At 36.5% G+C, this 72,089-nt stretch overlaps 4 protein-coding genes across 7 annotated transcripts in view; 2 read left to right on the top strand and 2 right to left on the bottom strand.

Moving 5' to 3' along the window:
* LOC139981349 (fibrinogen-like protein A) overlaps positions 1-1,534 on the bottom strand; it is a 1,587-nt gene extending 53 nt beyond the window's left edge. Inside the window, exons 1-3 of the mRNA XM_071993688.1 lie at positions 1,451-1,534; positions 978-1,239; positions 1-201 (exon numbers count right to left, since the gene is read on the bottom strand). The exon at positions 1-201 is cut by the window's left edge and continues 53 nt beyond it. Of these exons, the coding sequence (XP_071849789.1) occupies positions 1-201; positions 978-1,239; positions 1,451-1,474 (487 nt within the window). The 5' untranslated portion in view covers positions 1,475-1,534. The remainder of the gene's footprint in view (positions 202-977; positions 1,240-1,450) is intronic.
* A 16,700-nt stretch (positions 1,535-18,234) lies between these two features.
* On the top strand, positions 18,235-47,988 carry LOC139981299 (uncharacterized). Of its 2 annotated transcripts, XM_071993563.1 has the most exons (3): positions 18,235-18,366; positions 32,320-32,504; positions 40,814-47,988. In XM_071993563.1, exons 2-3 carry the CDS (start codon positions 32,420-32,422, stop codon positions 44,866-44,868), a joined length of 4,140 nt encoding a protein of 1,379 aa, XP_071849664.1. In that variant the 5' UTR covers positions 18,235-18,366; positions 32,320-32,419; the 3' UTR covers positions 44,869-47,988. The 2 variants fall into 2 exon arrangements, with proteins under 2 accessions (XP_071849664.1, XP_071849663.1); XM_071993562.1 differs by lacking the exon at positions 18,235-18,366 and having other exon boundaries at positions 31,929-32,504.
* LOC139981309 (uncharacterized) lies at positions 33,320-39,481 on the top strand. Of its 3 annotated transcripts, none has more exons than XM_071993632.1 (4): positions 33,320-33,549; positions 35,898-36,075; positions 36,994-37,079; positions 38,469-39,481. In XM_071993632.1, exons 2-4 carry the CDS (start codon positions 35,958-35,960, stop codon positions 38,577-38,579), a joined length of 315 nt encoding a protein of 104 aa, XP_071849733.1. In that variant the 5' UTR covers positions 33,320-33,549; positions 35,898-35,957; the 3' UTR covers positions 38,580-39,481. The 3 variants fall into 3 exon arrangements, with proteins under 3 accessions (XP_071849733.1, XP_071849735.1, XP_071849734.1); XM_071993634.1 differs by having other exon boundaries at positions 33,329-33,549; positions 35,898-36,066; XM_071993633.1 differs by lacking the exon at positions 33,320-33,549 and adding an exon at positions 34,383-34,956.
* Positions 47,989-60,646: 12,658 nt separating the features above from the next.
* Positions 60,647-66,690, bottom strand: LOC139981303 (fibrinogen-like protein A). The gene is made up of 8 exons (XM_071993573.1): positions 66,558-66,690; positions 66,040-66,145; positions 65,236-65,280; positions 64,592-64,663; positions 63,819-64,027; positions 62,933-63,235; positions 62,466-62,727; positions 60,647-61,634 (listed from the first exon to the last, which is right to left on the bottom strand). The coding sequence occupies exons 2-8, from the start codon at positions 66,110-66,112 to the stop codon at positions 61,372-61,374; spliced, it is 1,227 nt and encodes a 408-aa protein (XP_071849674.1). The 5' UTR covers positions 66,113-66,145; positions 66,558-66,690; the 3' UTR covers positions 60,647-61,371.
* Between the last annotated feature and the right edge of the window lie 5,399 nt (positions 66,691-72,089).

Below are 72,089 nucleotides of genomic sequence, written 5' to 3'. Positions count from 1 at the left end.
AAAACTTCTTGTCAGTCCCATAGGGGCTGTTAAGAGAAGGGAAATCGCCATCTTGCCATCTCATGTACCACCATCCACCTTGAACTTGAACACCTAAGTCGAAGAAAAGGGAAGAGTAGTCGAAAGAAGAGTAGTCGATACCATCGTTAACATTGTCTCTTGTAGTGAAAGGGAAGTTATTTTGGTAGGATAACTCGTCATCTGTTTGCATGTAAGAAAAAAGAAAATACAGACGACTAGAATGAAATATATGATTACATGTACCACCGTTATAAGTTGTGGTGTGATTAAAACAGTCTCACAGTTGAATTGGAACAATTTAAAAATAGATTAAAGCCAAAATGATATGAAAGAGAAACGAGAATTAAATCGTGGAGAATGAATCAGTCAAGCCAGTAAAGTGATAATTGTGTGAAAGACAATCACAAAACCTTGGTACTATTTATACTGAAATGTTGATTACGCAAGCAATAACAATTCCGTCTTATTTTGTGTTAATATAATCATTGTTCAGTTTATTTTGTAGACAATTTTGAAAAGAATACGGTATGATTAGAGGCGGATGGAGAGTTCTATTTTACTTTTATTGAAAGATGGCGGGAAGTTGTGGCTTACATCAGAAGAAACCTTCAGTCGGTGTTCTTTATGGTAATTTATAGTTTAAAGTGAAGCACGTTATGAAATAAGAAAAAATGCACATACGCCATTTATATCTATTAAACTGCACTAGTTTTGATCATAAGAAAACTATTCTAAGGAAATGCGACAAATAAATGCAACAATAGTAAGCCAAACATACAGGGATTATGTACTTACACTTTCTGCTCAATACGCTTAATAAGCTCCTCAAGTTATATCAAGCAAATAAATTACCCTCCCAGTTTTTTTTTCAGAGACAAATAGTTAGCTCCAAACCGTTAAGCTCAATTCCATAATTTTATAAGGCATTTTTTCTAATGGGGACGTTTGACACATACCTGCATCCCCAACGTATTTCCCAAGCCGTAGAGTATATTCTTGTGATTCGTCGGTAATGTTAAAGGAATCATATACGACGTACAATGGAACACTGTTAACATTAATCATGTCGATTCGCAGCTCATATCGTCTTTGCTTTGTCAAGCTGTAGATCTTCTCGTTTCCAAGCCAGAAGTTCTCACTTAGATTACCAAAGCCTGCTTTGTAGTCACTCCAATACAGATCAAAATCTTGAGCGCCATTCATTTGTCTCTGGAATACCTAGAAATGTGTAAATGATATAAACAAAAGATCCAAACGTATTTAAGAGCAGACTATAATGTAAGAATAAAACACTTGATTTAATAATCACATTACAAATATTCTTAACTCTCCTTTTCCTCTTAAAAGTATGACTTTTTTAAACTTGGTTTACTTGGAACAGTCAGTTTAATGTAAATGTCACATTCTAAAATTGCTGTGACCGACTTACCGTCCAGCCTCCTCCATTGGTCATATCGCAGTAAACCTCAAACGGAAGACCAGTCCAATTGGTAGGTTTTATTTCATACACAAGGCTAACAAGCTTTCACTTAATGTCAAAAAGACCTGTCCTGTGATGTTTTCAATTCGCAAAAGGTCCATCCTATCTAGTTGCAAGGGACTTAATACCCATGCTCCACAATTATATCAAGTTTTCTCATGTTGCTAACTTCTTGGATATTTCATTGATAATATTTTAGATTGGAAGCATCACATTGATTATGTTAGCAGTTAAAGATCTATAGGAGTCTCTATTCTTAACCGACTGAGATTTCACCTGAGATTTAATCTGTAATTCTGTCTCAGCCAATAACTATTCTTCGTTACTGCAGAAACACATAATATTATAATGATAGAACTTGGGAATACGTATATACATGGTACCAGATTCGTATTGAGTCCGTCCATTCACTCGTATCGTATCATAGCTATTGGTATTCGCATACCCTCAACCAACCATTATGGACTAAGGTATTCGAAGTAAACTGGGCATCAACCACACAATCTGCCTTCGTACCATCGAAAAGAGAAGAAAGATGCAAAAAGCGTCTGTTAATACAACTCATATGTGTAGAGACGAACGCCGAGACCTGTTTTATTCCTAAAATTGTTTACTTCTATTCCGCTTTTGTTTTTCTTTTTGGGGATTTTATCGATCCTTCAGAATAAAGTTTCCTCATGAACGCTGCTGAGTAGTATTGGACAAAGGAAGTTAGAAGAAAGGGTTTCTTCCACAATTGTCTTCGTATATTTTCCAAAATTAATATAATCATAATGCCGTTATGACAGTAACTTGCAAAAACATGTATATGAAAGTATGACATGCCTTTAAAGTTCGTTGTATTATTGATTTTTGTTTTTTAATCATTATTTCTTCACTATATGGGTCTACTTTCTGCAAGTATAATGAAATGTAATAGTAAGTTCCGTGGCGTATGGCATAATACATTACATTATTGTAAAAAACCCGGACTCTGTTTCTTATTTTCATCTTCCGTTATGAAGTATTTTACTTCATTCGTCAAGTGTGCAGAACGAATGATGTGAGATAACCCACACTTGTTCAAGTTTGCGTGGATATGTTAAAGCCTTTGTGATGGTAGCATACATTAAAACATTAACATATGGACTACGTTATCGCATAATGCCATCAAATCGACACGCCTATCAGTAATTATTAAATTGATAGAACATAAAATATGTTTAAGTCAATTACGAAATACCTGGCTTAATTGTTGAATTAGATTATTTACAAACGTGCAGTTTATGAGTGCGATCAGATTCAGGGAATAATGTTTTCAAGTGTTGTTTTGTACCACAACACGGCAGGTGTCTACGGATTTTCTGTCTGATTTTTAGTTGGGCATGGGCTGGCTTGATTGAAGTGGTCATCCAGAATAGATATGCATTAATAACAACATGGTAATCAATAACTTAGTTAAAGGAAGATATCTCGTATAACAACATTTCCTTAACGTTGAAGCATTCAATGAACATACATCAGTTATATTGGATAGCGTACATACATAGTTCAGTTCAACAACAAAAAAGGCCTTGGCCGGCCAGTCAGTGTGCACACATGTTTTCCAAAGTGGATGGGTTACAATGATGAATTGTAAGAACTTAGCCAGCAATTATAAATTTGTTGTCGTTCATGCCTATGAGAGTAAATGTGTAATACATTGCAACCTTCATGATCGTTGTTGGGATGTTGACGTTTCCATAGACATGTTTGACAAAGCAATGTTAATTTCAACTATATATAGTGGTGTTTACAATGGAATTAAAGACTACAGTTAACAGTCAGTTATTACATTAAAATTTAATATGATACCATTTTTTTCTTTTGGCATGATTATTAAGTTCATTGAAAGGACATTGTTCATTGGAAGGACATGCTGCATACACCTACATTCAAAGACTAACACAGAAGAAAATTATCTTATTCTGTTAAGTGAGGGGTTTCCTCTTCAAAAATGCACATCCACTAGGATATAACCTACAGTATATGTGATATTAGTTCCATTAATTCAGCGGCCACTGCTGCTCCCGCTGTAACAAAACAGTAGCTACGAACCCATATTGAATTGTGGATCAAATTTTAATGGGAAAGTGAATTTCTTACTGGAGACAACATAACACCTACTATAATACAGAGAAAATATTCCTCTCTAGTAGTGGATTAGCTTTAATTGTGATACAGTTTAGATGCTTGCCTGTAATTTGAAATTCCATCAACACATAAATGTTTGGTAGTAAATGATTAATTATCTGTATGGATAATGATAACAATATAATAAAGTAGAACAAGCTCATTTATCATCAGTTTGTCATCCACTCTTCTGTTACCAAATTAAAATATCAGACAATTGGAGATAATTAAAAACTTATATTCCTTGAATTCGATATTACAGATTTTAAATTGGTGACTTTGCGATTCAGTACTTCTTAAAATTGTATTATAGGTACACTATTGCAACAAAACCGTGAGGAATTTATAGAACACATCAACTTTCGTTGTAAAGAGACCATGTTGGAGACACGAGTTCACTTAGTTCGTTTTTGTTCTTGCATGAACATGATATGCTACTCTGTAATGATTTTCTAACCACCAGTCCTCGTTAATGATTATGATGATTAGTACTATCGTGCTTATAAGTGTTATTATATTGTTAAATGGTCACTTGGCTCAAGATTAATCTATTAAATTTGTAACATACTGACGTACTACAGCTTTCACGTGCTTTATTAATTAACCTCACGTTAAATCATCTCTGTTGATCCCTTATTTACTATAGAAAAAATAACAATTTAAAAGTACAAAAAATGTCCGTAAAACACTTGAAACAGTTTATGATTCACTGCTTGGTGATCTAAAAGGAGACACAATAAAGGTTGTCCAATAAGAACAACAAAGAACAAATTATTAATTATAATATTCCTGACATGCACCAATATCGCGGTATTGGTATTTTACCTGTGAAAAATTGCACCAGGTACAGTAGGCGCCATGTAGTATCCATAACATTCTTGATAACAAAGTTTCACAATGTTCAAAATTATCCGGAAAAGGTAAAATCGAAAGACTCCAAGGCACTTTTCTTCTGTAACCCCTTACAATGCTTTGCCCTGATCCCATCAGGGATATTAAACGGGACCCCGTGTCGTATGATTTAATGTTGCATGTGCGTCAGCAACGTCGGCTTCGTGCAACATATATAATTGTGAGAGCTAGTATGTTGCCCCCAATCCCCCCCCCCCCAATCTTAGTATTTTACCTCCAAGTAAGTTTGTCCCCCACCCACCCACAACAGTATTTCTTAGACAGCCTCATATATGTCTACACTAAATGTTACTATATCATATGTTTGTTTCCTATCTTGCTTTTAGTTGCAACTTATGATTGTTCTACTTTTCACTTGCACAACGTCTTTGAGAGGCTTTTGCATAAATGTGTTGTGTATAAAGCGTTATATCACATGATTATCATTGAACACACATATTTTCCCATATGTTAAGGATCTACAGTCGTTGGTGAAGTTAACTTGAAATAATTATTGGTATCATATTCATGTTGAGGAGGATGCCTTGAAGTTAACACGAGGATTAAGTCAAGTCCTCGGTTTGTTCCAAGAAATTTTGAACTATTGCTGGCTATCTTTCCTGAAAGCCACAGTTTCAGTAAGAAAAAAGACAGACATTTACCTGTCTGTATTCTGTGCGGGTTTTTGTTTCTCTGTTACTCTACCTTGTCATTTAGCCTCTGAAGAAGATCCTGCTAGGATCGAAACGTCAGGACAACTTACTTTTACATAGTTTTAGAAAGATTCAGTAACTGTTTTCATGTTCAATGAATCTACAAATAAGTTGTGAGAAGTATGTCTGGCAGAAAAACGTACAATTCAATGGATACAACACTTTTGATTCATATATTTTGTCATTTATTTAAATATTGGTAGCTTTATCTTGATTGTTCCAAATAATATATAATATATTGTATTAAGTTGATTACAATGTAAAGCCAAGTTTAGCAGCGTTTTACTTCCTACCTCGTTTTTCTTACGCGTTTGCATGGTTATTCTACCGTAGAAAAGTATACAAAAGCAGTGCTCTGATGGCCCAAGCCATCAGCTATCATATGGTGGGTAGGACATGTCAGTTGAAAACTTCTATATATTCGTTCCATTGACTTGAACACTAAATTCGTCACTTTCAAGGCCCGCTAAAGCATAGATAAAAATTTCCACTGGTATATCCTACCCACCATTTATTCTTCTTTACATATACGCAGAGAAAGCAGTGCCAGTAACTGATGATATGTCAATGAAATGTGTTTGCTAGGTATTTGGATGTTTAAGAAAGGGTAAAAAATCAGCAGAAATCAATATTTCGAAAGTTTCGGTTAAGTAATCTACATTTCTCAGAAAATTTTAGAAATAATCACATGAGACTGACATCATGTGTGCGTATGGAAAGCCTTGTCACGGTATTTCTTTAAAGTAAGGCATATATTTCAAAGTATGACCATTATTAATTAAACACGTTTCAAGACGCGGAAGACTATACTTTACATACAGATATTGCCTAACAGACTATGCTCTCATGACCAAACCACCCATTACCGATTCTTCTTATCATCTTTATAATTTTATTATAAAATTATTTTGTTGAGAATAGCTCGCTATTTCAGGCCTTAATATTCCCGCTTGTGGAATTGCAATAAAAGAATCGTTTAACGGGTCAAGGTCCATATCTAAGAAAAGTTATAGAAAATAAAGATAGTGGCAAGAAACAAACATTAACACTTTTTTATTCACAACCAATCAACGATAATCAAATAGTAAATATTCTTTAATATCTTAACAGTAAATATAACAACTTACTTATAGAGAACTTACATAGAAGGTATTAAAAGCTGAAATCAGAATAAAGTGGAGAGAAAAGTTTGTAAAAGCCAGAAACATTTGATTTCAAGCAAATTTTTAATCGCACCCAATTAGCAATAAAACTGCAGTTATAGTACTTGTGTTTTTTATCGTTTCAATTAGAGCTTTGTCGTCATAATTCAATAATTTGCGTTAATACTCTGAATAAAAGAAATACAAGGTTAAGAAAGCACACGCCGTGAAAAACAGCAATAACAGCGAGGTCAACGAATTTTACTTATCCAAGTGTGCTCTCAACTGCAAAGGAAAGCACGTATATTACCATAATTGTTTAAAAGATCACTTTTTTTTCTGTAAGGAAACATCCAATTACCGCAGATGAAATATGATTTAAGAAGGTCACAAATAACAACGCCTACAGTTTCATTTAATACATGTAAAAAAAACAGGTGATGTACTTATGCAATTAATGATCTTTTGTTTTCCGATTAATTAAACGATTGCCCGGATTTTCATGTCTGAATAATAGATTACTGTTTGGGGTTCTGGACTACTCAACCAAAACTTGCTGTCAGTCCCATATGGGCTGTTAAGAGAAGAGAAAGCTTCACCTGTCAAACTCATGTACCACCATCCACCTTGAAGTTTAGCAGGTAAATTGTTGGAGTACGAGCTCGAGTAATCGTGGCCCAAATTATCGTTATCATTGTCTCTTGTGCTGAAAGGGGAGTTATTATGGTAGGATAACGCGTCACCTGTTAACGTGTGAGAAAAAGGAAAATACAAGGCGGCTTGAATGAAATGTATGATTACATGTACTAATGTTGCCAGTTGTGCTGTGATACAAACATTCTCACTTTTCAGTGTGTTACAGTATAAATTTGAAACAATTTTAAAAAAAAGATTGGCAAAAGCCAAAATGGTATTAACGAGAATCGAAATTTAAACGATCAAGAGAATTGAATTGTGGAGAATAAATCAGTCAAGCCAGAAAAGTGATATTTGTGTGAAAGGCAATCACAAAACTATGGTTCTATTCATACTGATATGTTGATTACGCAAACAATAACAGTTCCGTCTTTGTTTTGTGTTAATACAATCATCATTATTCAGTATATTTTCAAGACAATTTGTGATGACAAGATAACGGCATGATAAGAGGTGGAGGGAGAGTACTAATTTACTTCTATGGAAGGATGGCGGGAGGTTGTGGATAACATGAGAAGAAACCCTTGGTCGGTGTTCTTCGTGGTAATTTATAGTTTAAAATGAAGCACGTTATGAAAGTAAGAAAAAATGTTCATCAGTCATTTATATAAATATGAAACTGCACTTACTATGAAAACTATTCTAAGAAAAGGTGAAAAATTAAAAGGACAATAGTCAGGCAAATATGCAGGCATTATGTAGCTACACTGTCCGCCCAAAACGCCAAATAAGTTCCACAATTCATATCAATTAAGACATTTATTACCCTTGCAGTGTGTTTTTGTTTAGAAACAAAGAAAAAGGCGGTCAAGCTACTTCCAAGTTAGCTCAATTATAAATCTTTCATAGAGCAATTTATCTATTGGGGAACATTGACACATACCTGCATCCCCAACGTAGTTCCCAAGCCGTAGAGTATATTCTTGTGATTCGTCGGTAATGTTAAAGGAATCGTATACGGCGTACAATGGAACACCGTCAAAGTTTGTCAAGTCGATTCGAAGCTCATATCGTCTTTGATTTGTCAAGCTGTAGATCTTCTCGTTTCCAAGCCAAAGTTCTTACTTGGATTACCGAAGCCTGCTTTGTAGTCACTCCAAAGCAGATCAAAATCTTGAGCGTCATTCATTTGTCTTTGGAATACCTGGAATTGTAAAAATCATTAAAATAAAGATCCAAGAGGTTTAGGGGCACACTACTGTAAGAATAGAACACTTTATTTAATCAACGACATTACATAAATATCATTTGCTCTCCTTTTCCACTTAAAAGGTATAAGATTATTAAAAAGCCTTACCTGGACCAGACAGTTTAATTTTGTCATATTCTATAATTTCTGTGTCCGACTTACCGTCCAGCCTCCTCCATTAGTCATATCGCAGTACACCTCAAACGGAGGACCAGTCCAATTGGTAGGTTTTATTTCATACACACCGCTGACTTCTTCACCGTCATTAAACAATTGCGTACAATCAGAATAGTAGCATTTCAGACCATCACCGAGGTATCCCTGACGACAATAACACTGCAGTATGTCGTTCCTATATTCGCAATCTGCGTTAAGATCACAACCTTCGGTGACGTTACATATGAGGCAATCATTTTCGCAAACACATGTCTTATCACAGCTTGGAGAGGTGTAAGTTTCTCCTTCCTGAAGGGAACAAAAACATGTTGTGAAACATGCGCTCAATGTCTCACAATCGTCCAATTAGGGTGACAGATCATGACAGTGGAGAGTAATAACGGTCTTGAGTCACATTTCTATTATTGATATTATTTCATTGTATCACTGTATCAATCTAACAGTTTTATCACTGTATCAATCAAACAGTGTATGCTGGATAGATTTATCCAGCATCCTGAAAATAGGAAACGTTCAAAAATAAGTATACATGCCTTTAAAGTCACGTCATCACAAGAATCAACTGACAATGTGTTGAAATTTCCTTTTGAGGGTGTCTATGATTATAATTCTTTACGATAGTGACATATATTGTGAACAAAGAGTGCCCCAGGTCAGTTGAATAAATAGTGACTCTATATGTATTAAATTTGCCATACTTTCCTCTGAAGATAAAGAATAATTACTTACCATCTTGGCACTAATAGCTGATAATCATTCAAATCCACATGTTAATGTACTTTCAAATTGTCGAAACATTGTTTTATACAAACCTTTGAGTTAGCAAAATTATTCTTCGTATCATTTTCGAGATGTATCAGGAAATTTGGCGTGCTTTGTCTTATTGGATTGTATGGTCATTTATGCAAATGTTTAGGTCAAAACGAAGCATTGTCATATATGATACACGATGTCAAAGAGATAAAATATAATTAAATTCCTTACCGGTATTACCGTTTCGCTCCCTGTTGGTTCATGCCTCATGTAACATCCGCACTCTTGTAGTGGGACGCAATCATCATTCTGCATCAAATAACCAGTAGGACACACACATGTTGTAATATCAGTACATGTCCAACTGCAAGACGGATTGGCACAAGAACCCTCACATTTACAGGCACTTAGTACTTCATTAGGTGGACATGGATCGATGTCTGAAGAAAAAACACAAGCAGCCATAAATAAACGAAGAAATTTTTTAAAGGTTAATATTAGCAGATGTGAAGGAAATCTTGCTTATGGTCTAATAGAATATACAAGTATGTGAGCGAATAAACTTGTCACGCAATTAATATTCATCGAATAGAGGCGGTATGTTATAATTTACTCTGATCGAGGAACTTAGTGTAAGAACAGAAGAAATAAGTTGTTTAAGCTGACACAAGGATCACCACCGTTTCATCATGCTGAAAGCTGAACTATTCATATACAAGTAATGTTGTTGGATAAAGGATCTGAAAAAGAGGCTTCGAAATACTAACTTACAAAACGAAACCAAATTTAGTATCTGAGAAAAAGGGTTGGCTTGCCAATATCAAAAAGGCTGCGTAATTACTTTAGTGGTACATTTTTTTGTCTATGAAATGATTTTGTTGCACAAAGGATAAACAACATTCTTTGTATATCAGCAAGAAATAGACGACCTACCAACAAGTATTCATATAATTGATCATTAATGTGTTTTTGTACCAGTGAAAGAAATATACGTATCCACGTGATATGAGCTAAATATAAATAGACCAATGTTAATCATTAAGTAATGCCCGATGTAGTGATAAGTGCAAGAGTCGTCTCGCTTTTCCAAGTAGATGATGTCGCCACATCTCTCCTCACATCTGAAAAGACATTACAATCATGGATCTCAAAGACTTTTAACTATCTATGTTGTTAATACCATAATATGTAAACTGCTTCTAATTGGCAGGTTATTAGCAATTTTATTTCAATAGAACTGCAATTTATTCCAATGAAGAATTGCAAAATATGTGCGATTAGTTCATTTTGAATGTTTAAAACTAAATTATGCTTGTTGATATTATGGAGTAAGCGTTTAATAACAGATTGTAGTTTGATGGGTCTTTGTATCTCATAACCGTCAAAATGATAACACAATGCAGGTTTCACATATGTTTTGTGTGAATTGGAAAACTCAAAATAGTGAGGTAAACATGAATAAACTTACTCTGTGAGTAACAATTACTATGATTGATCGTGAAATATTCTAAATTTCGTTGCATTTATCGGTGTCCACGACACGAATAAATACTGATCAAGATTGTGGCAAATGCATCAATTTGGTTAAAGTCTATTATTCTATCTGCGTTTGAGTGAGCGGTATCAGTAATGAGAGAAATATATAGATTATACACTACAGGGATGTAATTTACCTTCTCTTTGCGAAGTTCGAAATTGACCTTCACACAAATCTGAAAATAGAAATGAAAATCCCTTTATTATTGCGTTGTAAAACCATCTCTTGTTGTACATGTACCTTCCCTCGATAATGTTTGGTACAAGCAGTGTTGAAAATACCTTAGCGACTTTCTTCCATCATCTCACATTCTGACATACAGGGTTTGCACATAAAATATGTCTACTTAAGTACCAAACAAAAATACTTTTTACGAACACATGGAGTTACGAATACGGCTTCTTTCGAATAACTGGTGCAGCTAGTGGTAATAAAAGTAAAACTAAAAAATGTGACTTTCAAATATTACTATAAAATGACTTACTACCCGCTGATGAAATTTCGACTGAAAAACTCAACACGAGGATTAAATTCACAAGCAGTTGTCCTGGATCCATACTGGATAATCTTTCAGCACACGCAGCAAAGAGCTGAATGTAAGAAATGGCAAGAAACAATAATGATAGATATATTTATAGATGTGAAACTAAAGCAGTTTCCAAGCCAACGAGTAAACTGTACACACTGAATCATTTCCAATTACGACGCATTCACCCGGCATTGACAATATCTCTCCAAGTATCGTGGAAAATGTCAGCATTGATATTGCAAAGCCACTCAGTTATTGTTTTTACCCTGCATGAAGCAATTTATATACGATTCCAAGACTAGAATTGTAAGGGGACTGCCTGTGTCAAAAAAGGCGATGATCGTCATATTATTTCTAACTTCAGACGAAAAAGCATTTATCCTTTTTTATAAATCCTATATTTCAAATCCTTTCTTCTTCTTTTTCAATTTCTTTACTGAGCAAATCTCATTATTCAATGGCCATTTCGGTATTCTTACAGGGAAATATACTTCTAAAGCCCTCCTATTTTACACCAGAACTCTTTCGTCCGCTTTCGAAAAGGTCACTACGACAATGACATTTTCCATTAGCTCCCGAAAGCTTTTGACACCCTGGATCATGGTTTTCTACTCTCTAAGCTCGATAGATAGCTGATAGAGGGCTAATTTGCAATGGTTTATAAACTCCCTTTGAAAATGTAACCATGCATCAAACCTAAATAATGTTGTCTGTGGCGGGCCGCGGGAGTCAGTTCATGGTCCTCTCCTTTTATCATTGACGAAAACGACCTGCATCGTTCAAAGGATCTGATCTCAGTGATTCTTTATTCTGACAACGCTAACCTGTTTTGTTCTGTGCCTGACCCATTGTCTATTACTGCTACTCTTAAAAAAGACTAACAAGCTTTCACTTTATGTCAAAAAGACCTGTTCTGTGATATTTTCTATTCGCAATAAGTCCACCCTATCTAGTTGCAAGGGACTTAATATCCATGCTCCACAAACATATCAAGTTTTCTCATGTTGCTAACTATTTGGATGTTACATTGTTAACATTTTAGATCGGAAGCATCACATGGATTTTGTGAGCAGCAAAGGATCTATAGGAGTCTGTATTCTTAACCGACTGAGACTTCACCTGAGTTATATTTCTGTAATTCTGTCTCAGCCAACAACTATCCTTCGCTACTGCAGAAACAGATAATATTACATAAAGTGGCTATTCTTATGATTAGTCTTAAGAATAATTTATAAATACGCATGCGCAGTTGCTTTAACGTGGCTATTTTTACGACTAGGAGTACTATTTTTACGACTAGGAGTAACAATAATTTCCGGTTAGGGTTAAGGTTAGGGTCAGGCAGGGGCGTCAATCCGATTTGAAACGTGGGGGAGGGGGCGTAATCGATTCGAATATTCCGGCCGTAAGCGGAGCGCCACCATCGGATGGCGCGCAGCGTACCAAAACAATTTCAGATTTCAATACCTGCCAGATCGCTGGAGATGGCACTTGCCAGGCTGGATAGCAGCCATCTAGTTGCGTGATTTCGGGTGAAAATTACAAATTCGTCACTCAGGAAACCTGCAATAAAGTTTATGCGACCTTCATTTTTGGTGGATTATTTCTTTTATTAGTGATTCCAATTGACATGAACATTAGAAGTTGACAAATGATGCGGCGATCTGGAATCCCAGTTACATTTTGCCATATGTTTCAGGATAGAATACCACTCAATTGTTCGAACCCATGACAACTAACAATCTGTGAATTAATTTTCTTCGAAATGGGCACATTATATTGCACCAAGTCGGTCAAGGAATGACCCCAGAAACCTCAGATATAGGCCTGTAGCAGGGGTGGGCTACCTTTTTGAATGAATGAGCCAGATTTTAGAAGCGAAAGATTGACAGGGCCGCACCCAACCAACGACCTGCTGTTGATTTCAAACCTGTGCTTCCGAGGACGTTCAAGAAATAGGTGTGTGTACTAATCTGTATTCACAAAAACATAATGTCAATACAGTCCAATTGATAATTAATGGTGATAATAGACCTACCTGACAGTATCATAAGTGCAGATAAATTCTAGGCAGCTAGTTCGTTTATTGTGATGATATAAAAAATGACTGGCGGGCCAATGTGGCCCGCGGGCCGTAGTTGCCCACCCCTGGCCTGTAGGAACGATGTCCCAAAATGTCCCGGACATAAAGGCGAAGGAAGCTATCCGCCGCGACTGCATGTGAGTATCTCGACTTGCCGTCCTGGGAGCCGTACCACAAAATTGGTGCATTTCTCATACTCTATTATTAATAATTTAAATAACTGACTAATTAGGCACAGCCCAGATCCGAGTTCGTATAGTGAGCTTAGCGCAAATTTGGCCAAAAGTCAACATACGCCAGCATGTTAAACCACCAATGACTTTTAATACCACCCGTGACACACTTCCAACAGGACTGTGTCAGTTTAAATGTTTTGCTAGGTCTACGAGAATACATTTCTATGAAATTTGAAACAAGGATGGCAAGACAAACCACTTTAATTATGTTTTTAGGACCTGACACATGCACATGTATCGTCAGACTAAGAATAGGTCCAATATGAGTGGTGGCTATAGTGATGAAGGCATCCAAATAAATCAGTGGTTGTTCGTTGGAGTACTCACGCAAGTTACCTCGGTTGCTAGGTGGATCTGCATCTGGTGTTCGGGTGAATTCTGGTCGGAGCGTACTATGTAAACACCGTGTACCCAGGAACGCAGCTAAGGCCTCATGATTGAGAGGGGGAAGGGGAGCGTGTAGTGGCTGGAAATCCAACTGGATGGGTTTGAAGCCAGAAAATTCCGACTGCTGCTTTGTACCCCCCACTCTCCCACTCTCCCACCCTCGCGCTACTCGTCTACGATACGGTCAGTGTCAGACACCCAATCTTTCGCGACTGCACTTTTGTTCCGAACTTTTTTTCGATACATTTGTACCCACTGGCACTTTCACAAATTTATTAGCCCCCCCCCCACCCCAACCAAATATTTTTGTGAAATTTCGGGCAAAATGCTGATAATTTTTCAGGCACCTACTGAAAGAAAGATAATTTGCAATGTGTTTTTCAGTAGTTAAACTTATATTATTATTACCATTAAAATTGCCACGACTTCCAAATAACACTAACCAATATGGAAGGGTAATAAGACGGAAATGATTGTATGTTATTAGCATGCGATTTAAAAATCGATGCATGTCTATATGATATGCACTTTAACATGTGGAACGCGCGCACGCGTAGCGCGCGAAAAATTGTGGTTATATTTTTCGGGCAAGTCATTACAGCCCCCCCCCCCCCCAAAAAAATCAAATTGGGCTCCTACGCCTTTGACGGTAGTTCTATTAGGCATTTTTTGATTGGAGTATTCAAAATCATACGAAGTTTTGTAAGGTAGAGTATAACAATCGCGAGATACAATTTCTCAAAGTGGCAAGGAAAACGTGGTAAATATGACAGATTCAAGGTAAATTTTGACCGAAATTTTTCAATTTTTAGGTCATGCACAATCACAGGAATAAATGAATAGGCCTAAATGAACTAGAATGCGACAGTCGGAAATTCCGACTCTCGCACTCCAATTTTCCAACTATCGTCAGTTTTACTAAGTTTGGGGTGAGGCACCCCCACAACCCCCCCCCCCTCTAGCGACGTCCCTGCGTGTACCCTCACTGTGGAGTAAACTCCGGTATCACTCAACAACAAGGTAACATGGCATGCGCTGCCACGGAATATGCTCCCTATTTCATTTCCCCAAAAATAGGGAACGGGCACCGTTTTTGGAACACCATCTTCAACTAAACAACAACTATATACAAGCTTTGGCTCTAACTATGAAGTGCTGTCTCTTATGATAATGACGGAGCGCACTATTTTTCTACTGGAATCGCCCGAAGATGCGGCGTCTGTAATCCGAGGAACCAAAGAACTTCTCTGCTAACTCCTCAGGCTTCAACTGGGCTAGACGTTCGCGGTGAATATGGCACACCATCACATGGTTCAGCCTATGTTGAGTCAAGGTGCTCCGTAGCCATGTTTTCAAACGCCTCAAAGCACTAAATTATCTCTCGGCTCCCGTCGAACTGGCGGAGGAGACGAGGAGGACCACATGAGAGCTTCGACTTCACCAAACATAGCCCGTACCGCTAGATTCATCAACTTTGTCTATACCCTTCAACCGACGACGACTGGAACTGGCCTCGAAAGAAAGGCAGACTAAGCTTAAGATTGTCGGAGAGCTCAGGGTATCAACTCAAGAGATCTGGGTGGAATTCTCCATTCAGCAACATTGAGTGATATTCGATGATATGAATCCTGAGATGTGTATGTCCTAACCAAATAGAGCCACATCATTACTCTTTTTCCAAATGTGTGTGGGTGGGGGGGGGGGGACATTTGATATTGTTTCCACCACCCATCGAAATGTGGGGGGACGTGACCCCCCGTCCCCCCCCCCCGGATTGACGCCCATGGGTAAGCCCAAGGCGTACTGTACAGCATGTACATTGCAGCAACATAAAATGAACATGCTGTATGCCCACATGCACAGTATAACCATGCATACACGTTGTACTCCAGCTAGCTTATCATACGTGCGTGCGGCCGTAAAAGTAGAAAGCAAGCGTGATCGTGGCCGCCAGGGTCTGTAGTGTACAACATAGTATACTATACTTTACGTAGCCATTAGTGCATATGAACAATATCCACATTCTGTCTTAGTTTACTAGTAACGAAATATGCATTTCTGCAAGTTAGCGATGCGAGGTGGACATACAGCTAAAGTGTAGGATATTCCCCTCACTACAGAACGAATCAAAATGTGATTTATTTATTAGTCGTTGTTTCTAATATCAACGGGAGGGGTGGGGGGGGGGGGGGGGTAGCGATACCAACAAGATACAACATTATCTTATGCTAGGTTTTGATTTAAAGAATAGGGATATTCCGAATTTTGTTCGAAGTGTTGAACACTTAATTACGGACAGTGGCGGACTGGCCGCTCGGGCATTTGGGCAATGCCCGGTGGGCCGGTGGCCCGATAGGCCGGTGGGCTGGGGAGCCTGGTAAAATTTACAACCCATTTTCACGGTAGTTAATAAAATTTAGACGGGCTGTGTAGAAATTTATATTTTAACTCTGGGAATCAGTCATGTAAAGACTGTCTTCGATCTCTGCTGCTAAGGTGTTCCTCAAGTTGAACCTTTTCACCGATGCTTACAAGAGCATTGAGCTTGCTTACAAGCTGCTGGTAACGCTATCTGTGTCACAAGTAGCATGTAAACGTTCTTTCTCTGCCTTGAAGAGACTCAAAATCCATTTGAAGAGGTACAATGACACAAGAACAACTTGAGGCGCTCATATTGATGTCTGTGGAAGAAAGGATCTTGGCCAAACTTGACACTAAAAATATCATTGATGGTGTGGCTGTCAGAAGCAGCGAACAAGTTGAACCTTTTCACCGATGCTTACAAGAGCATTGAGCTTGTTTACAAGCTGCTGGTAACGCTACCTGTGTGACAAGTGACATGTGAACGTTCTCTCTCTGCCTTGAAGAGACTCAAAATCCGTTTGAAGAGGTACAATGACACAAGAACATCTTGAGGCGTTCAGGAAAAAAGGATCTTGGCCAAACTTAACACTTAAAATATCATTGATGGTGTGGCTGCCAGAATCAGCTAACTGCGTAGGCTTCTACTCTCGTAGACATGACATGTGCTCCTGTTATTGAACATATATATTTTAGTGGATTTTATTTAGCTTTTTTTCAAAGAAATTTCAAGCATATTGTCACAAAATGCTTAAAAACTAATTAAAATCCAGTCTAAACATATAATTTGCCTATTTTTGTTTACGTTTTTAACTTTCCTCAGTTTAATAAAGCGTTGCTTCTGGAAATAATTGTGGGTCTTTTAAAAGTATTATTGTAACCTACAAAATTGAGAAATATTGCACCATTTTGCATCTAGGCATTCCTTAACTTCAAAAAAATCTCAATGGGGAGGGGGACACCCCCTCCCCTAAGACCCCTCCCCCAGGACGGCGATCACTAGTAAGTAACATATCAATGAATAATGGGCCGGTCTAGGTGAAAATGCCCAGGCCGGTTTTAAGACCCAGTCTTCCCCTGCTTTCGGCAAATGCTAGTCGTCTGTCGGACAACATAAGCAGTGTTTTAGATTGTCCGACGTGAGTTTTGTTCGTCAAAGACCACTCGGAAAGGTAATATAAAAAATTAAACAAAACATGATGTTATCCAATATGCCGAGAATGATCACATGATCTTAACCAAGTCAACACTGTACAGTATCCGGAGCCTTTAAAAAAAAACTATCGTAACAATGTCGGCTTGATCACATAATTATGAGTTGTGTCACAACAGGGCAGATCCATCCCTGTATACGGGGGTTATCGCTACTACTTCAAATTTCCAATCAACTTTCGATATTCCTGAAATGGTGCGAAGTCATAAACGCTATGCATCTCACATAAACTCAGATAATAAGAAACAGCTTTATGAAATATTGTACTATCTAAAGTGAAGATAAAGATGTCATGGTAGAAATAGTAAAATTTCGTTAATAATATTTAACCTGGGGGTACAATATGTGGAAAAGGGTCAGCTATAAAAGTTATTGACGGTCTAACGAGTAAAATCTTATTTCTCCGATTTAGTCTGACCGTAGGTATCATTTTTCCAGTTGTACACCTCCTCTCCTGAAAACCTTATTTAAGAGGAAGAGGGGGAGGGGGGTTGCCATTCGTCCATGTAAATTCTTGTCCAAGAATTCTGCTTTTAACTCAACTGGATGTCAAATGTACTCATATTTTCCGTATGTGCCTATTGGGCTAATGGAAGAGTCCAATGTTGTTATTTGGCTCTTGTGATACTTGTGCACGCAGCTGCACCGTGATATCCATTGTATGCAAATCAGCGAATGTTTTATAACTAAGTACAGTTTCAGGTTTCATACTTTTGATTCGTTGCAATTGTTTCAACCCCAAAAGCAAACATTCTTACAACTGCTTAATTAGAAGAAGATTTCCTCCGAAAAATCTACAGCAAAACTGTAAGTATTATCTCATGGAATTGCTTTTGGGTGTTTCTTCGATACATTTTTCACTACTACCATGTTGCGTCAAATAAGGGTCACGTTTAATGAAGTCAGCGTGTATTCTTGCAGACAAACTCACACATATAGGAGCCATTCTGTTTTCTCATTGTGGTTTATACACGAGTAACCATTCCCGTTTTCATCCTGGTTAATATATAGTAGCTACTAGTATGTATCCATCTGCAACATTAGATGTAATTATGATGCAAAGATTGCGGTAGGCGGTGCAAAGTTACTGTATGTGAGTGAACCATTCGCCATTTGCCAATGGGCTTACTGAGACCCTATACACACAGAACGCAATATGTAAAATAATGTTATGTAAATCACGGGTTGTAAAAAATACATGGCATTTTGTAAATATTACACAACATTCGGTAAAAGTATACGTATGCATACGATAGAAAATTGCCGAAAACTATAGTAAAGGTCCACTTAGTCATTTTACATGATTAAAGGGAACTTTGCCAAAGCGTTAATCAACGGATGCAGAGTTAGATAATGCAATCTAACTTGTACCAGTTTATCAAGTAAAGTCATTTATCGTTACTAAATATACTAGTAATCCACCGTCATACACGCGCAGGCCACATTCACTTCGCGACCATTAGAGCTACAATGACATGGAAAATCACGTTAAAAGGACGGCCGTTAAAATGACTGGGGCCTGGAAGAGTTGATTGACAAATTCGAAGGTAAGTTTAGTTATTTTGTAAGTAAACGTGACAATACTGAGAAATGCTTCTAGACTCACGACAAAATTAAATAGAAGACTGCTTTTGATTCGCTTGCGTTACGTAGACCTAACTTTAAATGTATACATTAAGTTAGAATAGCTGCTGTTTGTCATTGTCAACTCCTACTTGTCAGAGAATCACGGACGAACGGCTGATTTATACTGTTACTTGGTGTTTTCTATTCGTAAGTTCAGTTACGCCTAATCCTATAACTTAGTGTATACTTCTAGTCCTTTTTACATAGTAGGGCTTATACTTAGGCTATACTAGGCAGTATATATTAAAACGGCCTTACGCATTGGCCTATCGTAACGCTGATACATTTTTTTTATAGAGTAAACGTATTCATGTGATGCAATTTATAATTACTGGTTTGCCAATTTAGCAGGTAGCAAGTAGGCCAAGGCTGATGTGGATTGGTGATACTAATAGACCTAACTAAGACTATAATATGGAAGTGATCTAGCCCTTATGATAGCAGTGTATGCAATTGCAGACACTCGGAGTGAGCAAAATAACATAAAACAAGATGACAACTTAATTCCTTGACTTTTAGTTAATTGCCAATAGACAGGAGAGATGCCATTTTGGGACCTAATTTGCATATTGTCATACAGCATGAGCTCAAATTGAATAAAAGTCATGTGACATGAAATCCTCAACTTCTCACCTGTTCATTGATATATAGTTTCCTGTACAAAATATTCTAAATTATTCGAATATTCTAGATTACTTTAAAAGAGATCCCCCCCCCCCCCCCGAGACTGCATTATTATCTCATGAGTTTACAAGGAGTTAAAAAATCTGAAAGTTTACCACTTTGAAAATCGAAGCACGCCAGATATATGTAAATGTGAGTGCCACCATGCCTACCTGTACTTTAGGGCTAACTTTAACTTAAGCTGTGGCTGTATGCAGTTGGTACACTAGATGTCTCGTTTTTCTTTGATAGCTTAAATAATTCGTTTAGTTGGTATAACACTACTCTCTGTGAATATCAAGGAAACTTATGTACATATAATATATTCAACAATAACCATGGTGTAAAAACAGGGTGATGCTTATTTTAAACTTGATTTTTCAGATGGGAAAACAATGTTGCAATCCATTTGTTACCACATTTGTTTCCTGAGATACGCATAGGAGCAAACTATCTGTAAAGGAATCACGTGCAGCTTTCGTAGACTTCCATTGTGTAAGTTTGCATGTCCTTGTGCTCACCAAATTTGTAATTATGTCAGTTTGTGTTTGGAATACAATGCACAAATTTGATGCAGATATTTTATCTTAATGAATGAAGAATATTTATCAACTACTCAATTCCTGGTAGAGAGTAAATTTCTCAGAGGTACTGATTTTTAGGATGAATGTTTTTAATCGTCAGGAGAAATTATATGGTTCAAGAACATGGTTTTCAATCCCTCCAACACTTGGGCTTTCTTTGTTTTGTTTTTGCCAAAAGACAATCTATGCAATGGTGATGTCCTGTGTGTGAGATGTCTGCTTGTATACATGATATCTCAAGAATCCTAGACTAATTTGAGTTGATACATGGCAGAATGGTGTTCCCTGTTGTTTTCAGTGAAGATATCTTGTATAGGAATGAGAGGGGGCAGGGGTGGGGGGGGCTGAAAAACTTTAGAAGGCAATTTCTAAGTAGCTATACATGACATTTACTTAATATTTGGTGTGGCGCGTTGATCCATCATCACTATGTTTTCACTGCCATTTTGGGCTTGCTAATTAAATATTGATGATTGGCTGGCAGTATTGAGTATGAGTATTTTTCCGAAATTTGCATGAAAACACAAAATCTATTAATTTTTGAGTTGATAGAAGGCATAATTATAACCATTAAGACCAAAGGATGGTCCCTGTTGTTTTTGGTGCAGATATCATGCATAGTAATCAGTGGACAGGGCTTAATGTACCACAGGTCTTTTTTAATATTATGACAGACACTACAAATAGAACATCTTGAGAGTATATCTGTTGAAGGTCCTTGCTTGATAATTAATTTTTTTACCACTTGAATCACTAAACGATTATTATTTTCGGATGCAGATGTCACGTTTTTGTGAGTGATACATGCCAATAAATGCCTAGGAACTATTTAGGTTTTTACACAGCCTTATTATGATGGGAATGTATTTATCGTTTTTTTTTTTGGTGTTTTTTTTTTTGTTACTAAGGAAAGCACCAACTTGCAGTTGTATTTGCAAAATATTTCAGAAAGCCTCAGCATATGTGTTTTTTCTTGGAGAAAGCAAAATAAACCCTCAGCAGTTATTTGTGATCATCGAGAGACATGCCCTCAGAGAACATTTATGTAGGTCATTGATGTGTGCTTCAAATCATTATATATGTTTAATCTGGAATACCAAAAGGCATGTCTTGATGACTGGGAATTTTCCATAAAGTTGTTTTTGAGTTGCATGAACTGGTAGTGGGGAGTGCAACCAGATTCGAGATTTTCGTGCATACCGTGCCAACAACAAAGACAAGGTAACTGCAGTATAGCAGTAGTCATAGTCAGCATTACACATGTTTTCACATCTCAAAGTTCACTTTGATGTGTATCGTCCAGTTTCTGTTAAACAGATTATATCCTTCCTTTCACCACTACTTGTTTTGATTGGTTTACATGCTAATTCAAATTAAACTAGTAATGAACAAATCACTGTATCTAAAGTTGTTGCTAGTTTTAAATTGACATCAGGAAGAGTTGTTTCTTTGTCATTACATTTTCAGACCCGTCACATCGGGTGACTTGAGGGATTGTTGTTATTGTAAAAGTGTTTAGATTCGTTGTGCTTAATACTCAGCAGTACAATCATAGATCCAATCAACGTGATGTTTGTGTGTTTAACATTCTGAATGTAGAATTTATTACACAAACAGTAACATGAAACTGATATAGTGTCATAGCATTCAGTGTCCCAAGAATGATAATGGTCAGTTTATTGCAAATATGTTTCATGTCACAAAGTTCACTATTGTTCCATTTTCTTTCAAGAAGATTTCATCGGTTCACATCATTCTTCATTCTTTATTTGATACTGGTTGATTGTTGACTCTTAATTGAAATTAAACTATTATCTGCAGCAGATTATGAAAATACTGCTTATGTATGGGTGACTAGAGGGAAAGTTTTATCTTTGTCATAGTCTTCATGGCCGACAGTTGATTATGATTTAATTTTAGCTTTAAAATAATATTTTACTATAAACGTTGAAGAGGTGGGGTATTGATTTGAAAAGTGAAGGCAAAATAATTTCAGAGTTAACTGGCTACCACCAAATATTCAAGATCCTTCCTCTTACTTGAGGATGTATAAGTATTGATCCATTGTGCTTAATAGTATTACAACATAATCCTGTGAAAGAGCTGATAGTAAGTTTAACTTGTTGGAACAGTACTACAGTGCTCAATTATATACCAGCATGTTTAAGTTGCAAAGCTCACATGACAAAGGAGATTATGTTTTCTTAGAATGTCCATAGGTTGATGTTTTGTAATTGAACCTAAAGTAACTATGAACAGATCATTTTACGTATCTATGGAAGAAATTTTAGCTAATGCTGCAGGTAGAGTTGTATCTTTGTCAAATTTTACAATCAGACAGTTGATTATGTTAATTTTGGTGAGCTTTCAAATATCTACCTACATGTCGAGGGAGTTGGTTGAAAATTCCTAAGTCGATCAAATGCTTTTTCTGCATGCATCTCAGAAACTAAAAATAAATCCTTTAAATTTTCGTAAACATGCACCTTTAGGAGATAGTACCTCTTGTTCAAGTTTTTGTTATTACCTTTTGTTTATGTCTATGTTTATGTTTTTGTTTTTGTTATTTTTTTATTATTGGTAAAAGTGGGATTTACATTGCTGAAAGATTTCAACCGTTTGAAAGTTTGCTATCAATGTCGTTACGACCGCCTTATGTATCTGATGCCAACTGTCATCCATAACTGGACACAAAAGTTAAAATATCATGGCCATGATTCACTTTTCATGCATCATTGTAGATGTACGGGATACCCTCTTAAGTGTTGAAATAAAAGGTTGAATTCATCAAATGTTCTGAATTATTTGTGTTGTCCTTCCTTTTGTGTCTCTGAAATGTGCCTTTCTGTTGTGATCGACTTAATAAAAAAAGGTGCATTAATCTACTTTTAATTATAAACCTAAAACATGTGTAAAACGCTTACTGAACGGGTGCTATAGAAATCGCTGACAAATTTTACATAATAATTTTGTAGTTGCGTTACATGCTGATCATGTAAAACTTTACAAACCAGCAGTTAAGTAAATACTTAAATGTTTTAGTGTTCTTATTTGACATGAAAATCAAGTAAAATTTTACTTAACCTGTGTAAACAATTTTCTGAGTGTACTGTCTCCTTTCAGAAGAGACTATAGCGCTACCATCTCGCTCTCTCCTTTAGAGGCTTCTCGGTATATGTCCTTCGACTTACATTTATCCACTGCACGGAAGAGTGGAAAGTTAATCCACATTGACGACTTACAAAACAAAAGCTGCATATTACCGTTTTGGCACGATAATCTTGTTAGAAACCTAAAAACAAATAATAATTAAAATGTGACACGCTTTATCTGTCAATGAATCTAGGCTAGAATTAGTGGTACAGAATGTATAAAATGTATGAAAGGATTGTCTGGTAGCCCTAAGAAGTTACCTTAAAAAAAGATCATTTTCCAAACATGTTGTCAAAGTATGAGAACGCTAATGTTGCGTTTGACAGAGAAACGATTTTTTAATCGTTAAGGATTCACATTTCAAATATGATTTGAACAGTAACGAACGTGACGTCATCTTTGCAAATGCAGATTGCGACATAGCCCATGCACGCTCCGTACAGTACCTACAGTAATCACAACAAAAACCGCGTTTGTATACAGATTAATTTCTTCCTTAATTTTCGGTGACATTACTTATAAATTAGAAATGTTTTTAGAAATGTCTTAAACCGCCATATCTGTAGTAGATCGGTGGTTTCGTGGTCTTTGTGTAACACAAGATAAGTTTGAACAGCAGACTCTTCGTTTTTAACATTGCGATGTTCAGCTCCATTGCGAGAAATGTTCGCATGTAGGTTACTCTAACGTTTACAATCGGACAGTTCTGAAACGCCTAAGCTTCTCGGTACTACATTCTGCTCTGACATCGATTCCGCCAATTTTCATCTTTCGGTGTTCCAAATACTTACAAGTTTCCATTTTCTGTAAAGTTGATCCGTATTTTTTTATTTCAGCGACTTCGAAGAACGGTTTATGAACTGTAGTTTGAGTGTGAGACTGTATGATGTGCAACGTATACCAACTGGGCATGGTAGGCTGTATACGTTCGCGATATGTACGTAATATATAATAGGCAATCACCTGTGCGTGTACACACGGGGGTGTATTTGCTGCGTAAATAGGATTGCTAACTTCAAGTCGCTCGTTTTGCCTATTTGCCCGCACTACGCCAATCACCAAATTGATGCGTTCGAATAAACGGTGCTTTTCGTGAGAAACTGGTGAATATAAAAACCAGATTTCTACTAGAAAACATCGTCGAATGGGGACAATTTTTACATGGTTAGAAAGAGAAATATAAGAACTACACCGACAACTTATCAAAATCTTCCACCAGACAATTCCTTTAACTCAGTCTACCTCCAATGAAGCAAAGAAAGATATCTCAAAAAAAAAAGGCGTTGCTAGAGTTCAACACCGTAGCCGCGGAGGTTGGTTGATTCGGTCAAAGGCTGACCGCAAGTTATATGAAAGATGCAGAAGTGTTTTTAGCAGCACAACTTACTACCATACAGTCAGTACCCAGCGGTGCGAAAAGTGCTTTCTTTTCTTGTAGAATAAGCATGACGTTACATTAACCAATTTATATGTCTGGTAACTGGTGAATTTGATGAAGGAAAGGCGTTTATTCCAATCGTTATTTACAACAGACACATGAAAGGGGTGGAAAGGGAATTTCGGCCTTTTTTTCCGAACGTAACTTAACAACTTTCGAACTGTTTGAATTTTTTTAAGTTCAAGTGGCATGTATATGTATAATCGCTGAAAAACCCCTTTACCACAAATCGTTATCCATTTCGCTTCAAATCATCATATAACGAAGTCAAGTGCACGGCAAATGTATTCTCACATGAATTCAGGTTACGAATACAGGGTACTAGTAAAGTGGTGACTGTCCCGTTCCACGTTGGTACGTATTGCGCGAAATACTATAACTATGCGTGATAAAATTAATGGAATTGAATTGCTTGCATCGAATGATTAGTGGAACTATTCATGGCAGGGAAATGATTTTTCTGTGTGGGTTGGGGCATAAGGACGCATACGGATGAAAATACTCACTACCAATACATCGATTTGGTACATCCACACATAAGCAATGCCATATCGTAACAATCGCTACTTCTAGTATAACTCGCTGAAATCAGACACTCAACACTGGTTTGCATTTAACCTGAAAGAATAAATTGTGTTGTCACATCAAGATGTCATGGCCACAGAGATCCACCACTCCCATTCATCCTCCATACCAATTCAATATGAGTACCACATGAGCCCGTACATATATATAGGTATATAAATATGGGTCATGAAGTAAACCTCCTATAAGTTCATGATCCATGTGTGAGTCATGTATAAACAGTGACAAGCTACTGCCGGTGGGCAGAGTTACATTGAAATCAAGAGTACATGGTCATGGGGAAATTATGCATTGCAGGTCATTGTACGTACCAAATGGCAGGACAATCAGTTGTAGTATGCAGGCACAGCGAGCATCCGCGGGATTTTCTTTACATCGGTGGGGGTGCAATGGTTGAAAGCTGACCTTAGCTGGTCAGCATCACATATAAGGCAATTAAATATAAAACCTGAGAGGGCATTTTGGCATAAAAATACCCAGACAAAGCTCTAGTTTGCCCACTGAAAAGACAGTGGTTGCCACTTTGACGCCTCGATGAGGTTAGCTTTGAGGGAGTTTTGGTCAGAGAACTTTCTTTTCTTAAGAATGACAACACATTTGTTATGGTCTTTATTTATTTCTTGTTCTTAACACATAAAACTTTCAGAAGTAAAACTGTCAGAAAATAGTAACAAGACAACAAAACAATTGCAAGTGATGGCACAATCACATAATAAACAAGCTTTGAAACGCTATGGAAAAAAAAACTTGAGGTAGAGTAGCAGGACGGAATGTTTATATGAAAGGCAAGTCCAGGAATGGGCAGAAAGTTTGGTCGAACAGGTTAAAAATACTTGAATACAATAAAATATCACCCTATATAAGATATAAGAGGAATATATATATTGCTCCCAGCAAAACATTGTACCTAAATCAGGGGCGTGTCCAGGATTTTCAAGAAAATTTCTCGTTTGATACCCCCCAGATCACCGGAAATGGCACTTCTCGGGCTTAAAACTGACCAACCAGATGTACACTTTTGCCTAAGAACCAAGTATTTCCAAATAGTTTTGTTTTCATATATAACCTTTTTGAAGATTGTCACCAGTCACACATCATGTTCGACCTCATCACATCTCCCCTGGATCATTGCTTTTGTAGGTGATTCTACGTCGCGGCCTACAATACCCGTCAGCCCCACTTTTCAAGGTTTTAAGCCCATTATTTGTTAAGAATTTGAAAATTAACATTTCTCGTGAATAAATTCACTACAAAACATACCCATAATGTTGCACAAAATTTCATCTACCGACAACCAATATAGAAAAACCTCCTTCAACCCCTAACAGACCGGTCAAAACTGCATGAGTAGAGGGAAGTATAATTAAGAATGTTGGTCAGGGAATTTTCGAAAATTCGGACACAGTTAATTTATTGGTGTACACATATTAAAACCTCTTATAACGGCTACTATAAAACTTCGTTGAAGGAAATAAAAAAAACAACAGATATTTCTGAAACCGAACACTACACACATTGACAGTTTGGAGCATGGGCGCAGATCAGTCTTGGATAATGGTGGGGACGCATGTCTGTTCTCTGACACTATCTAAGCGGAGCGCGACCATGGGTTCGCGCGAAGCGTACGATTTTTTTTGGGCAAATAAAACCTCCCAGATCGCCGGAAATAACACTTCCCAGACCTAAAAGTTTGCTATCAATGTCGTTACGACCGCCTTATGTATCTGATGCAAACTGTCATCCATAACTGGACACAAAAGTTAAAATATCGGAAATAACACTTCCCAGACCTAATGATACTCCCAAACCTCCTTAAGTTTTAGATTTCATGGCTTAGAAATTTAGTTTGGGGCAATGCATGGGCGTCTGCAGAAAAAAAAATCAGCGGACAATCATCCAAGTAGACTTTTGTATACGATGGGTCTGGGGTCCTCTCCCAGAAACAATTATAGACTGCCGCAAATGCAATTTCCGTACTATATTTAACAACTGTGGTTAAATAAAATAAAATGAGAACTGCTGCATGTCATTTGCACAATGCTGGATCAAACTGCGCCAAAGTTCAATAAAGGGGAACTTGATATGCAGCTATTGGTCAAGAAAATATATTTGTGGTAAACCGCATCCATAAGGACCAAAATACCCCATTCAATTGTGGTATGGTACTACAGTTTACCATGGAAAAGGGGTGGTACTTTGCCGTGGCTATTGTGGGTATATTGTTTTCCTAGGCTACACTTCATCTTCGGAACTTACATAATTTGTTCAAAGAAAATAAGCTTTTTCTGCTCCTATTCACAGGGCTATAGTAATATAATGACTAGAGGTGTGTAAAATAAACTCTAGGCTATGTAGATTAACATGGGTTTTTCCACGAGCTAAAGCAATGTACATCATTACATATTTACGCAGAGCCAATACAAAGTTCTTACATCTTTATTACATAACGGTGTATTTTGCCGAACGTTAATACGTTGATAGTTGACAAGACTAGTGCATATGGGTCTAGACCTAACTAATAGACGCGGTATAACAGGCTAGCCTGTGTTAGTTGTATCATCCAACTGTTATGTTAAAATCATAGCACAACTCCAGTTTTACCACAAAAGAAAAATTGCAGATCTAGTATTGATTGTTCAAATTCCAACTGGCTATAAGTTTTGTGCATATATGCCAGGTAACCAATAACAAAAAAATCGTCATTTGCTGCATCAAGGAGGCCTAGACTGTGGTCAAAACAAGTAATTTGGCAATAGTATAGGCCCACGGGCACTCGTAACGTTGTCTATGTGTAGTGTTTTGAACGAATCGTGTCCAAATTCTTCGATTTTTGTCATCTTTTGGAAAAGCGTGCTGGTGAAATCCGTCTTTAATTGTGTTGGAGCAGCCTGTACCAACACATCGGCTTGGCATAATTAACAGTTACGAGATAAGTTTACGTAAAAACAAAACTCCAAACACCAAATCTCAATTACTATAGAGCACTGCAACAGTGTAATGTTGTGTGTTCTCAGACGTTTCTGAAAACGTCCCGGAAGTGCGCTGGGTTCCTCGACTGACGTCACGCCGCATTACCAACAGTTTTTAGAAAGATTATATTACCCTCGATTTTTGATCGCTTATTCCTCGAGAATGTGAGCTTCGTTTGACACAAATTGGGTATCTTTGGAAAGCTACGAGTGCATAGAAACGATGATTTATATAAATGTACCCCCTCTTAATGGTAGCCAAACATCTCTTTAATGATTTCTTAAGGAAATTCCTACATGCCATCAGTCATAATTCGCAACATATACAACAATTTAAGGAGTTTTGAGACAAGTTCGCTGCTAAGTGTTAAGAATTTTACTTTACACCAGTTGCGTTTGGAAGATAGCTAGCAAGATGCTCTTTCAACCTTAGATTTTTATTGCGTAAAAGATCGCTTTGATTTAGACAGAATAATGGAGTAATAGCGATGATTTTCGCACACCAATCTGCAGATCAAAGACAGGATAAATAATTTGGAAAATGTACGAAGTCGCGCTAATCGAGTAGCAGTTCAAAGTAGCAGTGAGGTACTTATGGGTTATATGACCCGCGGACACCTAGCTACTGTATAGTATATAGCTAGTAAAAGAGGAACCCTAATGTAACCAAGCTATCTACGTAGGCCTTTTTTATTGAGACACTACAGTAGGCTAAGCTGCTTATTTAGGATTCTGCGACATGTTTTACTTTGTTCATCACTTACTTTTAGGGTAAATAATACAATTTTCCAATGTGCAATTACGTAGCACCATGTTTCTGCTTAAGTGCCTAAACTCTGTTCATTGAAAGTATTGATCTGCACTATGGAGATTTGAACGGCAGTCATAGTGAATTTTGGTTTTGGCGAGTAGATATTTAGGTTGCCAAATAGCTAGTACTTTCAATAAAATTTCAGTGTCAGGGCAAGATGTCACTGTTCCCCTGACCAACAAGGAATAGTGCTAACTTTGTTAATTAAGGCGAGGATAACAGCTATAGGTACTTGACTCCATAAAGAACTCGGACATGTGGGTGTAAAGAACAGAAAAATATATTGATACAATTAACGACTGAAACACCCCTTCATAAAGAACTCGGACATGATACTTAAAGTTCAAATGACAATTTTCAATCCAAAAGTTGGGTGAGCTTCAGGTTGCTGTCACTGTTTCACCAACTCCCGTCTTTTGGGCCACGCCCTCTTTAGGCTAGAGCCCCTTGTCTCTCGTTCTCCGCTGATGATGGTCGAGAATTGCAGGGCACAAAATACGTTTAACTAGTCTTTTGTCTACACATGCTCTGGAATTATCCCGAAGGAATTTGTAATACGAACCCTAAACACAATGAATCTTCCTGCAGATGTGAATTTCCCTTCGGGATATTGAAAACGCATAACACATAATAACATAAATAATAACATAAACCCACCACCAAGTCCTAAATAATCATAAGGCTCCCGATTCTATAATGCCCCCACTAACTGCTCCAATACAACACTCACTATAAACATACTATCTCTACCCCCTAGGGCAGCTTCATATGACCAGGATTATTCTAGAACATAATCTCTGTATCTGAAATATCATGCCATACCCCAAGACACAATTCTCCTCTCTAAAGTGATCCCTAATTGCATTATCTTGTAGCACATATTACTAAGTATTATTGACATATCCCCAAGGCTAGAGCCAAAGTTACCTAGGTCGGGATACGAACCCCAACAATAACAGTGACACTTCAATAAGCAATGAATAGAATAAATACATTCTAATACCTTGAAACACCAGTCCCCACATATTTTTAACAAGGATAAATAATGTGACTCACTTCATACTGGGCTTTGACTTGCTCCCTTTGAAACCTTTAAAACATGATTTGTCATAGCATAAATCTACTTTTCATACATGGTATATGGATTTACTACATTGAGTACACGAATCCTGTTGCTTGTGAAATCAAATCTCATTTGAGGTCACCAGAGGTCAAACTCTGAAAACCCTTTTACATGATATTGAACGAAGGGAATCGTGGATACTTCTGGATGCATCACAATGAGTGCAAACCCAAATTGTTTTGGCGGAGGTGTTTATTACCACGTAAAGTAGACTGACCTGTGTTTACCATGCCATAGTGTAATTGCATCAAAATATTTATATATTCTTCTTTTGTTTGGTCGTAAGATATTGAAAAATAACATGCTAGGTTATTAATTGCTTAATATCACCCTGTGAATTTTTGGGGGCCATCACATGACCATCATAAACAAATGTAAGGGACATTATTCTTTCGTTTGATGACATTTCATGACAACCGAGGTGGTTCTACCAGCCAGCAGGCAGCGGTATTCCGGCAGCGCCCACATAACCGATGCAAAAGTACGATATAAGCAATAAGAAAAATGATTTACTCCCATTAATTGCTTAATTTAACGCCGTAAAAATGTTTGTGCCATCAAATGACCACCACAAATGTATGTATGGGACATTATTCTTTCGTTTTCATGACATTTCATGACAATCGAAGTGGTTCTTCTATCAGCAGGGGTGTATTCCAGAAATAAAAAAAGGAAAAATAAAAGGAAGGAAATAAAAAATAATAATAACTCCCATGAAATGTATAATGCTTAAATGAGCTTAAACTGTACTTAAATTCACCATATGGCTTCCACTCATATATATAGGATATGGCTACTATCAGAATATACTAGCGTACTTTTATATCTTTAATTACCTGTGTAAAGAAGTGAACAAAGCAGAGCTTTTTCATAAAGGGGCGTAAAGTCCTAGATTTCCCCTACAAAGTGACTTTACCGAATAAAACTGTTCTACTTTGAAAGTGTAAATTTCTAAAATATGGGATCTCAATTTAAGAATGTTTAGATTTAAGGTTTACAAGGCCTGCGAAGTGCCATTTTCGGTAATTTTGGAGGCCTTTTTGGTAACAACAATAAAACATTCTACGCTACGCCCCAACCGATGTTGCTGCTCCGCTTAGATAATGTCATGATGGTCCCCTTTGGGAAATAGTCACCTACTAAAAAGTTCTTTAAAATAAGGCCTTAGTATATACGCACACCAATGCACTATGTAAAATTGGAACAATAAGTAATGTTTCTCAATGTTCCTGAACTGCCCCCCCCCCCAATGGGTTCTACCCAGGCAACGGCTCAGAAGTATCATTATTTTGTAGGTTTTTTATGTTCCGATAAAGTGGATGTGCCCAGACACCCAACAGTACTTTTATTTGTACTTATGATGCAATATGTGTGCATGTTATGGACATCTATATAACAAAATGATTTCATAATTGCGCACAAAATTGAAGTATGTTTCCGTATTGGGTTAAAGTGTCAATTTTATTGATCATGATCAAGCAGGAATGAAGATCGAAATTACAAAGGTGACATTTTCATTGGCCTATCTGGGTCACAAACATTTACAATTATATTGTTCTTTCTCAAATCGAACCGGTTTCTAGCCCCGCACCGTTCTCACATTTTGAAAAATTCCAACGCCACTGATTAGTGTCGCATCAATTCATTATTCTCTTATTTGAATAGTGAAAAATAGTGAATGAGAAATTGAGTACCCTAATAGCTCCTGAATAAGAATATTCTCTGTCCTGTACTGGTTAAACCCTTATTTGGCAAAGATCACAGTATATTAAATTTTTAAATGTAACAAACTGTCTATTTGTTTACAGAAGATTGATCATGACAACATTTTGAATCTGAGACAAATCGGTATATTCACCGACCAACAGAATATGCCTGTTTTAAGAGAAAGGAACGGAAACACTTAGAATGGCGGATAAAGTAAAATCATGGCGAGAAGCAATTGGATGGCCAGAAGGAAACTCCAGACAAATGCCAGTGTCAAATAAGAAAGGTATAGTTAAGCCTGAAATATTGTGCATGTTATTGTGTTAAATATATATAAGCACTTATTCGCATCACATACATCAGAAACGCATACAGTTGATACAATGTTAAAAGTGTCCCAAAGTTTGGAATGTCCTATACGTAGTCAGTAGTTCCTTGAAGCGAAATGATGGCGAAGATGGGAAATTGATCATAGTTTTGCTACTACATGGTTATAATGTACATACATACAAGTAATTAAAACTACTTCAGCTCCCTTTTGTTCAATTCATGTCTACCAGTAGCTTATAGTGAGTTACCGGTCTAATATCGAAAGAAGATGTATCGAACTACCGAGCTCAGGTAGATACCATTTTCAATTGGTGTAATGTGAACATCTTGCTGCTGAATGCTATGAAACAAAAGAAATGACTGTACACTGTAAATTTTAATTAGTCATATACACATGCCAAAATGGTCAAATGACTAATTTTGCATTAGTCAGAATTTTTGACTAATTTCATCAGTCATATGACTAATTAAAATGGCTAAAGACCAATGAAAGTTAGTCATTGTCCAAAATAGTGACGAAGCATAATTAGTCAATTGGGAATCACGAAATTTGATTTCAAAGCTTTATTTGTTATTTTTGGTCTTCAAGGTTTTTTGTTATTTACTTACAAACAACTTCCGCGCCACAATATGGATGAATATTAAAAAATTGTTTATAAAATCACCAATAATTAAAAACCCAAGGAATAATGGATATGCTATAAAACAATTTTCGGTTAAGTGTAAACTCTAAGACGTCATAAGAAAAATTTCCACAAATTTTTTGGGGAAGTTGATAATTACTTATAGCAAAAACTTAATTAGGTTAAGGCGATATTCCAGCACCTGTACTAAAACGTCTTAGTCATTTGACTAATTTAGAATTCACAAATGACGTCAGATATACGTAGCCGCGCGTGCGCACTCTGCAGGCGCCAGGCCTCTAGCTCTCGATGATTCCGACGCCATATTTGATACTGCAGTAAGAAATTCTGGAGCCGAGAAATGTCTGCAATCGCAAGGTGGGTGTATCTTATAACTTTACTAAATTGTGATTTAATTGCAAGTTATTCTTTATTTAGTATTTTTAGAATAGATAGTTAAATTGATGACAAGTAAATTATCAGTTTTAGTTCTGCTTAGCAACAACGAACGTTCGTCGTTCTAGCCTAACGTTATGCCATATGCATGATATGTGCAGGATACCTCATACTCATAGGCCTAACGTGATTCAATAGGCTATGATGTGCACAAAAATTTATCTTTGTTTATTTTTGTAAAGTTCATTCTCAGAACCATTAAATGTTAACCTGAGTAGGGCTTAGCTTATTTACTGTTCAAATCGATGAAATTGTCAGGCTGAAAGTAACGGTGAACAGCGTTATAACTACGGTGGTCGGCACTGGGCGGGCCCGACCAGCACGGAGGATTTTCGCCCACCACTCCGGATGAAAAACACTGCTTCCGACCGGCACTAATTTCACATAAAAAACTGCTTAAAACGTAACTATTTGTGAATAAAAGTGTTACTTGCATTAATATATCCGTCTTTAATCGTGTTTTATTTGCAATTGTACAAGAATCATGTTTTGCAAGGACAATTTTCCTGAATGTTTGAGATTTAAAAATCTAAAAAAACTGAAACCAAATCACAATCTAACTTCTTGTACACGTGCACATTAGCGTGAACCAGAGCCTAAACATACAGGAAGGCTATAATCCTACTTATGGAGAACAGGACCTAAACTCTCTAGCTAGGTGGAAAAAAATCGGTTTGCTGTAGGGCAATTTTCGCACTCCGGCGGATCTGTACTTTTTTTTAGCCAGCTAGATAGTAAACATCCTTTTCATATCATATATCACTGGATTGGGGGTTTACAGCATTTGGTCAAGTTTTCTCGAAAGGGTGTATTACAATAACGTTTCTGGAAAAGTTTGTCCAGTACACGTGTCATGATCATACCGGGGCTGAGCTATACAGCAGCTTGAAGGTCCTCTGCTTCGCACACTGCAATACGATGTGGTGAATTGAACTGAAACTGTTTCGCAAATAAGCTTGCATAAAATTTTCACCGAATAGTCACATATCTCTAACCCTATGGCAGCCGAACAACACACTAAGTCAATGGGGGAAATCAAGCCTAACCATATGTTTATTCGCTGAACCTGTGACGCAGTAGGCTGGCACTAAAATTATCCATGGTTTAGAGGGCTGTTCTACTATTATGCAGATATTAACGTTACGGTCAATGGTCTTTGTAGTTAGCATATGTGTGGCGTAGCTTAATTGTTTAGTTTGACTTTTGGTATGTCAACAGAGGTTTTCTGTAGTTCTTGGGGGCATATTTTTAATGCAAATGGCTAATTCCCATTTTCAATTGTAGTTGCGTACCACTCGTTGAACAAGGCTAACAATGTACAAGGCGCAGGTAAAGGCTATACTTATGTGCTGTTTTTATCAGACTTTCGAGTAGCCCATTGTCACTATCATTGATAAGTGACTAAGAAATTTTACTTATGAGGTTTGATAACGAGGAAGATTTGCAAGAATTATATATAGTATTGACTCTCGGACAGTTGGTAGTGGCGGATTTTAGTGTATAAGGCAATTGTATAAATGTTTAGAGGGAGATAAAATTGGACTATATTTCATTAAAAAATGCCAGATTTCTACAGTTTCGAGTGAAATTCAATTAACCTATGCGAATTGTATCCATCGATATTTGGATTAGTCTCATTCTGTTGGTGTATGTAAAAAACAAAATGTGAATTCATCAATCCCATTAACACATTTGAAAATCAAGGGCACTACGGTCAATGGCAGGTTGTTCCTACTAGGCAGAAACCGTACTGAGCCCTATATTTGTTATCGAAAATTTAAATTCTTTTAAAGTATTATACTTTTTTGGGTCCACTATGCTCTTTATTCTTTTTTTGGCAATTGCACATTTTCTGCCAATTAAGATCTCTAGTGATGTCAAGAGTGAAGAATTCCTAAACACTTCCTGATAAATTTGAATTTGTTAGTGATTTTTCAGAATGCTGTTGGGTGTGATCATATTGAGTGCCAAATCATGCCACAGTAATGACTGTTTCTGCCTTCATGATATTGTGGGGAAATGTCAATGATGTAATGGCTTCAAATAAGGAGAAATTACATGACTGAACAGCATTGGCAATTTAGCACTCAGCCTGTGACACCCCAGAAATATTGAAATTTTAGCTGCTCCTGCACTAACACCCACTAGAAGTAACCTTTATATTCAACTTGATTTTTTCCCTCACAACCAATAATGTAAATATCAGTGAATGGTGTGCAAGTAGGTTTATTTGTCAAACCCTGATATTTCTGTATATTTATTTCCAACAGGTATGCAAAGAAGAGGGCATCCATGATTTGTTTATAGCTCCATGGTTGTAGGAAGGTCTTATGAAGTATGGAAAATCTGTACTACTTAAGGTGTGCCAGTCGATGAAGAGAAAGGATGAGGTCTTTTCCTGGGCAGTTGATGAGATGCAAGGGCAACGAGATGAGCAGAGTAAGAAGGGTACATTCCATTATTTGGTTATTTATTAAGATTCAGTGAGGAAGTGTTGAATGACTTATCTCTTTGATTTAATAGAGCCCAAGTCGGGAATGGTTTAAAGATTCAGGTAACATGGAATTAGAGGAGGGACTTAACCTTAGATGTAATGTTGCACAGTAAACCAGTATTTGAAAAAAATATTGGTAATTACCAGTTCAAGCAAGGTACGATACCACAAAAATGAAAGGACCGAAGTACCATCAGTGGCTATACTTATGAAATAGTGTAACTGGTGATAGCATGTATTACACATACCCTATATCACATAGTTCTGAAGACAAAGTAAAGTATGTTGCTTATTTATCTTTTTTTGGGAACCCAAGTATTTCTGTGAAAACACTGTATTATCGGGTGCCATTTTTGTCAGTACAACTAGTACTTGTTTTCAACAGTACCATGCAATTTCACTCAGATGGGTTCATCAGCACAAAAGCAAGCATCAAATAGTGGATCCTAAATAATTGAAGCAGACATTTTGCCTGTCATGTTTATGACACACATGTTTATGATTGCTTGTGTGGTGCTTCCCGGGTCAGTACTAAAAAGGAATCCTGATCAATGAAGGGAGACTATTTTGCTGTCATTTTGTACAGGTTATATCAGCAGAGCTCTGACAAGGTTTATAATAGTTACATTGTTATGAATTACAATAAAGTCCTGGTGAGTAGGAGCCATGTTATGAATTCGTATGAAGTCCACGAAGCGGCTATCCTGAGGTTTGTCCGATTTAACAAGAACACAAGGTGCTGCAGAACAATAAAGACGAAGCGTTATTCAGAAACATTAAAATTTCAATGTATAAGAGAAGTAACCGACTTTATGTGGGTATCATTGTCATTGTACACATCTAATTATAATTCTTATTTATTTTGTCAACAGATGCCACTGCTGTTGCTGCTGTGCTTGGTATTCCATTGCTGTTGAAGGAGAAAATAAAAAGCTTCCTGATATTTGCTGATGAAAGTGTAAGGACATATTAACCCTTCAAGTCCCATGGGATCTTGTCATAATTGATTTGCAAGTGCACTTTTCAAAAAATTAAAACTAGACTTTACCATTTCGCTACGTTACAGGACTGTTGGTGTCATTCGAAAGAGCTAATCTTTTTTCAGAAAATGACACTTTTTTATTGGGGGGGGGATATTGAATACTGCCCTCCACCACACAAGGGCAGTCCGGACAAAGGGAGAAAAGTTCCCCTTTACAGTGTTGAATATATATATATATTTCACTTGGGAACAATGGCAGTTTTTTGACAAAATATGAATGAAAATTAGACAAAATTGGCATAAAATCCAACAAAGTTTGCTTGAAATTCTGATGTAACCTCAAAAGCCAAAAATTTTGAAAAACAAGTCTCTAGGATCAAGGGCATGTAGTGTGGGGGAAACTTCTGCCAGCCATGTTAAGTCTGCCATTCAGTGGGGTGGGGTGCTGTGGAACTGTATGAGGTTCTTGTTGTATTCGCCATTGTGTGCCCTTTTTCAACACAAAGTGCCCCTTTTGTGGGGATTTGTCCCCTGGCCTATTCCCATGTAGGCGTCTCTGTTTGTACATTCTTTTACCAAAAGAATATATGTGGATGCCTTTATGATCTGTAGATAGCTCCTAATGTTTTTATTAGTGATGTATATGGTCAATTCCATTTAAACTTAGCATGGTGGCGTTGGTATAAACATTTGCCATTTTAATTTGTTCAGATTAATTTTCATGAGTGGACAGGGACAGCAATGAATTTCCTACAAAACGCTTGTAAATCTCATGAGAAGTAATGTGATGGGTGTTAAACCAAAATTAATAGCCAGTTTGAATTTCATCTTGAAAGCAAATGTTTTTTCATGGTATTTGGAAACAACAGTTGGCACTAACTGAAGGTGAAGAGTTGGTCTCTGAAAATGTAGGCCATGTGACCATACCTTTGACGCATAAGGAACAGCTGTGCAAAAAATATGACCTGTAAAACTGTTCATAATCTAAGCACATTAGTATTATAATTTTCTTATCAATATATGTGTGGAGTGTATGGTTTTGGCAGATTGTTTTGTAATTTTATTGTTACTTTTGAATTGTCCAGGGTTAGTGTTAGAACTAATTTTTAACAGAGAAAACAAATTTTCCAAACTTAAATGCAGCTTGATTGGTTGGGATTTATTTTACTTGTCGTGAAACTGCATGCAGCTAGACAACAGCCATTTTGCTTAAAATCACACTTGAATGGGAATTTAAAAAAAGTGGTGTAGAAAGCCAAATTATTTCAGGTTCAAGTAGGGTGACTAAAAGCCACATTGATACCAATAATCACCTGTACCATACCATACCATGTAAAATATTATGGTGTATTTTCTTGCTTATAGAATGAAGACCCCCAAGCCTCTACATCAGGGGAAATGGTGCCACTTATGGAGAATCAACCTACTTTACAATATTTGTTGATGGGGAAGAAGTTGGATCTTGCAGTCTGCTGATTTCGGATTTGTCTTCATACATTGCATCGTTTTACGTTTTCGACTTAGCTTACCCCACTATTTGAAAGAAGACCATGGTATTCATTCAGAAAATCATCTTAAGCATTAATGACAATTTTAAGTTAGACCTTTCCATTCTAAGTGTGTTGGAGAGGGTTAATCAAAACCTCTAGGTGTAAAAACAAGAATAGACCTCTGACTGTTGTCGTTTGTCTGCTGTTAAAACGAAATTATCATATTTTTTAACTAGTTGATACTTAAAATGTATTTCATAATAAGATTTAAATATTTAGCCCTCTACATCAAGGGAAATGGTCCCACTTGTGCAGAATAAACCCACTTTACAATATTTGATGGGGAAGAAGTTGGCTCTAGCAGTTGGTTGATTTCAGCTCTGTCAGCATACATAGCATCATACTATGTTTTCAACTTGGCTTATCCCACTGTTTGTAAGAAGACCATGGTCTTCATCCAGAAAATCATCCAGTATTTTCTGGTCAACTTCACACTTGTTGTGTAGCAGTACATTTTAAAGCAAGGATTTGAGTCATGACATGACATGTTTTTAATAGAACTTTGACTTTTCAGTTCTTATTAAAATGTATTTGTCCATTATGTATGAGTGGACATACTGCTGTATAATTTTTATATCAATATATTGTATTTTCAATCCTCTGACACAATTTGGTGATTGGGACAGCCATTTGGGACCAACTTGTTTATAATATTTGCATCCCTTGAAACAGTTCTCTGAAAATATTGGCTTAATCTGACAAAGTTTTTTTTAATGATTGAACCATGGGAGAAATATCACCCCATTCTAGCTGTAACACTCCTATTGAGGCTTTTCATGTATGCTTTTCAAGATATGTTATAGCAATAAATGAGTCTGGTAAAATAAAGCCATGATTTCTGTATTTTTTATTCAAACATACCTTTTCAACCTTGCAATAGGATTTCCTTCATTTACCCCACAAGATTGCCCAATTTGTTTTGTTTTTTTTCTGGGAGGGGGGGGGTAGGGGGTCGGATTGTATTAGCAACAGCCAGCAGCAACCCTGAGTGAAACTTACAGATTTTATGCACACGAAGATCTCCACACAAACTGGAGGCCCAAAACATCCGCTAAAGTGAAATCAAAATCGTGATGGATGGCGCATTAGTCTAATGACTAATGAATAACAGGTCAAGTGCTGTGCAGGACTAATTTTGGAAGTCACCAGACTAAATGAATGGTCATATGACTATGATATATTAGTCACTTGACTAGTTTAGCTAATTAGTCATACGACTAATCTTTGCTGGTTAGTCATTTGACTAATTTTAATTAGGCGTACGAAGCACTGTGCAGGACTAATTTTAATTAGTCAATTTGACTAACTTAGATTAACAGTGTAGACTTTAGAAGAATTAAAACGCACAGGCTCACTCTTTCAATTAACGGCACTGTTGTTGAACAAGTATCTTCATTCAAGTTTCTCGGTACATACAGTTCGGACGATATTCTTTGGACGGTAAATTCTATTGAAATTCTAAAAAAAAATTAACAACGCATTATTTTTTGCGTAAGTTAAAAACATTTGGAGTAAATCAGTTTCTTTTAATTAAATTTTTCGTGCAATAATTGAAGCTTGCTCACTTCATCAATTAGGTCTGGTTTGACCAATCTGACCTCGTTAAGGTATCGTTTATAATTCGGTGTGCGGTTAGGTGCCAGCCTACCGTCGCTGCACATGATCTATCTAGAAAGGACCGCTAAGTGGTTGGACAAAATTATGATTGATTCGAATCATTGATTCGAACCTGGTAATGGTTATTTTAATTTTTTTACCTGCAAATCGCTGTCTCCGTACTTTGAGGGGAAATAAGCGTCTAAGGGATAGTCTTTTCCCATCTGCTGTCATAACGGTTATCTGTATTTTCCTTTTAGTTTGCTATTGTTCCTATGTCTAGTTTCGCACATTTTGACACCTTTCAGCCTTTTCCTAGTATTTTTATAGTAATATGTTTTCAATATTTAAATTTCTTAAATTTTTTGGCATATCTTTACATACTTTTCTAAATTTCTTGCTCATACTTATTACAGAGCAGGAGGAACATTATGGTTTTCGATATTTGTATACATTGCCTGAATAAATAAATGAAATGAAAACTGTTTCCTTGCTTTGAACGAACAAAAATTGTGTTCAAATAACGTAAACTATATTTTAAGTCATCTTACTTCTCTTTTCAAGATTCAATTAGTAATGCTGTTCCCCTGTGCCTTCCAAACAACTACACTTGGGATTCCGTCACAAATAAGATTTCTGTCGACAGGACGAAGCCACGGAAATCACTCATAGTGTGTACGGAAGGGTTGGAGTTGCTCCAGAGTCTTAAAGATCAACTGCTTGTGGTGTTGTGCATTGCTGGTCCAGCAAGATCCGGAAAATCATTTTTCGCATCTCAACTTCTAGAAGATGTTAACTTCGATGTAGGTCACGGCGCCGGGTCTCACACTGCAGGGATATGGATTGGTGTTGGAGAAAAACCGTTCAGTTTTAGAAGTGGTAAAGCAAGAGTGGTCATACTAGATGCCGAAGGGTTGGGTGGGGTAAACACAGATAGTAGTAATACCGATGCAAAATGGGAACATAAAATATTTTCTTTGTGTGTGCTACTTAGTTCGTACGTCATATACAATAGCAAGGGAACCCCTAATAACGACGAATTAGACAAACTTGGATTTATTGCTGAGTTTAGTCGTTCCATTTGTCCTGAGAGGCAGGACGACGTAGAGGAACAGAAAACACCGAGCGAGGGTTTGGGTCAGTTTGGACCAGATTTTCTTTGGTTATTGCGAGATATTCTCTGTACACCAGATCTTAATGGACAACCTTGTGACTGGACACATTTTGTCAAAAAAGCACTCCTTGATCCTCAAGTAAACGAGCCAGAGAGGAATCATATTCGAAAATCGATCTCATCTACATTTAGAACAATCCAAGCCGCTGGTATACCTCCCCCAACCTTTGACTCAAAGGCGGTAAAACATTTATTAGGTGAGGAAAATAAAGACAAAATAAACCCAGAATTTTTGCCTAGAATTGAAGAGGTAGCGCAAAATATGTTGTCTTCTGTAAAAGTAAAGAATATTAAAGGAAGTAAACTCACTGGATCGCAGTTAATTGATATGTTATTACATGTAGTTGACACAGTAAACAGCGAGTGCGACAAACTTGATGTCACCAGTATGTGGGATTGTATTGTAAATACTCAAATGCAACGTTACATTCAAAGTGCGTTAGATTTATATAAGGAGAAAATGGAACAAGCCGAACTTCCTGAGGAAGAGGAAACATATTTAAAGCTTCATAATTCTACGAAGGATTCTTCAAAGGCTCATTTTAAGGGAGTTACGACCCGCTTTGATAAAGATATCTGCTCAAGTCAATTACAAGTTCTGTGCCATAAAATTGAATCCGAATTTAATAACTCATTCTTGAAGAAAAACGAGAAAGCTTCATTAATTTTCAATGATAATTTGAATACAGATCTGGAGAATAAATATTTTAATAACCTTCCGGCAAAACCCAGTTGCATGGAACTGAAAACTGCTGATGAGAAAATTAATGATTTTTACAATAAAGGGGCTAAGGGTCCGAAAGCGGAACAAGTAAAAAGCGAAACACAGTTGCAGCGTGGTCAGAAAATAGGCAGCATGAGAACAGAATCACTGATTTATGCCGAGCAGCAATCATGTGAATTATTTGAGAAGTCTTTAAGAAAGCGATTGGAAGGGGAACCCCCAAACTTCATCCAAGTTGATGCTCTGAAGGAATCTTGTAAAAAGGATTGCTTCACCGATTTTCAAAAAGCGACATGTGATGAAGTGGATTGCACCCCTTGTATGAAATCTAAGCAAACTGTTGGCCAAAAGGTAGAAAGCATATTTAAAACATGCTCATCAGAATGCTACAATAAATCGAAAGAAGCATGTCAAAGTGTGATAAACGAATTAATGAAAACAAAATTGCTACAATTCGTGGAAAACATTGATTCACATAACTATAGTGATTTTTCAAAAATAAAAGAAGAAATATTGGCCCAGTACTGCATAGAAGCAAAAGGACTAGCAAAGGGAGAATTAATGGATACCTGTAGTGAGACAATAGATATGCAAAAAGAAGGAATACAGCTTTTGATAATTCAAAGCGCATTGAAGTGTGTGTCTTGTGAGTACACAAAAATTTTGAACCAAACTGCAAAATCTGATCCATGTCAAGCTGAAGAACTGGACAAAATGCAAGCTTTACAGCGCAAAGATATGATCACTGCATTTAAAGTGAAGTGCGAAGGCATTGATAAATTAGAACCATATCAGTTAAACTTGGAAGACTTGATCAAAAACTTCACAACATGGATAGCAAATGAGAATACACGCAGGTCTACCACTCTGTGCGAAGAACTGGTCGCAAGCCTTTCAAGGAAATTCCGTGATGGCATATCGCAAACATACATACCTGAAATACTTCGCGAAAAGGAATATAATCAATGTAGCGACCACTTACAAAAGGTGGAGGAATTTAAACATAAAATTCTTAATGATTACAAACAGAAAGCCCGTGGACCAGAAAAGGAACGTTTTCAGGAAAGTTTGAACGAAAATATTGAAAATCTCTTGACTATCGTTAAGCACATGGTAAATGAAATGATTTTGAAGACAGTCCTGCAACATCATTTTGACCAGCTTGATACAATTAAACAGACGTATCCAATTAGTGAAACTGAGCTACAAAGCGCAATCAGTAAAACTAATATGAATACTGAAAAAGAGTTTGATGCACAAAAACAAATATCTCTACCATTTGTTAGTTGCAGCAAAGATATTTTGTCGATCATCTTAAATTTCGACACAATACAACTCATAGAAGAAAATTACAAACTGTCGATGAAGCAGTTAGATAGCATTTGCAAAGATATTTCATTTGAAAGTCGAAAGAAATTTGAAGAGTTAGTTTTGAGTGGTGAAGCGGATACTGCAAAATTTGTTCATATAAGAGGTGATTGCATAAAAGAATTAGAAAAAAGTGGAAAAGGTGTATTGAAGGATCATTATAGGAGCATTCTTCAAGGTAATTGTGATCTGGAGATACGAATTGCTTACACTACCATTGCCGATAATACAGTTAAAGGCATTTTTGCAAATTGCAGAACATCCATAGAAAACTTGTTACAAAGAAATCCACGTGAACAGGAAGACCTTGAATATGATATTGAGAAGGTAAAGGAAAATGCTAGAAAGAAGATTGAAAACTTACAAAAAGAACTTGCAGGGGCAAACATTACAGGAACAGAGGAATTATTAACAATTGAATTGAAAGACACTATATCTTACGTGGTAGGTAAGAATTTACGAATATCGTCCGAAAAATGTTCTGCACAACTGCTGGAAGTATTGGAAGAGCTTAAAGGTTATTGTGAGAATTTTCTAGCATCTGAAACATCTGTTATCGATAACCTTCGTTATTTAAAAGATAAATTCCTACGTAAATATGACGAAGTTGCAATAGGACCAGCAAAAGCAAATGACAGAAACAAATTAGCCGACGGAATCGTTGAAGAGGTTGATAGAACGTTTGTATTGTTTGCAAAAGCAAAGTACAGACAAATACTCCGTGAAGAAATCAAACAGTTTCAGTTTGAAGGTCTATTGGAAAATCCGGATCCAGAGAGCATAGGGAAATTGGTCCAACTCTTAAAAAATAAAGTTGATTATATTCTAAACACATACCCTACGTTGGAAGAGACAACTAGAAATAATCTTACTAGAGATTTAGAGGAAAGTATCAATCACAGCTTGCTGAAAGAACTAGCAACTGTCTATGAAGAAACAATTAATCACTTGAAAGACCGTGGTATCCTTGAGGAAGATGAACTTAAAGATGAAATAATCACAGCAAAAAAAGGACTTTTCGATATTCATATACCGCGAATTCTTGGAAATGATTATGACTTACCCGAAGAATTACAAACATTCATCGATAAGTTAGAAACAAATCTTGAGCAGGACAATCTCCAACGTTCACGCATAAGCTGCCAGAAAACCATTGACATGCTTTTACAGTATAGTTGGGATTATCTCACGAAAGAGTATTTTAGAAAAACTTATGATGAGAAATGTGAAGGACCTGCAAGGCAAGCGGTTTGGAATGAAAATGAAGAAAAAATTAATGAATACTACAATTCTTTATTAGTTATATTCAGAAAGATATGGTCACCTTTGAAATTCATTCAGCATAAAGTTTAAAATGATGTTATTTACCCAGAGTATTGGTCTATTACGAAGACCGAATTTCCCTATGTTGCTGTGGTAAAAGTTGCAATGAGCGTTGTCGGCTTGTCTTGTGTAATGGTTATGTGAGACTCTGTTACTACATATAAAGTTATTACAAGTGACTGGCAGTAATCCATTCCATGCTTTGTAAGCAAAGGTAGCAATATTGACTGTTATAATATAACCAAGTTTTAATAAATTTAGGGACTTGAATATTCCACTAGTATGTTCAAGTGGTGGGGCATTAGCAATGTGACGTATAGCCCTCTTTTGGAGAATATTTAGGCGGTCAATGTTAACATGGTATGTACCAGACCATATAGTTGTACAGCAGGATAGGTGTGGCAGAAAAAAATGTTTGATAAAGCATTCTAAGGACATGCTGTGGGAGGAATTATTTCAGTTTAGATAAAATACCAGTATTTTTTGCTACAGTGTTACATACTGACGAAATATGGTTATTCCAAGAAATTTTGCTATCAATATTAATACCAAGAAACTCAGTTTCAGTTACACATTTAATTATTTTACCTTCCATCGTAATATCCTTATCCCAACGAAATGCTCTTTTACTTTAAAACAATATACTTAGTCTTATCAACATTAATACTTAATTTGTTTGCTGCGAACCAATCACAGAACTTTATCCAGTTCACAAGAGACAGTACTTTGGAGTGAATTTACGTTCTTCGAGTGAAAGAAAAGATTGGTGTCGTCGGCAAATAGGACCGTATGAGCGATGTTGGAGACATGGCAGATATCATTAACGTATATAATAAACAACAAAGGACCTAATACAGAATCATGAGGTACACCACAGGCGATTCCACCAAGTCCAGAATTTGGATTCTTGTATGTAGTGTATTGTAACCTTTTTGTGACATATTTAGTCAACTTACCATTATAGATTCTATTATATAAATTTCGTTCAAAGTTTGGTTCTTTTAGGACTTGTCAGTAACTTATGCTGCAAATGGATGAATCAGTGACGTCTAAGTTTGAAAATAATCGAATAATCATTGATTACTTGATATACAGTTCGTTCATGGCAGTGAGATTATGATGGCTTAAATTAATCTAATGTATTGGTTTTTTAGTGAATTATGCACTGTGAAACTCTTAACACGGTATAATTGTTCTACCTTGCTCAATTAAAATTGGTTTTATATTTACAATACAAGAAGAAAACAATGATACATTGTTGTTTGATTGACATTCACCTCCCGTATTGTAATATAACATGACGTAAGAGGACCTTAAAACCCTATATGAGCATTCACTTTTTGCCTGGCTTGTGCTAGGATAACAGCTGAATGCAATTTTCATTACATATAGTTGCTGTCTAGTTGTTTTTTTGGGGGGTGACTTTCCTTACAATGTTTACATGACATGATCATACGGTTACACTCTCGATTTGAGGGGAATAGGGTTGATATTGAATCAAGTTGCGTGGTTTTTTTTGTATCCAGGCTTTATCTTTGGTGTGTTTTTTTAATGAAAAAATTAACTCGGACTTTGGGTAAGGTCATGTTTATAACCGGTCTGTTTCCAAGGGACTCGTGCACATTTTATGTAACATCGTCATAAGCACACGGTGACAGTTTCGATGGAAAAGGACTGGGATTAAGACCCAGTTAAGTCGTTTGGTGTTCTTGCCCAGGCTATATATCGGGTGACATTTTGTTGACTTAACAATTGAGAGGATATAAATGATTCTCTTTAATTATTGGTACTCTGTGGATAACACACGCTATAAGGTAGTCCTATACCAAATAAATCGATCATTCTATGCAATCTCTCACGTAACTCTAAGTTAAGTTCTTTCAAGTTCTTTTCGCAGTATTTGTTTTATAATGGTGTTGAAACCAGTAGAAAGTTGTTACCAGTGTTGACACCAGTGGTGATAAGTAGTTTTATTAAAACTGATATAATATCATGATAAAATTTAAGACGCTTGTTTTTCTGTTCTTTGCAAACCAGAGAACACTTTAACCTAGACTAGCTACGTTTGAATAGCAGAATGTTTTTATTGAATAAAACAAAGAAAGAAATCGATGCATAGCTTTGTTATTTTATTTAGCGGTATAGAATTACTCCTAGTAATAGCAACTGTTTTGTATACCTATGTTGTAATACGAAAAAAATCTTTGCTCAAGTACTGTTAGGGGTTAGTGTGGTTGTCAAAGGCAGCCTGTTACTTTATAGTTGACTGTATATAGTTGAATGTATAACTTCTTTATATCCTTCCAAAATTATATCCCAGTTTATTGACAGAGTACGACAACCAAACAGTAGAATGTAATCTTTAATTATATGTACAGTTTTTAATTAAATAATTATACCAATAATCATTGTAAGTTGAAGTAATCGGTGTATCTTACTAAAATCACCGTATTTTCTCTAGGGTATATACGGAAGTCCTTGAAATGATGGTTCAACAGAACACAATGGTCTAGTTTATTGCACAAATGTGCACTGTGTTCGAATGTGAACTGCATGGCTGCTACTTCTCATGTATAAGAAATATGAAGAGATTTAAAGAATTGTGGAAAGTTTGTGCGCACAATCTTGTCAGCGCCAACGAAACTGGTGGGGTGAAATCCTATAGCTGCAAAGTTCGAAAAGGAATTTAAAGTGATACTAATTATGATAGCTCGATTCATGGGTAATCTCAATACGTCTAACAAGATGAATGCATAATTTTGCAGGCTCACAAAGTTCCAATATTTTAGCATATGTCAGCGGTACAAAACACAAAACCGTTTGCATTCTATACGACAGGGCACTACTTACAAAAGGAAAACTTCATGAACCGCAAAAAGCCTCTAACAAAATTTGGAAATATGGAATAATACTTATGTGTGAAAAAAATGTATTATAAGTTGTTTTTACAAACTTTCGCTCCCTCTCCTACTACCGTGGGGCAAGTTAAACTAGAGGAGCTGAAGGAGAGCTAGACAATTCTTGCTCATTTTCATATGTTTTGTTTCAGTAATTAACTTTTCCTCTCATACCATATAAGTGTATAACTGTATTGCTTCCTGATACTTCATTGCCTTTTTTTCAGTTAACACATGTACTGAATAAACTATGTTGAAAACTTTACAAAAGCATCTGTCGTATTGTTTCAACTAGAAGCGCATACATCAAAGTCCGCGCGTGTAAAATGACTATAACGCGGACTATAATTATATGTCGGTTATTACGATTACGGTTAGATTGGTCCAACTAGGCAACATTCCGATACGCTGTATGTACTTTGAAATTAGTTCTCGTTTGACTACTCAAAAATATATATAATACATGCCAAAATTACGCATTACGAGTAGAACCCTGTGACAAATCTCACGCGGTATAGTTAGGACCTTACAATGTCATCTGCGAATTATTCAGTTCACATATCCGGATTTTATGCATGCTAAGGTCTGTAATACCAGTCAATCCTCACGTGACAGATTTTTCAAGAGAACTTTGTATAAAATAACCGGGTGCATCCCCCTCCCCCTCCCCCCCCCCCAAAAAAAAAGAGAGAGAGTAACAGCTATTGTTGGTTAAAATTGATAACAAATGGAATGAAGTTCACATTATATTAAACTGGGATTTGAGTATTGTGGAGCTATATTATGCTAAGCGAGCATTGGTAACTAATTTGGGAAACCGTTATAAGAATCAGTTTCAGTAAAGCTGGTACGGTAAGGAATAAATTATACCCTTCCGAATAAATATTTCGTCAAAGAGCGATACGTACGCATCTTAGTTTATATATGTAAGCCGCTTGCCTTCTATTTAAGTGTGTTGACGAACATTCACTTATATATCAGACATGAGTAATTTCAATAGATAATTTTAGGTGCGAGATAAACCACTCATACCAGTCAAACCCTTGGGTGAATTAATGTACGTAGTAAATTCACCCTCACAGGAAATGATGGTGAGGAACTAACATTTGTATTAACTTCTAACACCAAAATATTTGAACCTATCATAACTTTTAGATCTTTAGAATATTAAGGAAGGGTATGTTTGTCGCTAAATGTTGCAATTTAATTTTTTTACCGGTGATTTTCTTTTTTCGATTTGTGCGCATGGGCGGCGATCCGTACTTCCGAGTGGGGGGGGGATATGACCTTGTTGACTATCTAAGCGTAGCGCCACCTTGAGTTGGCGCGAAGCGTACAAGAATATTTTGGGATTTACAAACCCTCTAGATGGCCGGAAACGGCACTTCCCGAGGTTTCCAAGCGGCATATACCCAACTTTAAAATAGGGATATCATGTCCGAAATATCTCATAATCAGGATCCAAAATACTTTTTTTTTTTAATCTCGGGTGTTACTTTGGGAAAATTGCCCCTGTCAATCTTGTTTCAGGCGCTACGTTAGAATGTTCGATAGCTCTTTTATATTATTCGATGAAGAAAATGGCCTCATGCAGGCTATTATAGGCCTATACACATGCAATACACAATTACACATAGTTACATTCCTAGGTACCGATTGCTAGGGCATCCAGGTGAAACGTGTATTAAGCATTACCCTGGTAACATGAGATTCTCAGCTGTTCGAGGGAACATGTACGTGTGTAGGCCTACTATAGGGCCTATATGAATACTATGAGGGTGCATATATGTACTATATCAATACCGTGGGCGCTATAATACATTTTGTTACTATAGGGCCAATGAAGCCTACAGTCAACTATTCTTGCTTTATAAAGACGGTTTATTTGAAAAGATCGCACTGCGTTTATGGTAGGCGAGAAATGAAGCTAAAAAAGAGCCGTACATTCACGATAATGCATAAATGTAGGCATGAAAAAATTCTTATCCCTGGCATTTGGTGGGAGGGATATGGTGTATTACATCCCCTCCACCCATTTTCATGGGGGGATATATCCCCCCTCCCCCCCCCCAGGATCGCCGCCCATGTTTGTGCGTATCTAACAAATACATGACTGAAAGAGTAACGGATATCAAAAGTAAGATACAGGAATGAGTCATTGCAAGGGCGTACATTCGATGATATGATCGCCCCATCATCTCCCCTCCACCCCGATAGTGGTTGAAGGTGGAGGGGCGATCTACACTGTGTGCTGTTAAGACTTTTGGTTTGAGAAAGTGGATATTCGGTCGTTCAATTTCGTCAAATGTCGAGCTGTAACGTCCAATCGTACACAGACCTAAGAAGGAAGGACTTTTGTTCTTACATTATGATAACACATGATTTAATCGGAAGCAAATAAATTGTGAAAGAGAAAACCATTTCACTTGAAATTTACTCCTTTAAAAATGGAGCATCTCTTGTTGCAATTAACAATCCTTAGTGTCTTGAAGTAGTCCACAACGGGATCCTAGGGTAGGCCTATTGTTTGTCTGATCTATCAAGAATCTCGCATTATCTGAACACTTACAACGAATTTAAAAGAGAAGCATTGTTTTCTGCTTTCAATGCAACGAGTGAGATTTTTTACCCCATCTGTCCAAGCTTAATATAAACTGGATAATGTTTCAGTGTCGTCCGATAGCACAGTGGGTTGAGAAGATAGCTAGGAAGCTGATATCTCGAGTTAGTTCGAAATCCAGCAACCGTAGACGAATGTAACAAAATTTTATTTTGACTTTTCCCTCCTTTTTCAGCCTCGTCTTTAAGTATTAGTTCTGAAGTTAGTTTTCTTGCTGATGTGTTGGTTAGCGAGACGGTGTAAGCGAAAGACCTTACACTGCTAATCGAGTAAACCGTGGCTAGGGTTCGAGACAGGCCGGAGGCGATAATACCTCCGGCTGTAGGTATGGTGCTTTTTGTGGCCTAGGATCCCGCGCCATGTCTCCCTTGTTGTCGTAAACGAACCCGGGAGGGAGCGAGGAGGGTCGGTCGGTCAGAGGTCGATCAGAAGTGTTCTAGATTGCGTGCGTGAATCCTTGCCTTAGGCCAGACGGCGAGACACTCTCTGCGACCGGCATGTTTACAACCCATGTCCACTGAATACGTAGCCCAATAAGGCACTCTCCTCCTGAAAATGTTCCTACGGAAGCTTATAAGTGCCATTATCATATTTAATTTATTTACAAAACTAATACTTAACTAGCGCCATCTTCTTTACTTCCCGCAAAGAGAACTGAAGGAAATTGTTTTTGTTGCAAACATCCTGATTGGTATTATTGTTTTCTTTCCCAAACAGTGAAGAGTGCATATTGGTAGTGTGACGTAATTGTACATACTTTTCGTAAGTTATAATTCGCAAAACTGATCAATAGTACTATTTTGTGTATTTTTCGTGGTTGGAAAGTCTTTCTTTAGGTTAATATCATGTTACAGTGACGTGCGTGTATGTTTTTGCGCAGTATCAATAGACAATAATTCCATTTGGGTTTGTTTCCACTGAACTGTATAAGCACTGTATATTGTAACAACTATATTTATGAATGTTTAAAATGGGAATGACAGTTTAACTGGCAAAAGGAATAGATTGCAAAATTTAATCAGGTCAAAAGGCAACGTGGTCATTACAATATATATACGTCGGAGTTTTAACTAATATAATTATCTTCAGGTGAGTCGTTTTCGTCCTTCATATATCAGGTATTAAAAGCATTTACGTACTCAGGGGCTGTAAGAGTGATGTGGGCAAGTGTTGGGAGACACCTTTAAATATTCGCTCCTGCACCCACTCTTCCCTATATTCTCACAGAAGGGTGTTATTGCCAGGGCCGGGACATTTGAAATACTGTAATTTCGTCAGGGTGTTTGGCGGTAACTTTGAAATCGATTCCCCCCCCCCCCCCCTCCATCCGATAAAACCTTAGTCCACCGCCTCTGATGCCAAGGCTCTATCTTGGGTTGCTTCTCTTAAAAATTATCTCATAATAAGCTTTTCTTAGCAGGAAAACACATATGATATGCTGTAGTTTGCATATTAATTCGTTTTTGGATATCATCTTCTGTGTAAAACTCAGGAATGCAACCATTGCCCCTTCCCGGGGTATTTCCGCTGTCACGGCTGTATTGCTGGGACATATGGGTTCGCAGATCTCCTTACAAATACTGGGGTGTTTACACTATCACAATCAAAAAAATACAAGAAGACGCTGTCAAAGTTAGTGAAACAATTATTAATACACGGCTTATTGCACTAACTTTAACATCCACCTACTTAACACCAAAACAATGAATTAACTTATAATTAGATATTTAATATTACTTTCCCGTTACGTTATATTGCACCCTCTTGTTTCAGCTTACTATCCCTTTGCAACGTTTAAACCATAATGTTAATACTATCCGTAGTTCAAAGTGGGTAAAATCGTCGCGTGTATACTCCAGGCAGGGTCCACCAGTATAGCTATGGGGCCACTTTCAGGTATGCTCCTGGTAGTTCGTCGGGCCAGTCAAGAATCCCGGATTAGCTGCCATACAAGATGGCTAACGGTGTCCAGGACATAGGCGTTGAGCTGGTTTCCAAGAAGGATGCTTCAAGTCTTTATTACGTTTGTTAAGTTATTTGGCAAGGTTGCGGTGTAATTTTAAAAGCTCCCACTGCTTCCCCTATGACAGACGCCACGTGCTCTTGTCTATAGCTTTGGAAGGTAGTCAAACTAATATGATATTACTTCGCCCTAGGCGGTATACACTGCCTGAACCTTATATAACTTTCTGCGTAGAATATTGATACCAGTTCTGGATCTCAACCCCGATTGCTATTACACCATATACTTATAAACCTCGAAACACAGGTGTATACACAATACCCTACCAAGTTGGACTTATTTTGTTCCTATTGTATAGCTAACTATCTGACTCATTACAACTTATGACGTTTGGAAGTTTTGGAATTTTAGTTCATTGGCAACGTGCCAATCATAGGGACTATACCTGTAAAATTGACCTTTTAACCCGCTGCTAGATATATGCTAATTTAGCCTATGAACTAGAGAAAACTACGGAAAACAAAATAGACCATTTAGATTGCCGCTATTTCCAATTATTATATGTTTACTGTGACATCCGCGTACCACGCATGTGGCCCGCGGGACGTAGGTTGCCCACCCCAGTCTTAGATGAACATTATGGAGAGAAACGTGTTTCAACAAAAAAATCAAATAATTTTACCGACACGTATGCCATTAATCGGACTGAACAACAGGGAGGAATGATTGGAATTTATGTTCGTTTGGGGAATTCAACAATTTCCAGGTACTATTTATTTTCAATTGGTAAACTATTTGAAGAAACGCCAAAAATAAAAGAAAACACAAAACAAAAGAAAGCACAAAATAATCGTCAAAATGTTGTTTGCCTGACCTTTATTTTCCTCCTGCAAAAATAACGCCAAATTTGTCATTTTGGCGTTTATAGCGCCAAACTGGTAACTCTGTACTAGATTCTTTGAAGTTGACTGTTATTGCCGATACACGTCCTCAACAACAAGATCCTCTCTGAGTATCTACGTTCGTGCCAAAACCTATGACAATCGCTAGTTAACAGAATATTTCTTATGTTATTGGCTTGATAACCAAAATGTAGTGTAATACTTGCCAAGCGTAGCATATACATAGCACAGCATGGCTTAGCATAGCACAACATGACGTGGAATAGAATGTCATAGAAATAGCATAGCATTACATGACATAGTCTAGCTTATATTCTACCATTCACCATATTGTCGTATTGCACGGCATTGAAGAGAATAGCATATCGAATATTATACAACACCTACTTATATTCCGGCCATTTGATTGGTCAATTGCTCGTCGATTGCATGCAAAATCCGCTCTATTGCACTATATGGTATAGAATCATGTGTTATACTTTTTTGATAGCACTTTTTCAAAGGGAGAGAAGAGAAACCAGTCTGTTCAAAACAATCTGTTGCATGAGTGTTTTTACATCCAATTATATCCCAAATTTGAAGGTGTTGTATAAAACTAATGAATGGTTTCCATTCGTGCAATAGTGCAAATATTTCATTCGTTGAAAGATGTAATTTGTTCCATTCAACTCGACTGCGCCTCGTTGAATGGAACAAATTACATCTTTCAACGAATGAAATATTTGCACTATTGCACGAATGGAAACCATTCATTATTTGTATAATTTCATGTGACATATGCCCATAGAGTATCACACGGCACGGCACGACACGGCATGGCACGGCACGGCACGATAAGAATATATCATATAGTCAGATTGGTAACAATCCCCTTCTTATATTACTTTGTACACTCAACAAGAATATCAGATACCTGATTTGTATCATTTATGTAGTAATATGTTGTATACGTTGGGATTACTGTCATAAATGTCTTTGTACAAATGCAAACATAGCGCATTAGCACCATTGAAAAGTGTGCATTTTTAATCGCCCATAGATATCCAGAAGTGATAGTCCTCCTCCGAATTACAAGACTAATATATATATTGTTACGAGGGCCCATTGTAGCCTAACGCTAGTTACTGCTAGTGAGGAACCTAATGTTATTATATAGAAAGTCTTTAATATTGCCTACGTGATAAAACAGTATTTGAGAAATTAAGTCGGGTTACCGTGTCACAATGTTATAATACACGATTGTTCTGGTATATTCCTTATGATGACGCGCTGGTCTCGGGTTAACGTCGGTTTACGTGAGATCGCGTGTAAGCTGTACACATCTTCGTGGATTTTCTGGAATATTCGCGAGCGATGCAAAGGACTTCCAAGAATAGAGAAACCGGGTCGCGTTGTTACTCAGGTGTATCGAGAGAGATCTAGATGATTCTTGACATGGCGAATCGTATATAAACCCGCCCAGATCGGAGAGTTTCTCAGTTTCTGTACGAATACAAGCGACGACACATATTATATCATTCTACTATATATCGTCAGTGCTCAACTACCAGTATTTTCTGAAGGATTGAGATATCGATACCAAGATTGATTCTACACTTCCATTCAGAAGTTCGGAAGAGGACTTTACTGTGATACTACAGTTTTCAGTCGTTATTGCGGAGAAGGTGAAGAATTTCTGTCTCCGTTGAGGAAGTTCGTTACGCCAGGAGTTAGTGGCTATAAAGCTGATTTTGGAATGACTCTGGTAATATTTAGTCGGCGAGAAGTTCTACTTGTGCTTCACTCTATTGTGGCTGGAAGTCCGTCTTCTATTTTGGAGCATCGCCGAGAAGGTGACTGCTGTTTCTGGGATCGCGAGAAACTTCGTCGAGGACCAGTGAATTTCGCGGTACAACGGACCGAGAATCGTCGTCATCGAGGTCGTGGCCGCTGAGGGATATCGCCGTTGGAAGAGACCAGCGTGTTTTAAAGTGTATCCTATCTTGTTAAGTTTGTGAGTAATTTTCTATATATCTGTAATTACCACTTGTTGTTGGATCAAACTCCATTGTTCAATATAGTTTACGTTCTCATTCAAATTCTCTAGACTCGTCAATTTGTCTGTGTTCCTTACGGAAACGAACCCAGGCTTGTGTCTCGTTAAAAATTAGTTATCGAGACCTCTCGCATTCCAACGTTACTATGTATATATATATATATATATATATATATATATATATATATATATATATATATAGTTGCAATTGTAGTCAGTTGGAAAATCCAGAACAGATAAACTTCCAGCCTCCACCGGGATTCGAACCCGGGCCTCCCGCTTTATATTCGGACACCCTAACCACTAGGCTATGGACGCTGATTGCACGTCTATCAATAGACACCTGCCGTGTTGTTGTACAAAACAACACTTAAACACATTACTCCCTAAATCTGATCGCACTCATAAATGGCACGTTTGTAAATATGTTCATGTTTCAATCTTTGTTACCTTCATAAAGGCTCAACATTTTCACGCAAACCTGAGCAAGTGTGGGTTATCCCACATCATTCTGTACAAATGACGAATGAAGTAAAAAAACTTCATAACGGAAGATAAAAATAAGATCCAGAGTCCGGTGATTTTACAGTAATGTGATGTATTATGCCATACGCTACGGAACGGCTAAAAGAGAAGAAAAAAAGGCCCGGGAATATTTTCTTTTTAATATTAAATTTCATTTATACTTGCAGGAAGTAGAAGAAGAAAAAACGGAAAGAAATAATAATTTTAACAAATGTAACACAAAGAACTTTAAAAGGCAAGTCAATATTTTCATATACATGTTTGTGGTGGTTTTGTCATAACGGCATTGCGAATATATTAAATTTGGAAAATCTATCCATAGCTTCATATACTACGCAGACAATTGTGAAAGAAACCCTTTCTTCTAAGCTTCTTTGTCAGGATTTTCACAAAACTAATCAACCGCATTCACGAATATATATATATATATATATATATATATATATATATATATATATATATATATATATATATATATATATATATATATATATATATATATATATATATATATATATATATATATATATATATATATATAAAAGTAAAAAATCGATACAAAATGGAAAGAAAGCGCAGTAGAAGTAAACAAGTTTAGGAATAAAAAAGTTCTCAGCGTACGTCTCTATACATATGAGTTGTATTAATAAGCATCTTCAAGTTATCAATGGCTATACACATTTTAACATCTTTCTTCTCGTTTTGCTAGTACAAAGGTAGATTGTGTGATTGATCGCCAGTTTACTTCGAATGACTGAGCACGAGTACAAGTCCACGAGAGTGGGCGAGGGGGTGCAAATACCAACGGCTAGGTCACAATACCAGTAAGTGCACGGGCTCACTACGAATCTGGTACCATGTATTTATGTATTCCCAAGTTCTTTCATTGTAATATTATGTTATCATTTTCAAGATCTATAATGTAAATGAGAAAGAACGACTAACAACATAGAAGCAGACATTTGATGTATATAGGTCTAACGAAATAAACTAGTCTATGATAATCACATCTCGCCTGGTCTATAACTGTGTCATACTTCGAAAAATAACTGAGTGGGAGTCGACAGAGAAAAAAAGGTCCCACTCCTCCACACTCCACTAAGTATCCACACAAAACCAGGCTACAGTTAACTATAAAATGATAAGGCAGGAGAAAGACAGGAAACCATATGAATACTTACTAGATAACAAAAGAGATTTGTGACAATATTAAATTTAGCAATGGTATGTGTAGACTTGAGACGGCCACCTAAAGCTAAAATCCCATATCTTAGGAAAGTTCTTGAAACAGACGCAATGCTGAGTTGAATTGAAACGATTTAAATAAATGCCAAGAGATCGTTGGAATCTAGTGCACGGAATACCGATTGAAGAGAGAGATTGATGTAGGATTAATTAATTACAATATTGGAACATAAAGATAAAAAATGTATGTGTGGTTATATGATAAATATTGGGAGTGTTAAGTTTGAAAGGGAGAGTATTACTATGAGAAAAAGAGGTGCTCGCACTACACTATTTTGAAGCAATAGCAGTTTTTGCAGTAGCGAAGGATAGTTGTTGGCTGAGACAGAATAACAAAATGGATTGGCGGTTGAGAATATCTTTAGAGACTTTGCTGCACACATAATCAATGTGATGCTTCAAATTAAAAATATGATCAATGTAACCACCTACGCATTTAGCAACATGAGAAAACTTGATTTGGCTCTTGTGCATGGATATTAAATCCACTGCAACTGGATAGGGTGGATTTATTGCTAGTAGCCAACATTACAGAGCAGTTCATTTTATTACATTACGTGAAAGTTTGTAAGCTTTTTTTCAAGACCAGCAGTAATTGACAATGGGTCAGGAACACAACAGAATAGGTAAGTGTTGTCTGAATAAAACAAATCATTGAGATCTTATCATTGAACAATAAAGATCGTTTACATAAATGATAACAAGAAGGAGGACCAAGAACTGACTCCCGAGGCCCTCCACAGACCACATTATTTAGGTTTGAAGCAGTAATGGGCACTACGTACCATGGCAAAAGTAGCCCTCTTACCCCGAGCTTAGAAATGAGAAAACTATGATTCAGGGTCTCAGAGCTTTCGAAAGATCATCGAAAATGTCATTGTTGTAATGACCTTTTTCGAAAGCAGATGAAAGAGTGTAGGTGTAAAGGAGGAAAGCTAGATAAGTAGATGTCCCTGTAAGAATACCAAACTGACCATCAAATAATAAGACTAGATATAGTGAAGAGAAATTGACAAATAGATACTAAGATTTAATATTTCAGATTAAAAGAAAAACAAGATAAAATGTTTGTTCGGCCTGTATTTAAAAATAATATGACGATCACCTAACTTGTGGCACAGGAAGCAATCTTATAATTTTAGTCTTGGGAGGGTATACACCTTGACTAAGGAATATATTGAAAGCAATAACTGAGTGGCTTGGCAAATATTAATGCTTACATTTTTTAAACGATACTTGGAGAGATATTATCATAGTTGGGTGAAAACGTCGTGATTGGAAAGCATTCAGTGTATAAAGTTTACTCATTGGCTTGGAAACTGCTGAAGTTATAATGTATCAATGTCATCATCATTATTGCTTCTTGCCATTTCTTTCATTCATCTCTATGCGCTGATTGAGTATCGAGTATGGATCCAGGACAACTGTTTGTGTATATCATCCTAGTGTTGAGTTATTCACTCGAAATCTCATCTGCGAGTAGTGAGACACTTTATAGTATAATATTGCAAATCACCTTTTGGTGTTTATTTTTCTTACCACTAGCTGCACCAGTAATTCGAAAAAAGACATATTCGTATCTAAATGTGTTTGTAAAGAGTATTTCGTTCGGTACTTTAGCCAAACTTGTTTATAAGTAAAGCCGTTTAGCTGTTTTAAAAACTGCTCCTCTCAAACATAATAAAGCGAAGATACATGTACAACAAGAAATGGTTTATATAGAGTATATGCAGCAGGCTGGTCCTAATCAAACTAACTATAGTACGAAAATTGATTTATGATTAATTTCAAGTACCCAGGATATTTCAAGCACTCGATACTACAACCGCTAAGTATGTAGTTTTTGCTTCCATGTGTGTTTAAAAAGTCTTGATTTTACCGAAGATTTTACCGAAGCAAGTCCTTTTCACACGTCTTTACACCAATTATATGTTTCTCTAATGTCATACAAATCTGTCGAATGATCTCTTTTTTATTCATATCGCTCAATTGATATAAATCATACTACTCATTTAAATTTAAGTACTCTTTGAATACAAAGCGTCTTTATATTATGGAACTTGTCAGAAAAGTGTAGGGTACATATTTTTAGTTAGTTGGTCATACACATATTTAATTCCTCATTCCAACCAGTTTTGACACAGTTTATCTATGATGATGTGTTATCCGGAACATTTAAACACAACGGAAATAATAAAGGGATTTTCATTTCTATTTTCAGATATATGTGACTTTGAAACTCAATATCTGAACCCTTTTAGAGAAGGTTAATTACATCCTGTAATGAAAAGTCTATATATTTCTTACATCACTCATGGCGTTTTTTCTTTAGCTAATTTGCGTTCAAGCGCAGTTCAAAGTTCGAACGCAGGTAGAAAAAGATATTTCAACCAAATTGATGCATTTGCCACAATCTTGATCAGTATTTATCTGTGTAGTGGACACCGATTGATGCCACGAATTTAGAATATTTCACGATCAATCATAGTTTCTTCCACTCTTAGAAGTTCGTTTATTCATGTTCTCCTTGCTATTTCGTCAAATGTGGCAAATATATTGTGTTATCATTTTACGGTTAAAAGATAAAAAGAACCACCAAACTACAACCTGTTATTAAGCAATACATCCACAATATCAACAGACATAATTTTGTTTCAAAAAATCATGAATCCATGATTGTAATGTCATTTGCAGATGTGATGAGAGATGTGGCAACATCATCTACTGAGAAAGCGAGAGGACTTCTGCACTTATCACTTATCACTACCCACCACATGATAGCTGAGGGCTTGACCTATCATGGCACTTGCAACTTTCTTGATCATGACAGTTTAGATTTTTGAGCTAGAATAGGAACAAAATGAACCCAACCCTTTCGTCTGCTCGATCAGAGTAATATCCAACTTTAACTAAGAATAATAATATGGTTTGTATCACCTTTAATCTTCCTTATTACACACTATTTGTACTTTATTCTCTTTTACATAAAGGCAAAGAAAACAGTGCTAGTACCTGATTATATGCCAATGGCGTATGTTTGTTAGGTTTTTGGATGTTTGAATTTCAGAAAGGGTATACGATAATTGAAAGTTTCGGTTAAGTAATCTACGTTACTCAGAAGAAGTGAAGAATTAATCACATTAGACTGATATCATGTGCGCGTGTGGGCAGTTTATTTCACAGTATTTGTATAAAGTTGGGCATATATTTCAAAGTATGACCATTGTTAATTACAGCATTTTTATATAAAGACGGGCGAAGCGCTCAAGAGCCATTGGCCTTGTTCAACGATCATTGTTTAAACACGTTTCAAGGCGCGGATGACCATACTTTACATACAGATATTGCCTAATAGCGACGGACTATGCTCGCATGACCAAACCACCCATTATCGACTAACGAATCTCAATTTAGAGGTTGTTGTTATCATCTTTATAATTTTATTATAAAATTATTTTGTTGAGAATAGCTCGCTTATCCAGGCCTTAATACTCCCGCTTGTGGAATTGCAGAAAATAAAAACAATCGTTTTAATAGGTCAAGAGCCATATCTAAGAAAAGATTTAGAAAATAAAGATAGTTGCAAGAAAAAAACATTAACACTATTTTTATTCACAACCAATCAACGAAAATCAAATAGTTAATATTCTTTAATATATCAATAGTTATTATATCAACTTACTAATAGTTAACGTAGCAAACATTACGTCTTGAATGATTCTGATTTTTTCATATATATTGAGTGATGAAATCAGAATAAAGTAGGGACGAAAGGTTTGTAAAAGCCAGTACCATTTGAAGAAAATGGCAAGATATTCGATCACTTCGAAGAAGAATATACCAAGAGATACTTTACATAAACATCGTCAATAATTGTATATAATCACAAACACGAACACTGACACACACCAAATCAACACACATTAATTCAGCAGTATGAAAATAAGGGGGAAATAGTATACTATTTATATTGACATCATTTCAATTAGTGCTTTGTAGTCATAATTTGGTACAATTTTGTATACGGAACTTGAATAACGAAGTACAAGGTAAAAGAAACGCAGCCACGAATTACAGCAATAATAGAGATGCCAGCGAAATTTACTTAAACCAGTGTGTTCTCAACCACAAATGAATCAAAATAAATTACCATATTGCCAAAAACTAAGGATGATCACTTCATTTCTGTAAAGAAACCTCCCACTACCGCAGATAAAATATAATATAAGAAGGTTACCCAATAACAAAGCCTACAGTTTTATTTAATACCCGCATTAACGGACATGTAAAAGGGAAAAGGCCTGATGTACTCATGCAAATAAGGATTGTTTTTACTATTTGATTAATTAAGCGATTGCCCTGATTTTCATGTCTGAATAACGGATTACGTGGTGGTATTCTGGACGACTCCACCAAAACTTCTTGTCAGTCCCATAGGGGCTGTTGAGAGAAGAGAAATCGATATCTGCCATCTGTCTGTACCACCATCCACCTTGATATTGAACACCTAAATTGTTTTGGTCCGAGTTGAAGGAACTGTAGTCAGTATCATCGTTATCATTGTCTCTTGTGGTGAACGGGAAGTTATTATGGTAGGATAACGCGTTACCTGTTAACATGTGAAGAAAAGGGGACAATGTGGCTTAAATGAAGTTGATGATTCCATATACTTTACGGTTGCAAGTTGTGCTGTGATACACACAATCTCACTTTCCAGTTTATTACAGGAAAAAAAAATAGGTAAAGATTGGCAAAAGCAAACCACTCATAAAAGTGAAACGAAACTTAAACGGTCAGGGGGGGTTAAATCGTGGAGAAAAAATATCAGTCCAGCCAATAAAGTGATATTTGTGTGGAAGTCAATTACAAAACCATGGTACTATTCATACTAATATGTTGATTACGCAAGCAATAACAGTTCCGACTTTGTTTTGTGTTATAACACAACCGTTGTTCAGTTTTTTCAAGACAATTTTGATAACATGATTATGGCATTATATGAGGCGGAGGGGGAATTATACTTTATTACTGATAGAAGGATCGCAGGAGGTTGTGGATAACATAAGAACAAACCTTCTGTCGGTGTTGTTCATAGTTTAGTTTAAAATGAAGCTTCTTTGGAAAGTAAGAACAAAATGCGCACACGTCATATATATCTATTGAACTGCACTTCTTATGATCACGAGAAAACTATTCTAAGGTAATGTGAACAATACAAACTACAATAGAAAGGCGGACATGCAGGGCTTTTGTGCTAACAATGTCCGCGCAAAACGCTTTATAACTTCTTCAAGTTATATCAAGCACAATCATTACCCTCCTAGTATGTTTTTCTTTCAGAGGCAAATAACAGAGCGGTCAAGTTAGTTCCAACCCCTTAAGCTCAATTCCAAATCTTTCATGGAGGAATTCTTCACTAATGGGGACGTTTGACACATACCTGCATCCCCAACGTAGTTCCCAAGCCGTAGAGTATATTCTTGTGATTCGTCGGTAATACTAAACGAATCATATACGGCGTACAATGGAACACTGTTAATATTAATCATGTCGATTCGCAGCTCATATCGTCTTTGCTTTGTCAAGCTGTAGATCTTCTCGTTTCCAAGCCAGAAGTTCTCACTTAGATTACCAAAGCCTGCTCTGTAGTCACTCCAATACAGATAAAAGTCTTGAGCGCCATTCATTTGTCGTTGGAATACCTGGAAATGTGAAAATCATGTAAACAAAGATCCAAACGGGTAAGGAGCACACTACTGTAAGAATAAAACACTTTACATAACCATCACATGACATAAATATCATTTGCTCTCCTTTTCCTCTTAAAAAGTATAACTTTTTTATAAAAACTTATCTGGAACAGACAGTTTAATTTTTCACATTCTAAAATGTCTGTGCCCGACTTACCGTCCAACCACCTCCATTGGTCATATCGCAGTAAACCTCAAACGGAGGACCAGTCCAATTGGTAGGTTTCATTTGATACACTGCGCTGGCATTTTCTCCGTCATTAAACAATTGCGTACAATCAGAATAGTAGCATTTCAGACCATCTCCGAGGTATCCCTGACGACAATAACACTTTAGTATCCCGTTCCTATATTCACAATCTGCGTTATGATCACAACCTTCTTTGATTTTACATATGAGGTTATCATTTTTGCAAACACATGTCTTTTCACAGCTTGGAGAGGTGTAAGTTTCTCCTTCCTGAAAGTATAAGTAAAACATGTTGTATATGTTGTGAAACATGCGCTCAATGTCACGCAATCGTCCACTTATGGTGGCAGATCGTGACAGTGGAGAATAATAACTATAGGCACATTGCTATTATTGATGTTATTTCAGAGTATCGCTGTAACAGTCTAACAGTGTAGAATCAAACGTTAAAAGGTGGTAACACGTGCGATTAAAGTCAACACAAGAATAAAGTGATAATGTGTTGAAATTTACCTTTAAAGGGTGTCTAGGATTATAACTCTTTACATCAGTGACAATATATTGTTAACAAATAACCCACCAGGTCAGTCTTACAAATAGTGACTCTATAAGAACTATATTTGCGATGCTTTACGACGAGGATAAAGGATAATCCACTTATAGAAAGATGATTTATACAATTCTTTGCTTAGCAAAATTATTCTTCCTATCATTTTTCGACTAATATCAGGAAATTTTGAATGGTTTGTCTTACTGGATTGTATAGTCATTTATGCAAAATGCTTAGGTCAACACGAAGTATTGTCATATATAATACATTGTCATAAAAGACAGATTTAATTCAGTCCCTTACCGGTAATACCGTGTCGTTCCCTGTTTGTTCATGCCTCATGTAACATCCGCACTCTTGTAGTGGGACGCAATCATCATTCTGCATCAAGTAACCAGTAGGACACACACATGTTGTATTATCAGTACATGTCCTGTTGCAAGACGGATTGGCACAAGAACCCTCACATTTACAGGTACTTTGTACTTGATTAGGTGGACATGGATCGATGTCTGAAGAAAAAACAAAAGCAGCAGTAAATAAACGAAGAACTTTCATAAAGATAAACATTAGCAGATTTGAATAAAATCTTGCTTATAGTCAAACAGAATATGCAAGTATTATAAGCAAATAAATTTGTCACGCAATTAATATTCATCTAATGGAAGCGGTTTGTTAGAATTTACTCTGCGCGAGGAACTTACTGTTAGATCAGAAGAAAATAATTAAGTTGTTTCAGCTCACACACAAGGATCATAACCGTTTTATGATGCTGAAAGAAGAAATATACCTTATATATCTGTAACGTGTTCGGATAGGGGAGACGAAAATAAGCTTCGAGATACTAAATTACCATACAATGAAAGTAGACAAAATACATTATTTTGTCTAATAAATGATTTGTTGCACAAAGGATAAACAACATTATTGTGTGTGAGCAAACAATAGACTACCTGCTAACAAGAATTAAAATTATTGATAATTAATGTGTTTTTGTACCAGTGTAAGACATATAGCATGTATTCACCTGATATGAGCTAAATATAAATAAACCAATGTTAATCATTAATTTATACCTGGTGTAGTGATAAGTGCAGAAGTCGTCTCGCTTTTCTCAGTAGATGATATTGCCACATCTCTCCTCACATCTGAAAAGATATTAAAATCATGGATCTCAAAGACTATTAACCATCTATGTTGTTAATTCCATAATATGTATCTGCTTCTAATTGCCAGGTAATTAACAATTTATTGCAATAGAACTGCAATTTATTCAAATGAAGAACTGCAAACTTTGTACAATAACTTCATTTTGAATTTTAAAAACAAAATTATGTCTGTTGATTTTTTCGTGTTAGTGCTTAATAACAGGTTGTAGTTTAGAGGGTCTTTTTATTTCTTAACCGTCAAATGATAACAAAATAAATGGGCACATTCGACGCAAAAAAGGGAAGGTTTTACATATGTTTTGTGTGAAAATGAAAACTCGAAATAAACAAATTTTTTAGAGTGGAAACTACCATGATTGATCGTGAAATTTTCTAAATTTCGTTGCATTAATCGGTGTCCATTACATAGATAAATACTGATCAAGAGTATGGCAAATGCATCAATTCGGTTGAATTATTTCATTCTACCTGCGTTTGAGCACAATTTAGCTTAAGAACGTCATGAGTGATGAAAGAAATATATAGACTATACATTACAGGATGTCATTTACCTTCTCTCAAAGAGTTTAGATATTGAGTTTCAAAGTCACATAAACCTGAAAATAGAAATGAAAATCCCTTTATTATTTCCGTTGTGTTTAAATGTTTCGGATAACACACCATCATAGATAAACTATGTCAAACCTGGTTGGAATGAGGAATTAAATATGTGTATGACCAACTAACTAAAAACATGAAAACTACACTTTTCTGACAAGTTCCATAATATAAAAACGTTTTGTATTCAAAGGGTACTTTAAATTTAAATGAGTGGTTTAATTTATAAATTTTGAGCGATATCAATAAAACAAATCATTCGACAGATTTGTATGACATCAAAGAAACAAATAATTGATGTACAGTCGTGCCTTCATAAAATATTTTCTTTTCAAGATTTTTAAATACACATGAAAGTAAAAACTACATAATAAGCTGTTGTAGTATTGAGTGCTTGAAATATCCTGGGTACTTGAAATTAATCCTTAAGTCAATTTTCGTACTATATTAGTTTGATTAGGATCAGCCTGCTATATATACTCTCTATCAAACCTTTTCTTGTTGTAAATGTATCTCCGTTATATAATGTTTTGGGAGAAGCAGTTTTTATAACACTTTAACGACTTTCTTCCATCATTTCACGTTCTGACATACAGATTTACTTATAAAATAGTTTTACTAAAGTACCGAACAAAAATACTCTTTAAAAACACATTGAGATACGAATACTGCTTCTTTTGAATTACTGATACAGCTAGTGGAAGAAAAAGAAGAAAACCCTTAATGATGATTTTCAATATTACTTTAAAGTGACTTACTAGGCAGTGATTCAATTTCGACTGAAAAACTCAACACGAGAATGAAATACACGAACAGTTGTCCTGATTCCATACTGGATAATCAATCAGCACACGCAGCAAAGATCTGAATGAAAGAAATGGCAAGAAGCAATAATGATGATGACATTTAAATATGATAACTTCAGCAGTTTCCAAACCAAACCAAACTTTATACACTGAATGTTTCCAAATCAACGTGTTCACCGGCTGTGACAATATCGCTCCACGTATCGTGAAAAATGTCAGCTTTTATATTGCCAAGTCACTAAGTTATTGTTTTTAATAGTTGCCACAGTCAAGGTTGATATCCTTCCTAGACTAAATTGCAAGAGTTGTTCCTGTGGCACAAGAGAGGTAATCGTCATATTATTTCTAAATACAGTCCGAACAACATTTTATCTCGTTTTTTCTATCTTAAATTATGCATCGTATCCTTTTTGTTTCAATTTCTTCAAAAATCCGATCTTATTATTCAATGGCCAGTTTGGTATTCTTACTTCTCAAGCTCTCCTTTTGTACACCAAAACTCTTTCATCCGCTTTCGAAAAAGGTCATTTTGTCAAAGCCATCTTCCTTATCTCTCGAAGGCGTTGGACACCTTGGATCATAGTTTTCTACTTTTTAAGTTTGATACATATTTGGGTAAGAGGGCTACTAACGAATGGTTTATAAATTCCCTTATCAATTGTAATCAGTACGTAGTGCCCAATAAGCACGCTTCAAAGATAAATATAGTGTTGTCTGTGACGGGCCCCGGAGACTGTTCTTGGTCCTCTCCTAGCATTCCTTTAAATCGTTTAAATGCCACTCAGCATTGTATCTGTCCTTATATATGGGATTTTAGCTTTAAGTGACCGTCTCAAGTCTACACATACCATTGCTAACTTTAATACTTGTCACAAAGCTCTTTTGTTGTCTAGTAAGTATTCATATGCTTTCCTGTCTTTCTCCCACCTTATTTGTTTTATAGTCAACTGTAGCCTGTTCCCGTGTGGATACATAGTGGAGGGGGAGGGGGAAGTTTGTTTTCTCAGACAGTTCTTACTCAGATACTTTTTTTCTTCAAAGTATGACACTGTGAGGATAGGCGAGATGTAATGTTCGGTTTGTTAGACCTATATACACCAAAATGTATGCTTTACATTATAGATCTTGAAAATGATGAGATAATATTAAAATGATAGAACTTGGGATTACACAATTGCATGGTACCAGATTCGTAGTGAGTCCGTGCCCTCATTCGCATTGTGACATAGCTATTGGTATTTGAACCCCCCCCCCCCCGCCCCTCAGGAGCGTTAGCTCAGTGGTTAACGCCGGTGCCTTTCAATCATAAGGTCCCGAGTTCGAGTCACTCCAAGATTAATGTATTTCGTCCAGTTGCAGAGTTGTTGACTATTGACAATTCATAATCATGGACGTTAAATATGAATCTAAGAGACTGACTTCGGTCAGCTTGCGGCTTTGACATGTTGTGTTGTGCCAATGTTGGCTTCTTCGCGAGTTCCTGCTTGCAGGAGGATCTAAAATACATACAATACATACATACTTGTACTCGTACTCAGGCATTCGAAGTAAACTGGCGATCAATCACACAATCTACATAAGTTCGTACTATCAAAAAGAGAAGAAAGTTGTTATGTGTGTAGCCATTGATAACCTGAAGATGCATAATAATTAATACAACTTATATGTAAAGAGAAGTACTCTGAGACCTGTTTATTCTTAAAATTGTTTATTTCTACTCCGCTTTATTGGCTTTTCGTTTTTCCTGTTTTGGGGATGTTATCGATCCTTCACAATATTTTTTTTTTCATGAACGCGGCTGAAAAGTTTTCTAAAAATCCTGACAAAGAAGGTTAGAAGAAAAGATTTCTTTCACAATTGTTTTCGTAGTAAATGAAGCGTGCGATAGATTTCCAAAATTAATATAATCTCAATGCCGTTATGACAAAAACTTCACAAACATGTATATGAAAATATTGACTTGCCTTTTAAAGTTCATTGTATTATTAAGTATTTATATTTTTTTTAAATTAACTAAAATTGGTCTACTTCCTGCAAGTATAAGTGGCATGTAATATTTAGTGTAAAATATTCTCGGAGTAGTTTCTCTCATTTAGCCATTCCGTAGCGTATGGCATAATACATTACATTACTGTTTAAGCACCGGACTCTGGTTCTTATTTTCATCTTCCGTTATGAGGTATTTTACTTTATTCGTCATGTGAAGAGAATGATGTGGGGTCCCCCACAATTGTTCAAGTTCCCATGAAAATGTTGAGCCTTTATGAAGGTAATATACATTGAAACATGTGACATACGGACAACATATTACCACATAATTCCATGAAATAGACACTCCTGTCAGTAATTAATGAATTGATCGATGCATAAAATACGTCGAATAGTAAAAAAATGGAATATCTGGGTTATGAATGAATTTTACAAACGTTTTATCAGATTCAGGGATTAATTTTGTTCAAGTGTAGTTTTGTACAACCACAGGGCAGGTGTCTGTGGATCTTCCGTATGTTTTAGGGCTTGGCTTGATTGGGTGTCATCTAGAATAGGTATGCATTAATAACAACATGGTTTTCAATATCTTATTTTAAGGAAGATATCTCGTTCAAACATTTCCTTAACGTTATGGATGGGTTACAATGATGAATTGTAAGAATTAAACCAGCAATTATATCCGTTCATGTCTGTAGTTGTAATTGTGTAATACATTTTAACCTTCATGGTTGTTTTTTGGATGTTGGCGAATTGTTAGACATGTTTGACAAGGCAATGTTGATTTGAATATTTAGTATTTAGAATTTTTAGCTTCAATATTTAGTAGCGTTTGCAGAATGGAACTAAATAAAACAGTTAACAGTCGGTTATTACATTGAAAGCAATATGATACAACTTTTTTTTTCTCTTTCGGCATGATTTTAAAGTTTATTGAAAAGACATACTGCATACACCTACATTCAAATACTAACACAGAAGACGCTTATCTTATTCGGATAAAGTGGGGGTTTCCTCTACAAAAATGTTTATCACTAGGATGTAACAGATATTGTATTAAATATTATTTTCATTATTTCAGCTGCCACTGCCGCTACCGCTGCAACAAAACAATATTTATCAGAATCCAGATTGAATTATGAATCAAAATTATATATAAAAGAAGTAAAAAGAAGTTGTTATATGAGAGATTAAGTAGTTATATTCTGGTACGAACTTCAACTGGGGTCCTCGTTTGTGCTAAAATTACAATTAAATTCATTTGAATGTTGTAGTTTAAGGGCACGGTGAAAAGTCGCCGCTCCCCCCCCCCCTCCAAAAAAAAATCAAAACATCTTTCTTATTTAACCAAAAATTAAATTCGTTACCGCTTTCATTTTACAAAGAAAGTAGGTGTAGAAGTGTGAAATATGAGGAAATATTTCGTAATTTTACGGCAACATCTCTGATCTTTGATCTCTGACAAGAACATAATATATAGCTTGCATTGTGACTGTGTTGAAACTTCGGCTCTCAGAAAAGTCAGAATTTAGAATAGTGTTGCTACGGCATGTTCTCAAATTAGTACGGCGGCTTCCTGAATAATCCGACGTCACGCCTCCAATACTACGTAACGGAGCCTATTCACACATACATACTACACCGGATTCACACATACGAGAGCTTTATGATTCAATGGACAAAGCATGCCGGAAAGTCAATGGTAAAGTAGACACTATACTTTCTAACCAGCAAGAATTGAAAGAAAGATTAACTAACTTGGAAAGAATGCAAAGGCACCTAGAGCAAAGTACAAGCTTATTGAACTCAGTCGATGAAATCGAAGATAGCAAACCAAAATGGATGCCGAAGCAGACAAACTGAGGAAAGATATGGATGCATTTCTAACTGAACATAGAGCATTGCAAAAGCGAAACGAGGAAAACCTGAAGTCAATCTCAGAGGCCCATCTAAAGGCAGAGCGTTATTCAAGTTGAAGATCCAATCGGTGAGGTCAAACAGTTCAAACATTTCAACATCGTCATATTATATCTAAACTCTTAATTCGCCCTCAACAACAACTTATTATTACTAAAGGACCGACGTGCTCTTCAAGGGACCAACTACTTTATAACATAAGATCTAACACACGAGGACTTCAGAAAAAAAGCTTGATACTGCGTTTCGTGACGGGAAGCGTCCAAGATTCAGGAACGGCCAGTTATTTATTAATGGAGTCCTGTACGTCGAGCCCAACCCAACAACCGAAGAAGATAAGCCCACGGAATACCGAATCTCTTTTTTGTTTATCTCTGAGAGCCTTCACCTTGGCAGGACACTTCCTTAATTCAAAGCGCAAGTACCTTTTATTCTCACTGATCCTTTACTTACTCTATCCTCAGCTGCGTTCAATTCTTCAAATTGCTCACACGGTACTACCAGTTATGTCATGAAAAGGGATATGTCGAGGGGTAATTGTAATATGATTTCCTCTGATCTCAACGACTGGCATCAGCTGTACACAAAAACAGATGTAAATGATGCTTGTAATTCCTTTGTTGGTGTAGTAAGTGAGATCTACAACAAACATTGTCTTATTAAAAGTACTGTCGTCCATGGATCACGCAAGCGCAATCCTTGGAATACCAATGGGATTATCATATCATTTGCTATGAAGGAAAGAAAAAATGTTACTATAGCAATTTGCTCAATGAAAATAAAATTCAACAGAAGGAAACCTGGAGAACTATAATTGAACTAAATGGTCGAAACAATTCGACCAGAAAAATTTATTTTAGAATAAATCACAATAGTGGAGAATTAACATCAGATTAAAGCGTTGATAATTGCTTTAACGATTATTTTTCTATTTTCGGTCTGAACTTAGTCGGGCACATTGAAGATAGTAATGTCGGCTTCACTCGTTTTCTAAAATAATTTGGATGCTAATACTATGTTTACTTCCCAAAAAAAAACTGTACGGAAATTTCTTCAATAGTTAAGAAATTGAAAAAGGTTCAGCGGCTGGAACTGGCGGTATAACTTTCAATGTACTTCGTACTTGAGAAAATCTCCTGAACCGCTCACCTATATTTGCAACCTTTCTCTGTCAAGTGGTAATGTTCCTTGTAGTATGATCGTTGCTAGTATAACGCCTGTTTTTAAAACGCTTTGCAATCTTAATTCTTTCTACAATTTCTAGAGTTCTCGAGAAAACCATGTATAAGAAACTCACGTACTTCCTAGACAAGACTTATATCATTTCATCACGTCAGTTTGGTTTTCGTGAGAATTTATCCACTTATATGGCGGCAGCAGATATAGTCCAGTACATCGATAACGGCTTCAATAACAATGAATTTACTATTGGTGTGTTTTTAGATCTTTCTAAAGCGTTCGACTCTGTTAACCATAAAATTTTACTGAAAAAGCTTAGCTATTATGGAATCCTTGGGGTTGCATTTAATTGGTTCGAAACTATCTTCTCAAGAGTGTACAGGTTGTACGCATTAATGATCAAACGTATAAGACCAGTACAAGTGAGCTGCGGCGTCCCAAAGTGCTCTGTACTTGGACCACTACTTTTACTTATCTACATAAATGACTTGTGTAAACTGTGCTTTTATCCTTAACTTTACATTCTTTGCAGACGAAACAAGTATACTTTTTAAGCACAGCGATATTCATTTTGCTGCTCGTGTCGTTAACCCTGAACTATATTCTGTATCATACTGGTTTAAAGCAAATAAGTTGTCTTTTAAGTTTAAGCAAAACAAATTTAACGATTATCGTCCTATTCATCGAGGTGGTTGATACAGTTAACGTATTTATTGATAATGGTGATATTACTCTTGTTGAAAAAGTTAAATGTTTAGGTATTCTTCTTGACTCAAATCTCACCTGATGTATCATATTAACAGTCTATGCTCCCAAATCTCAATGATTATTGGAATACTTCATACAAGTCGCTATTTGTACCAACGCATAAACTTAAAACACTTTACGATTCCCTCATTAATTCAATTTGAAAGCTG

This window comes from Apostichopus japonicus, chromosome 15 (assembly GCF_037975245.1).
Source record: "Apostichopus japonicus isolate 1M-3 chromosome 15, ASM3797524v1, whole genome shotgun sequence".
NCBI lineage: Eukaryota > Metazoa > Echinodermata > Holothuroidea > Aspidochirotida > Stichopodidae > Apostichopus > Apostichopus japonicus.
The sequence above is the reverse complement of the archived record's forward strand: the minus strand, read 5'-3'. Positions and strand labels throughout refer to the sequence as shown.

What these genes read in the sequence shown, in the direction of transcription:
- LOC139981299 (XM_071993563.1), top strand. Translation starts at nt 32,420, where the DNA reads ATGGCGGATAAAGTAAAATCATGGCGAGAAGCAATTGGATGGCCAGAA. An exon ending in GCCAGTGTCAAATAAGAAAG is followed by an intron (nt 32,505 to 40,813) that starts GTATAGTTAAGC and finishes TCTCTTTTCAAG; the next exon opens with ATTCAATTAGTAATGCTGTT.
- LOC139981303 (XM_071993573.1), bottom strand. Translation starts at nt 66,112, where the DNA reads ATGGAATCAGGACAACTGTTCGTGTATTTCATTCTCGTGTTGAGTTTT. An exon ending in CGAAATTGAATCACTGCCTA is followed by an intron (nt 65,281 to 66,039) that starts GTAAGTCACTTT and finishes TTCTATTTTCAG; the next exon opens with GTTTATGTGACTTTGAAACT. An exon ending in TCTAAACTCTTTGAGAGAAG is followed by an intron (nt 64,664 to 65,235) that starts GTAAATGACATC and finishes ATATCTTTTCAG; the next exon opens with ATGTGAGGAGAGATGTGGCA.
- LOC139981309 (XM_071993632.1), top strand. Translation starts at nt 35,958, where the DNA reads ATGAAGTATGGAAAATCTGTACTACTTAAGGTGTGCCAGTCGATGAAG. An exon ending in AGATGAGCAGAGTAAGAAGG is followed by an intron (nt 36,076 to 36,993) that starts GTACATTCCATT and finishes TTTTGTCAACAG; the next exon opens with ATGCCACTGCTGTTGCTGCT. An exon ending in TGATATTTGCTGATGAAAGT is followed by an intron (nt 37,080 to 38,468) that starts GTAAGGACATAT and finishes TCTTGCTTATAG; the next exon opens with AATGAAGACCCCCAAGCCTC.